The 69,838-nt window shown below is 46.0% G+C and overlaps 3 protein-coding genes across 6 annotated transcripts in view; 2 read left to right on the top strand and 1 right to left on the bottom strand.

Annotated features, from left to right (window-relative positions):
* Positions 1 to 1,010, bottom strand: part of LOC311434453 (small basic protein 2) — a 5,040-nt gene extending 4,030 nt beyond the window's left edge. The window contains exon 1 of the mRNA XM_084514621.1: positions 1 to 1,010. This exon is cut by the window's left edge and continues 243 nt beyond it. The gene's annotated coding sequence lies outside the window, so the exon portion shown is untranslated.
* Positions 1,011 to 11,153: 10,143 nt separating this feature from the next.
* Positions 11,154 to 32,969, top strand: MTMR9 (myotubularin related protein 9). Of its 4 annotated transcripts, none has more exons than XR_014691333.1 (11): positions 11,154 to 11,496; positions 14,074 to 14,182; positions 14,859 to 14,984; positions 20,341 to 20,514; positions 22,199 to 22,416; positions 23,161 to 23,322; positions 25,412 to 25,553; positions 26,127 to 26,347; positions 28,234 to 28,385; positions 29,113 to 29,722; positions 31,653 to 32,969. XR_014691333.1 is itself a non-coding variant. In XM_084514264.1 (11 exons), the coding sequence occupies exons 1-10, from the start codon at positions 11,312 to 11,314 to the stop codon at positions 29,274 to 29,276; spliced, it is 1,653 nt and encodes a 550-aa protein (XP_084370390.1). In that variant the 5' UTR covers positions 11,154 to 11,311; the 3' UTR covers positions 29,277 to 29,297; positions 31,653 to 32,381. The 4 variants fall into 4 exon arrangements, 3 of the variants coding, with proteins under 3 accessions (XP_084370390.1, XP_084370388.1, XP_084370389.1); XM_084514264.1 differs by having other exon boundaries at positions 29,113 to 29,297; positions 31,653 to 32,381; XM_084514262.1 differs by having other exon boundaries at positions 29,113 to 29,272; positions 31,653 to 31,878.
* Positions 32,970 to 48,095: 15,126 nt separating this feature from the next.
* On the top strand, positions 48,096 to 60,694 carry LOC311433347 (L-threonine 3-dehydrogenase, mitochondrial). The gene is made up of 10 exons (XM_084512385.1): positions 48,096 to 48,113; positions 50,032 to 50,143; positions 52,897 to 53,098; positions 53,467 to 53,509; positions 54,842 to 54,912; positions 55,640 to 55,789; positions 55,877 to 56,049; positions 56,654 to 56,744; positions 57,236 to 57,505; positions 57,737 to 60,694. The coding sequence occupies exons 3-10, from the start codon at positions 52,915 to 52,917 to the stop codon at positions 57,874 to 57,876; spliced, it is 1,122 nt and encodes a 373-aa protein (XP_084368511.1). The 5' UTR covers positions 48,096 to 48,113; positions 50,032 to 50,143; positions 52,897 to 52,914; the 3' UTR covers positions 57,877 to 60,694.
* Positions 60,695 to 69,838: the final 9,144 nt, after the last annotated feature.

Here is a 69,838-nt window from a genome sequence, read left to right as displayed (position 1 = left end):
TGAATGTATATGTTCCTATAAATGCTCAACAGGGAATCCCTAATTCAAGCTATTCATATTTGAATACAAATAAACCCCACCACTCATCGCTAATGTTGGCTCAGCATGAGGAGCTGCAATATTTGCATGGATTCATCTTTTCTGGATGCAAAACCAACCGCTATAATTTGAGTTAAGGCACAAGGGCTGGAAAGGATGAGTTGGTGAATCTACTGGCAGACAAAAGAAAGCAATGCTGGGTGATGCTGAGGCACTCCATGCGACAGGAGAAACAACAGAGCTGGAGAAAAGCCAGCAGAGGAGGGGAAGAATCTTTTATGGTTCTTCACGAAGCATATTTTTCATTGTATTTTTGAATTAGATATGATGTAGCCTTGATGTAATTCAGTGTATTTTTAAGCAGTTCTGGGACCGCTTGCCCTCAGGCAAATCACCCAGGCACCTTGTGCAGATATTTCATGGGGCTTATTTCTTTCCAACTTGTTCCTGGTAAGAATAGTGACCTCTGTGATCCTCGTATTGTTTACACAGGCTGCCTCTGTACCCGTAAATTAAATATTTTCCAGAGCAGTAATAAGACATGTAGAGCCCTGCATTATTAATATAATTTTTGGCCTGTTTTCCCTTGTTCATTACTTTGCAATTAGCAATTTTTGTGACTCTTTCCCAAAATGCATAGCAGTGAACACAGACTAGGTCTAGCAATATGCCTGCTTTAGAGCATTGGGTACTGAGGACGTGTGGCAATGATAATTAGACTTGTATGATACTGCTCGTTAGGTGCTCCAGGAAAGACAGATGCAATGGATGCAGTTTTAGAAAGTGTGTACCTCGACAGCTCTTTAAAACCAGACATAAAATATCCAGGAAGTGAAATGATGATGCTCTTTGCTGGTTTTAAGCTACAGCCCTTATATTTCACCTGTAATAAATTACGTTGGGCACATTTACAAGGATGGTGGAGGGCAGTAATGCAAGTATCCTATTGCATCCCGTCCTGCCCCACTCTGCACTGGTGCGGCCTCAGCTTCAGTACTGTGGCCTGTTTGGGGAATCACCATATAAAGAGGACACAAAACTATCAGAGAATGACCAAAGGAGGGTTACGAAGGTGGTGAAGGGTCTGGAGGGGAAGGCGTGTGAGGAGCAGCTGAGGTCTCTGGGTTTGTTCAGCCCAGAGCAGAGCAGGCTGAGGGGAGGCCTCATGGCGGCCTGCAGCTCCCTCACGAGGGGAGCGGAGGGGCAGGCGCTGAGCTCTGCTCTCTGGGGACAGCGACAGGACCCGAGGGGACGGCATGGAGCTGGGACAGGGCAGGGTCAGGCTGGGGGTGAGGAAAGGTTCTGCACCCAGAGGTGTTGGGCACTAGGACAGGATCCCCAGGGACGTGGTCACAGCACCGACCTGCTGGAGTTCAAGAAGTGTTTGGACAATGCTCTCAGACATAGGGTCTGGTTTTGGGGTGTTGCTGTGTGGAGCCAGGAGCTGGATTTGATGGTACTTGGTGGTCCCTTCCAACTCAGGATATTCCATGAGTCTCTGATTCCATCCTATCTTATCTCGTCCCATCCCATTCCCTTTCAAAGGTGTCAGGCACCTACAAGCTTCCATGACACCGTTCTGTTGTAAACAAGTAGATAAAAATCTTCATTTAGTTCTTCCAACAATAAGTTATTAATTTTTTGTGGCTTGTGGTGTCCAGAGGACCCCCCTTTTCCACTGCTCTTGGTTTACTAAATCCAGAAGAGGGATTTGGTGAAACTAGATGGCCTACACCACAACAGCTCAGAGACTGTGCCAACCACTTAGGATCACAGCCCTGCTTCATTTAGGATGTCCCCTAGGTATCTCAAGATGGCAACATTTACCAGTATTAAAGAGAGCAGCAGCAGTAAATATAACCAGACCTGCAGGACTTCATAAGTTGTGGAGTTGCACTCAGTGACAATGTTCCCTGGCAAAAGGCATCCACTTATGATTGAAGATCTCCAACAGATGAGGACACTACTGCTTCTGTTAATCTCACTCATAAGAACTAAGCTTTCTTTCTAAGTTTAGTCTGTCTAACTAAGAAGCAGCAGCATCAGGAGGTTATGCCTTTCTCTGTTCAGTTAAACAGCTCTCTTTGATTTTTGGTATTGTCTCCCTGTGAAAACACACCCTGAATGGAATCACTCCCTGGTGATTTGATAAGCCTCTTATCCTCCCGCAGGGTGATATTTCCTACACCTTACTTTATAAATTTTGCATCCTTTTTCTAAAATATATTCTTTCCAGTAGCATCACCAACCTCCTACAGTCTTTTCAATGTGAGTCAGCAGTGAATCCTTGCAGCAGGCAGAGGGAACTGCATAATGGGCTATATCAGCAAAAGCATGGCCAGCCCATCAAGGAAAGGGAGTTTTTCCATCTGCTTGGCACTTGGAGACTGCATCTGGAATCGTGTGGCCAGTTTTGGGCTCTTCAGTGCAAGAAAAAAAACAATAAAGGCATGAGTCCTTCTTTGTTTTTGTCTGGAGTTCAAAGTCTCTGTTGCATTTCTCTTCTCCAGAGGTCTCCTGTGACCAGACTAAGACAGCTTCTAGGTTTGCCTGTTCTGGCGATGAGCTATTTGCAAGAACAGAGTCTTGCTTTTAGTCTTCTGTCACTCGAACAACAATTTCACACCACAAACAATTTTACCCTGTGAATTTCATGATTTTTTTTTACACTGTGAATCTCATCTCATATTACTCCAGTCCTCATGACAACCCAGTTCTTGCTGTATGTTACCTTAACCTTTTTTTTTTTTTTTTTTTTTTTTCCTTTTCCTGTACTGATGGAATACACTAGATTTGGGTCCAGTACATTGCTTTTTCATTCTTGAATTTTTGTTCTGAGACGAATGACCCAGGAGAAAAAAAATTGCAGTAACTGCCCCCCTGCCTGACATCTTTCCTTTCAAGGTTGTTCCTCAGCCATTTTACAGTGCCTTTACCCCCCCCCCCCCACACACACACACACTTCATTTAATGTAGCCTTTCGTGAACATTTTACTAATGGCCTTTACTAAAGTGCATTTGATAAGATCTGATGCCTTCTCTTTGCTAAAAAGCTATTTCATCAGGTTGGTCTGTTGAAAACTATTCAGCTGAGAACCCCTGATGCATTTTCTTTTGTATTCTTGTTTGCCTGGTTGTTCCAAAGCCTTGCATAGTATCGAGATTAGATCATACTCACCTGGATGATTCTTCTGTTCTCACTCTGAACTTTAATAGTGCTTGCTGTTCTCAGATTTTAGTGTAACCCACACTCACCAGATTCCTGAGAAATTCCTGTTGTTTAACCCCAGTTTTACGAGCCCCTTTTCTGAATTTGGGGAAGGATAATATTAAATGATCTTTGTGGGTCCCTTCCAAATGAACTCTTCTATCCTATCCTATCCTATCCTATCCTATCCTATCCTATCCTATCCTATCCTATCCTATCCTATCCTATCCTATCCTATCCTACCCTACCCTACCCTACCCTACCCTACTCTCTAAATAAGGCTCTCCCATTCTTTGGGACTGACTTCCAGTGGGGCCATTTCCATTTATTTGCAATTTTCTGGCCTCACGTATTCCTGAATACCAAACCAAAATATTCATCGGTGTCTGTTCCTGCACATTCTGCAAACCCACCTCTCTACAATAGCAGCTCCGCTTTGCCTCTGATCTTACAGCTACAGAGACTTGATGGCGAGCTATGGCACGGCTTGACTTTTCCCAGTGCTCGCTTTCTCCCTGTCCTTTTTGATTTCCAAAATGGCAATTCATTGCTCTGAATTTATCCCGCTCCCAGCAACAGAGAGGGGAACAAAAGGCATTTCAGCATGTAGGAGCCTGGCTGACCCTACTGGGCTACCCTATTGCTAATCTCTTTGTCACATATAAGCGTGGGTACTCTGCCCATTTCATCTTTATTAACTGGAACCATTAATTGGGTTCCAAAGGGAAAGGTTTTCATTTCTGAATATCCAACAGAGAGAACATTTAATCCCGTGCTGAGCATCCTTTTTCCCTGACGAGCAATTTTTCAGACCCAGCCTCAATCTACTACACTCATCCTGGGAAACCCTAATTCATCCTATCCAGATTTGATCTGAAATACTCACCACAACCTCAGCAGTCACTGCTGAACTGACAACACCAAGACGCAGACCCTGTTCCTGACATTTAAAGCTACGTGCCATTTCCCACAGTTATGTTGCTCCTGAGACCTGCAGACACAGAGTGAAATATGCAGATAAATGCTTGCTGTAACCCAACGAGCACAAATCTACGGGTATTTGTAGGAAAATGCAGCTGTGGGGAGCATGATTACTGTATAGAGGCAGTGGCCTCGTCATTCCTCCAAGGTCCCCCTGGCTAAGGAAGCATTTGGATGTGCAGAGAAGTCAAGGTGGACTGAGTGAACTCTTAAGCCCCTTAATAGCCACGGCAATCCCGTTCACTTTGTAGTGAGGAACTAATAGTTAAACAGGCTGCAATTTCCTACATTACAGGGCAGCTTGCCAGGTTTCACATGGCAGTTCTTATCTCCTAGCATAACCCCCTTTTTTTTTCTCTCTTTTAAGCAGAAGCACTCACCAAATCTCTATCAAGCCCAAGAGGTTTTAGTGTAAAAGATAGTTTAATTTATACTTTTCTAGAGGCAATTCATGATGCAGCTTTCTCCAGAATGATCTGGTAAGTTCCTAAATTGGGTCAGACCCCCAAGAACCCAGCTTTGAAGACGTGAAGAATTACCCCAGCACATGCACCTCCTGGGACACAAATAACGCGATCCATATCCCATGGAAAAACACCCAGAATTATGCTTTCAAAGCACTGCAGCTTTTAACTAGTAACAATAAAAAAAAAAATTCAGATCAGAAGCAGCTTGCTTTATCAGCTTACATTATCCTCATTTGCTCTTTCAGGAATAGGTGGAAGGAGAGCCCTTCTCACTCGAATGACATGGCTTTCTCCTGGACCCCAGAGAAATCAGAGCTGTCTCTGTTACAGACTGCAGCCACTGTATAAATGGCTGTTTAATTATCTTTCCACTTAAAACCATGTGCAGGTCAAGATGATTTCATTAATGCTCCCCTGCTCCTTCTCCCCCTTCCCCCCCCCTCCTTTTTTTTCATGCTGCTGTCTAATGGAAAATGTTTATAACCACAGAGGTTTCTCCTCCGTGCCATCAGCTTCTTCTCCCTTTCCCTCCACGCTGAGGCTCCCTTTACTTCAGGCAGCAGAAGGCAAGCATGGACCCCAAAAAAGAACATCAGGGCCACACCGTGATGCCTCTTCCAAGCCTGCATCACCAATTCCACATGTTAAATCACGTCCACAGTTCTCAGAACACCTCTGCTTCCACCTAATAAATCAGGGCATGACTATTTAAGAACAGGTCAATATACAAAAGATTCTTCAGCCCCCTTATTAGGCTGGTGGATGCCTCTTAGGCATTAGCTGATGTTATAAATGACGATATTTTCTGTAGAATTCAAGCTTTTTTCTCCCCCCAACAATTTCCAAAAAAAGCCAAAAGCTGATATCAGAAACGCTTCTCACATGGACACTGGAGTTGGGGAAAGCTCTGGGGACAGTTCGTACCAGAGCGATTGTTCTCGCTCAGTCAGAATAATTGCAGGCAACTTTGGCACCGAGCTATCTGCATGTTTTGGGTGGCCAGTTCTGAAGACGCTTCGAGAGCACAGAGACCTGCAGATATATCTTTGGCCAGTTCCCAAACTGGGAATGATTTCGCCGAGATGAGGAGAAAACCAGCCCAGAAGTTCCCTTTTCATTGTCCAGACATTTCCCAAATTGAGAAATTAAAGGTAAAAGAAAAACAAAACAAAACAAAACAAAGCAAAACGCACCTCAAGGTGGAAAAGACAAAAAGCTTTGTAAAAAAAAAAAAAAAAAAGATAAATTTCTGATTTATGGACTTTATGTAGAGTCTCATGACTCTGATCCCCCTTTCCTTATGACAAAATGGGAAAGCTTCACTGGAAATCCTTGCAAAAGAACTGAAGAACAACATACTATCACCACCAAATAAAAACTAAACTAAGCATTGCCCAAACTCTCCCGGGCAGACCTCAAGAGTTAGCAGAGGGACTGACTGACACCCATCAAGCTGACCCCTTTTGGGGAAGCCAGGAGACCTTAATATCCTCTACATGGCCATGCCAGCTGGCCTCGCGGCTGCCCTGGCACTATGAATTTCCCACCACAGATGTGGGCACTGCGGTCTCAGGTGGTTTTCAGCCACAAACATCCTAGGAAAACATCAGAGGTTGAACATCAGAGGGTATCGGGATAATAAAATCCCAACCTATTTCAGGAATGAAAACAAGCAAGCTGCACAGCCCTAAAAGATTACTCGTGCTTCTCCAAGGGGCAAATGGGCACGGGACTGCAGCAGATGGAGGGGGATCCTCTGGCATTCTGCAGCCAATTATGATTTGGATTTCGCTGGCGAAACCCTGCTGATAGGAGCACATGTAGGGGAGAAAACCTTGCTTGCTGACATGCCCAACATCAGGCAAATTGCCTGCCATTTGGGAGATGTGGCACCTCCTGGGGGGGAGAACCTCCATCCAGGAACCACTTTCCATCCAGGAAGAGTGGCCAGAGACCCGACAGCTCCTGATGGTGCTGCCCAGCCAGAAAGGAGGACGTGGGAAGAGCCCTTCTCCTGCCGAGGCCAGATAAACTCTTGGCATGGCAAGGGACGGACACGGAGCAGATGGCCAGGCGTTAGGGACCTGGCGGGAGGATCTCTGGGCATTTGGCACTGATTCAGCTGCATCTCCTCCTGCCTGGACACCTTCTGGATGTGCAGGCTACTCCTGCGTGGTGGGGATGCTGTTTCTCAGGAGGCTTTTAGCTACCAGCCTCCAGAAGCTGGAAAACCTTGATTAACCCATGTGTACTATTACGAAGCAAGCACAACCTCACAAATACCTGTACCTCTGCTCTCTTTTGTGCAGAGAAGCCTCTACCCCTCACCATAGAAGTGGTTTTGTTTGCAGTGTGTGCAGCCCAGCCCGTTGTTTCTCCTTGCCCTGAACAGAGCTGTGGGTTTGGGAACAGAGCCCAGCATCATCCGTGCAGTGTGTGGGTCCAACAGAAATTGCACAAGAGATGCCTTGTACTCCTCCTCGCGTTCTGTACATCCTCCATTTCTTAGGAGATGGTAGTGACACCTAATGACCGTGACGCCGGGGCTGCGCTGTGCCAGGAGGTGTTGAAATCCTGGAGGAGAAGGAGCCTGCCCCAAACGTTCCTGGCCTTGCTCCACAGGAGGAACAAGGAGCCTCAGGGAACAGGGGGGTTCAGAGCTTTCTGTGGAGGAGAATAGATTTAAGCCCAAGCTTTTTGACTACAAAGCCTTTCAGCTTTGCCACCTAGCATCTCATTTTCCCTAAAGGTAAAAAGAAAGAGGCATGTGAGTGCCACTCCTCTTATTAGACACATTTCAAAAGCACCTCTCACTCATTTTTGTTCACATAACATGCCCCCAGTTTGAGGACTGTACTTAATGCTTTTTTCTTTTTTTCTCTCTCTTTTTTTTTATTTTTTTTCTCCAAGCTGGGAGAGAGGTGATCCAAGAGTTTAGTCCTGCTACTGCCATGCCTCTACTGAGGACCACAGGGATATATATATATGTATTTCTATTTCATATTTGTATTTGTATTTGCATTTTTTTTTTATTTGTATTTCTGTTTCATATTTGTATTTGTATTTCTATTCATATTTTTATTTGTATTTGTATTCCTATTCATATTTTTATTTCTATTTATAAAGTGCCTATCACCATACTTATAAACACTCTTTGGAATCATTCTGATGGCAGGGTTAAGAACAGGCTTTGGCCTGTTAGTATCTCAGCACTGCTGTTTCCAACCAATTAAAAAAAATAATAATAAACCACAAGACTTTTCTGGGGACCACAGGGCTTCATCAGCCACATGCTCATACCCATCAGCTGGCCACAAGGCAGAAGGAGCTGTGCGGAGCTCCTTCTGGAGCTGAAGGCATCACCAAAGCACCAGCCATCCAAAAACGCCAAACTGAGTTTTTTTGCCTTGGAGGCTCAAGCCCTACAGGATGGTTGGAGGCTGGATGGGAAGGGAGCAGCAGAGCAAATGTCCAGGGCTATCACCCTCACCATTCCCTGTGGTCTGTTATCAGAAGCGATGGCAGGTGGAACTGGAAATGAGAGGCGGTAAAATGTATGCTGATTGCTCTGAGCCGATGCCCTCTGGTCTCTTTTCCCGGTTTCACAGAATCACAGAATCACAGAATTTTCTAGGTTGGAAGAGACCTCAAGGTCATCGAGTCCAACCTCTGACCTAACGCTAGCAGTCCCCACTAAACCATATCCCTGAGCTCTACATCTAAACGTCTTTTAAAGACCTCCAGGGATGGTGACTCCACCACTTCCCTGGGCAGCCTGTTCCAATGCCACACAACCCTTTCAGTGAAGAAGTTCTTCCTAACATCTAACCTAAAACTCCCCTGGTGCAACTTAAGCCCATTCCCCCTCGTCCTGTCACCAGGCACGTGGGAGAACAGGCCAACCCCCACCTCGCTACAGCCTCCCTTGAGGTACCTATAGAGAGCGATAAGGTCGCCCCTGAGCCTCCTCTTCTCCAGGCTGAACAAGCCCAGCTCCCTCAGCTGCTCCTCGTAGGACTTGTTCTCCAGGCCCCTCACCAGCTTTGTCGCCCTTCTCTGCACCCGCTCAAGCACCTCCATGTCCTTCTTGTAGCGAGGGGTTTCTTTAGTCTAGTTAAGGTAGGGATTTCTTATACAACCATAGGCTTGTACAAGACTTCCCAGTCCGTCCGGTAAAATCCAGAGAGAATTAGGGCAGTACTGCTTGCAGGCCATCCCAGACCCAGACCAAAAGCAGTGCAAATACATTTTTAAGTTACACACAGGACTCCTGTACCCTGGGAGCTCCAGAGCTAGTAGAGCCCCCTCTTCTTTTTTGGAGCTGCTGCTGATGCGGGTCACTTCCAGCACTGCCAAAAGAGCATTTAGCTTCCTTATTATGATTTTTTGAATGTGTTTATGAAAAGAATATGCCATTAAGCAGCTTTCCAAATCATTCTCAGATAAAGAAATCACCTAAACTGCCAGCATTAATAAGACATGCAAGGAAGAACCTGGACAAACAGAGAGTGAACTCGCCGCCAGAGGTGAGTACAAAATTTCAGGTCACTGTACCTAAATACCCGCACAATCTTTCTCCTGTGCAATTGCCTAGAACGGGCTGTCATCCAAAGCTGCCTGCTTGCATCTGCACTGATAGTTCCAGGCCGTTTCCATCGTGCAAGGACTGAACACTCTCGAACTTGTACTACCAAGGTAATCACAAGCAGGATGGTACAGAATGGCTATTTGCCTCCTCCAAAGAGAGCCCTGGACATGTCTGGCATGATTTTCATGCTTTGTTCTTTTCCAGAGATGAAGCAGATTGAGGACTGAGTTTCTTGAGGTGACTGAGACCCAGGGTTCTGTGCCAGCACCGGACCCCACGTCTCCAAGCCCTTTGCTTGGGAACCTTTCTCAGTCTCACAAGCACTCAGGGTAAATATAGGATTTCAGCGCTATCCACCTCAAAATAGGTTATGAATCTTGCTAGTTTCCTCATTTTGGTGAAACCCCACTCTTAGTGAACCCCATGCCAAGACCTGTTGTCTGGTCCTCAGGTTTAGTCTGGCCGCTGTGTGTGGACGATCTTTGGCTATGTTTGCTGTCTCAAACTTTGCTAACAGTGATTTGGTGGACGACAGATTGACCATGAGCCAGCAGTGTGCCCTGGTGGCCAAGAAGACCAGTGGGATCCTGGCGTGCATTAAAAGAAGCATGGTCAGCATGTCAAGGAGGTTAATCCTCCCCCTCTACTCTGCCCTGGTCAGGCCTCACCTGGCATATTGTGTCCAGTTCTGGGCTCCCTGGTACAAAAAAAAAAAAAAGACAGGGATCTCCTGGAAAGAGTCCAGCGGAGGGCCACAAAGATGATACGGGGCCTGGAGCATCTCTCCTGTGAGGAAAGGCTGAGAGAACTGGGTCTGTTCAGCATTGAGAAGACTAAGAGGGGATCTCATCAATGTTTTTAAATACCTGAACTGTGGGAGATAGAGGGACTTGGCCAACCTCTTTTCAGTGTTTGTGGGGACAGGACAAGGGGCCGTGGCCACAAAATGGAGCCCAGGAAATTCCGCACCAACATGTGAAAGAACTTCTTTGTGGTGAGGGTGACGGAGCACTGGGACAGGCTGCCCAGGGAGGTTGTGGGGTCTCCTTCTCTGGAGATATTCAAGGCCCATCTGGACGCCTCCCTGGGCAGCCTGATCTAGGGAACTGCTTTGGCAGGGGGGTTGGACCCGATGGTCTCTGGAGGTCCCTTCCAACCCCTACAATTCTGTGATTCTGTGATTTATTTCACAGCAGTAACCCAGGGAAAAGTGCACAAATGCCTCTCTGCATCCTCACTGCCAGCTCACGCATGTTTGCAATGTCATGGGACACACTTCACGGCATGAAGGAGCACCTACAGGCCACGGATGACTCCTTTGACACCAGGAAAGTTGTGGGATGAAGCACTGGGGGATGTACAAGGGGCACAGGCACCAGAAAACCTCAGATCACCACACAGGTTGGGGCTCAGGTTTGGAAGAGTAAGTGCGCACGGCCTGAAGGTGTCAAAGGGGTGCTGAGGAAAAAGCCAGGAACAGCAGTGGTGGCTGTCATGGGGTTTCACCCAGGTGAAGAGCAGTGTCAGGGCTTTGCACAAAGTGTGTTTGCATCTCTAGTATTGTCTTTTCCCTTATTGTTTTTTCCCTTCTTGCCTTTTCCCCTATAGTGCAGGGGGGCAGAGCCAGGAAAGTGGGAGCCCCACTTCTTGCGGGGGGGGGGGGGGGGGGGGCAGCCTTTTACCACAGGCTAAGAGAAGATAACAGAACAGCGGGTGAGCATTTAACAGAACCAAAATCCCACAATAGGGCTGGGACAACTACAATTTACACGCACAACCCCCGGGCGGACAAGTCAACCCGCGGAACCTTCCTCAGCAACCACCATTGCGCGCCGAACCCTCCCCTCCCCTCCCTTCCCTTCCCCGCCCAGGCGGCGTCCGCCATTTTGCGTCCCCCACACGCTTCCGCCGCGGCTCCTCCAGGGCCCGGCCATGGCGGCGGGCTCGGGGCTCGGGGGCTGTGGCCTCTGAGCCCCCCCCTTCAGGTTCCCTTTTTCTTCTTCTTTTTTCCCCCTTTTCCCGGTGGCGATGGAGTTCGCGGAGCTGATCAAGACGCCTCGGGCGGATAACGCGGTGCTGCACGGCCCCCGGTGCCCGGCGGTGCGCGGCACCCTGTGCCTCACCGGGCACCACCTCATCTTCTCGTCACGGCGCAAGGAGGGCGGCGAGGAGCTGTGGCTGCTGCACGCCAACATCGACTGCGTGGAGAAGAGGTGAGAGGCGAGTTTGTGCCGTTAACGGGGGTTCAGGTGGGAAATAAGGTGATATTTCTGCTCAGAAAGAGCAGTCAGGCGTTGGGACGGGTCGCCCAGGGAGGTGGTGGAGTCACCGTCCCTGGGGGTGGTCAAGGAGAGGTTGGACGTGGTGCTTGGGGACGTGGTTTGGTGGTGACATTGGTGGTAACATGGTTGGGCCAGGTGATCTTGGAGGGCTTTTCCAACCTGAATGATTCTGCAATTCTAAAAAATGGCTCACCGGAGGTGGAAGCTGAGGTCCTACCAAAGGGATCTGCCACGCAAAAGTGATGGCAGGACTAGGTGATGGGTTATCTCAGCCCCACATCACTCTCCAGCTGCTCGGCAGAGTCATCCCCGTACTCCTCCAGCCCCTTATAGAAATCAATAATACCCTTCTCATCATGCTCCTCGCTGGAGTGCTGTGGTAAAACTGGATTTTAGCTACAGCACGCCAATAGTATTTTAGTCTTGCCCGTGCTCTCTTGTTACAGGAGCTTCAGAGACAAATCTTAACGTAGTTTTTGTCAGTTTTATGTGTTCTGCTGCCCCGTCGTGCTTCCATCAAGCCGTTAACTGCCAGTCCCCTCTCATCTGGTCGTTGCGTTGTCTGCTGCACAGCCCCTTTTCCAGTTTGGTCATAATATATATTTATTTTTTAATTAAAAATTCAATTTCCTCTGCTCTTCTCATCTTTCAAAGCAATCCAGAAGATACATTTCCTCTCTGACAACAAGGCAGGACAGACCAGGCAGCAGCAGTTGGAGATAGCAGGCTTCCTCAAAATGGGTAAAGTGTTGGTCACACATGAAGTTTGTTCTGATTTCTTTCAGGGTTGGATAAATGTTGCTTTGTGGCCTGAGTGTGGGGAGGAGCAGGGTAAAACCTAAGGACGTCTGCTCCCATCTGCTGCTGCTCAGTCATCAGGGTGCTTTGGCCATGTCCTCAGTGCTGCTTGTACTAAACCAGGCATAGTTAAAAAGAAAAAAACTTATAGAGAAGGTTCTTTTATTTTTTTTTCTTCTTTTAGCCTAAAATATAAGTTAACATGAAGGGAGAAAGGAGTATTTTAAGCTTTGATGCTGGGGAGCGGTGCATTGCTAGCTCAGTGCATGATTTATAACGGAGCTAGCTGTGCCTGCCCGTCCCTCAGTCAGCTCTTATTGCCAGCCCCAGTTTCTAAAAGGTCCCTAGAGTGGGCACCTCCCTCCCGAGAGCAGCTCTGTGAGCATAATTGCAACGAAACTCTTCCATGCAAAAGGAAAGGAGACTGTATTCCTCTCGGTGCTGGAGAGGATGGCATAACAGGGCACTTTAAGCCAACAAAGACTGTAAAAAGCTCCAGTTTGGCACTGTATTAGTGCCTAACAGCTGTGGTTCTACATCAGGTTCCTCAAGTCTCTTCTCCCAGCTCTGTGATGTGAGTATATTCTGTGCAAAGTGGCGTTTTCCCCAGTTATCAGGTGCTCGTTGAGCTGTTTTCAGTGTTTCATAGTTTTTTTACAACTTAAATATGAGCTGTAGGGTGTGTTGAGAAGAGAAACAGTTTCTAGTGATGTTATGTGGAGGTTTTGCTGAAAGAATTGGGGAAAAGGGGAGCAGCCCCAGTGATGGATGCACTGTGGCTGTTACTTTGGGGATCTGTGAAGTAGTGCTGCAGTAAGCACAGACTGTGCTGGTGATGCAGAGCTTCTTGGTCAAAATGCCTCAATTCCTTCCTTCAGCATTACTAAACTAATAATGGGTTCTGGATTTTAACCTTTCCTTGCACAGAAGATCACCTGTAATAACTTCAGAACAAATTAGAGGCACATTTGTAGAGCTACAAAGCAACCCAAAGTGTAGCAACGGGTCTGCTCTTAGAGCTGGTGCAGCTCTGCCCTTCTTTCTGTGGTCTGTCCCCTGCTTAGTCCCCCAAGGGACTGAAACTTGGTCCTTCACTTCTTGCCTGTACCTGTTTCTTGCATCACCTTTGGGTGCCATGAGCACTGCCGTGGTGTGCAAGGAGACTTCGCTGCTTTTCCTTAGTTCACTGCTCTGCAAACAACAATCTGCATCGCTTCTGTGAGTGCTGCTGGCTACTTAACGTAAGGGAAACACTAGTTATCTGCTCAGATGTAGTCCTTTCAGATCTGCAGGGAGGACTGGAGAGGGCGTCTGTGTGCTGTGTTTGTTTTGTAGCAACAGTTCTGGGTTGATTTCCAGCTGAAGTTCACAGACTTACTGGGGGAAAAAAAACAACACAACAACAACATTCCTTTTCTCTTGCTTATTTTAAAGCAAAGCTGCGGTGAAAACCAACTCTGTCTTGTAATATGTCCACTCACTGCCACATCACAAGGGTGGAAGAGAAAAGCAGAGCACAGCTTGAGAAATACCAAATATTTCTCTGTTGTCATCTTTCCCAAACCCATATAACTACATACATACTGCAGAGGAATTACTACTAATGGAATTTTATCTTGCAGGCATGTGTTATGGGAAGAGCTCTTAATACCTCGTCAGACCTTAGAAGATCTTGCTCCTAAGAGGCTCTTTCTTCCTGTCTTGCTGCAGGTTTGTGGGCTCGCTTGGTACCATCGTTATAAAATGCAAAGATCTGCGAATCATTCAGCTGGATATCCCTGGCATGGAGGAGTGCCTGAACATCGCCAGCTCTATCGAGGTAAGAATTCATGGTGATAATCACACTTGGGTTCTAAGACTTTCCTCAGACCTCAGCCTTGGCTCTTCTCAGCCATGGAAGTCCTCACTGCTGTTGTGGAGGGCGAATGAGAATTGTGGAATATCTCTTTTCAATTGCTAAAACAAATTTGTTGTTTGTAGGTATTTAAAAAAAAAAACACTAAAACACTTCTGAATCAAGTATTTCCCAGTAGCATTTGGGAAAATGAGTTAGGGTGGAGCATGAGGAGGTGAAAACAAATTGGACCGAATAAATTTTCACGTGTCTCCAACAGCATTAACAACTGACTCTTTGAGTTAAAAGCTCAGTGGTAGGATATAGGAGGTATCCCATTAATTATACCTGTTCAGGATGCATCATTCTCATTCTTTGTTGCACTGTAAAATAGCACAGCCTGCACGATACTGTGATACTGTGCAGACAAATCCCCAGTTGTGGTTAAGTTGTCTGTTACCTCCTTTTTTTATTGTGTAACTCTGTTCTAAACTACCCTGCAGGTAAACTTAGTACTTCAAATTTAATAGTTTAGTTCTTTTGGATGACTTCAGCTTGCATCATCAGTATTAGAGGAAAACACCACTTCTTGTGTGTTTTAGGAGAGAAACAGGAGTTTGAATGAGTTTTAACCACCTGTTTATTTCTCTCAACCCTGCAGGCACTTTCCACGTTGGATTCGATCACCCTCATGTACCCGTTCTTCTACCGGCCCATGTTTGAGGTTGTTGAAGATGGCTGGCGCTCTTACCTGCCTGAGCAAGAGTTTGAGCTCCTCAGTTCGGTGGTAAGCTGAACCTAAAGGGTTGCACAGACACTGAAGTGCTTCACCCAGTGCCTGGGCTGGAAATCTGTGGGTTGTAATAGCTGACAGTGCCTGGGTAGAAAATGAGTGGTGTTCCTGGTGTTCTCTGTAAACGTCAGGTGTTTCTGCTCATGGTAAAAAAAATCCTGTTTGGAACTCAGATTTTGACCTGGTGGAAATGGAAATAAGAACTCAGGAAATGTTTGTCCTCTGGGGATGGCTTCCTGGCTGTAAGAATGAGTACAGGGCCTTTGCTCTGGGTTTGTTCGAGTCAAGGTTTCCCCTGGAGCAGGATGAATCTTTGTCAACCCCTGAACTGAAACAAGGCTGTCTTGAAAAACAAACAAAAACTTAAAAATGACGAATGAGTTCATAGCTCTCTAGGAAGATGACAGTGTGCACGCCCAAATCAAACTACTCTAGTTCACACAGGGGAAATACTGGCAGGGTTCACAAAGCAGGGCGTTTCCAGGTGCTGTAAACACACGTTGATACAATTTTGGTACCTCTGGGGTAGGAACTGTCCTTACAGAATTGCGTATTGTACCTCAAACTTCATTTTACGATGCTGAATTTGGTGCAGCAGGAGCTGCCTCCCTTGCAGGACTCCACCTGTTTTGATACTGCCTTGGGTTTGCATTTCTGTGTTCCAAGTCCTTCGCATTAAATACGTGAGCTTGCTGCATCGCTGATGTTCCTGAGACCACATCCATTAGTACAGCATCAAAGAACATCGATTTTTTTTTTTAAATATGCAATCCGGCTTGTCTGCAGGATTCGTCACTTCCTGTTTATGACTAATAACTGAATAATCTGATTAGCTCGGCCAGATTCATCTGATGAAATCAGAAAATTAAAGGAGTTTAGGGGTCTTTCTATTTTTGTCCCATAATTAGATACACGTCCCATCTTCACCTGCTGTCAGAAGTAATAAAACCTGACCTTTTCTAATAACTAACCCCACAGCTTGTGTTTTAATTCGGTTGGGTGAGTCAAACCTAAGATCAGAGTGCTCTCCTGTTTGGAGGCAAAGCAGCGGATGTTTTCCCAGCTCACAGAGGCATTTCAGGGAGAATCAGAAGGCAAGAAGTGGAAGTGTGCCCTCTGGTGAGAAGGGAGATCTTGCAAGAGCAGGATTGAGAGCAGCAGGAGGTCTCTCAAAGCTCAGTGGAAGCTTGCAGGAGATGGTTCTGTTCGTGTCTGTCTTCTGAACATAGATTCCTGGTAAGAAATACGAATATATTCCTTCCCAGGAATTGTTCTTTATAATTAAAAACCTAATGATTCATTCCTTTAAAATATATGTATCTAACAGCTGCTGATTAATTCTGGGCTTTTAACTTAGAATTTCAGATGTAACTTTTTTTTTTTAATACAAGAAACGGTCACAAAAGCCACATTAAGTGATTTACTTTCCCGGAACAACAGATAAAAAAAATGTTGTTGACCAAATATTTCTTGTTCTATAATTAAACTTTATTCTGGGACAGGCCAGAACAAGTAAATGGCTGATTTTCTGAAGTCAAATGAGTGGAATTCAGAAGCTTACTTCCCTCTCCCTTAAATCATCCATCTGGCTGTGTTGTGCTTCCAAATTACTGTGAGATGAGACTTTAAAGATGTTATGTTTAAATCTGAAAGGAGCAAAGAATGCAGAGGACAGATGATGTTTGCTTATCCAGCTGTTGTTTTTTTTTTCTGGAGGCACTGGGTACAGGAGACCTGGATTGGCTACAGGTACATCAGGTAAAATTTCTTTTAAAGAAAATCGCATTCCTCACTGTGCTCCTGCATAACCAGTGAGTAGCTGAATGGAATTAGAGTATGTGCAATGAAAACATTCCATTTTCTTCTGAGGAGTCGAGGAAAAGCTCATAGGTCAGGATGGAGAAGTTTCCCTTCTGCCAACTCCTACAGTTGCAGGGTACTCTGTGAGCTGTAACTCTGAAAACTCACCTTCCTCTTCAAAGTAAGGGAACGGCCCTGGGAAGCTTATAAAGTCACGGGATAATCAATGTGAAGATGCTTCATTGCCACGGAGCTGGGTTTCTTTGCCTGTTTTTTTTTTATTTATTTTAAATTCTGTTGTCAGCGTAGGAAAGCTAAGGGTTCTGAGCAGTTCCTCTGGTTTATCTTCTGTCCTGGAGTTCTTAAAAACAGCTGAATTTTCTGGTTTTGGTCTCAGCTTGCAGTGCAGCAGATAAAAGTGAAATACAGGTGGTGAGACAAGCTTCAATCTTTGCCTGTGTCTGTTTTGCTTCTTGTCTCTGCACCCTCTGTTAGAGGGCTTGGTGCCTTCTGGCCGTTCCTAGGTACTGACCTGTCATCACTGCTTGTAGTGGGTTTGCAGGATTCTGCTTTGCAGGATTCTTCTAGGTCTGTGAAGGCTTCTTGATCTGTCTTCTAAGGCTTGTTGTTGAGTTGTTTTACACAGTTTTGTTGAAAATTGCCTTTTCTATCAACTGCAAGCTCTTGGGAGGGAGAATAACTGTAGTTTTAGCTTTCCAGTACAGTAACATTTGAAAATTGCTGTCTCTGAACAAGTACCAGGACAGGCAAAGTAGAAAGAAGAGAAAGTTAATCCTGCACTGTGTTTAGGAAAACACTTCTCACTGCTTTTTTATTCCTCCTTTGGGGTCCTCTCCCCTGTGATCCTTTGTCACTTCAACCTCAACTGGAATTCGTCTTTTTCTCCTGAATCCCTAAAGCTCAGGTCTCTGGATTTCTTGCCGGGAGAAGTAACTGGTAACTTTGTACTTTCTCTGAGTTTCATGCAGCATAATCTGCTGCATGAAGATGAGGTCAACCTCTTCTTTCCCTGCTGTCTGTGCAGCTTCCTGCCTCTGCGTCTTCTACAGCACGTGCCTGAATTGCTAATTCCTCAGTCTGCCCATTAGTAATGGCAGATTTTTTCCAAATTGCAGAGATCCCAAGCAAAATCCACGAAGATGCTTGCACTGTTGGGTTTTACTGTCACTGAATTATAACTGGCTGACACAACGGTGTCGTCTGTGTCGTGTTATAAATGGTGAGGAGAGGAGGTTGTGAGCAGAGTTAAGTTACCAAGTGGGAGATGAATCAGGTCGATATTCTTCTATTCCTCTCGTGCTGGTGATATTGGTGATGGCCAAACTTTCAAAAAGCATGCTACAAGGTTTTGATTCTGCCCTCCCTATGTCTTACATAACAATAAGGTGTTTCAGTTCATTCCTGTATCACTCATACTTCTTAAATTGTGGACAAATTGCACATCGTATGAAATCTACTGTAATTTGACACCGGCACCCCAAAAAGCTGTAAAAACGTGGTTGTTGGCACAAAAAAGCACGAACTGTGACCGGCCAACCTCCCTTCTGTGATCCAGACACTGTTTCATCTCTACCTGTGACACGATTGCCAGAGGCAATTTAACTCTGAAAAAGGGAGAGCCTTTACCTTGTAAAACCGAGCTGTTCACAGGAGCTGTTTTGAGGGTAATGAATAATGAAATAAGCTTACAACAGACCTGTAGGTCTTCAGGTAGGTTGCTGAACACAGTGCTGAGCACTATTCTTGGTGACAATAACAGCCACGTGTGTGCTTTCCAGCATCTTTTTCTTAGGCTGCCACCAAAGGAGACAATTTTGCTGCATCCTGGGCCCCACGTTTCTTGTATTGCATCTGTTGATGATGAAATCATGTTGTGAGTCAAATCACCGTGTTTGTCTGGTGGAGATACTTAATTGCAAGTTGCATTTCTAGTTCAATGCTATTTTTTCACTGGACAAGCAAGGCAAGCAGACTGCTTTGTATAACCAGGTACAAGTAAGAGGTGTAAGGCCAGGGAAAGTATGCCTTTTTAAAAGGAAAGAGAAGAGACCTTTCTGGTCAGAGTTGTGGGGTTAGTGCATGTGAATCCAACCTTTCTGAATCAATTTTTGTTTTAATTTGTGTTCTGTTACTGGAAAACTTAACTGTTGTGCCTTTCTCTTCCTCTGATACCTGCTTTATTCCTGTAACTTTTTGTCTAGCTGAAGCTTTCTCTGAACACAAACGGGCACAGTTTTTTACAGCATCTTCAAGGTTTTTACCTGCTGCAGTTGCACAGCTTTTTACTGGTCCATACCAAAAATGCCTCATCTGAGGAATTACTGGGGGTCTTATTTGCTTTCTTACACTTGTGTCCTGTTTGGTAACTAAATATTAAAAAGAGACCTTAATAGCAGCTGCCTGTTCCTCTTCAAAAGACTTGATTTCATTTTAATTTTTTTGCCTTGAGCTTTCTACAGGCAAACCCAACTGTCATTCTGCTGCTGTTCTTAAGAGGTTAACACTGTTAAACTCCAAACATGCTTTAGAGGCTTCTGGGTCACTTTTTCCACCTAGGTTTTCTTTCAGCAGTTTTGGTTGGCTGTAAGGAGTTAGAGAATAAGAACCCAAGGACTGAACAAGCAGCCTAGCAAAGCCACCGCCCTGCTACCAGGTGCCCCGAGCTCTGTTCCTGCCAAGCTTTAGGCGCTGCTCTGCTGCGTTTTCCGTGCCTCTGGCAAAAATGTGTGCCTCGCAGCCACTTGATGGACCTACTGCTTGCTGAGCAGCCTCTTTGCTGCTGAGTGCAACTGCATTTGAGACCAAAGCTCTGCCTTGACTCAAAATCTGTCCCTTGAAAAATCCGTGAGGGCTTTTTGTCAGTGAGACCGCATGTTGACCTTTGGTTTTGCCTGAGGTGGTGCCTAGGCTTGTGTCTGACCCTGCGTACCTTGTAGCCTGAGCTCAGTGCCAGCTGCCTGGCAGAAATACCAGCGGCCAGCTGGAGGGTGCCGATGTTCAGCGGGTTCTTTCACAAATGTTTGGCTGCTGGGAGCTGAAAAATTATGTAACGGGAGTTCACGCTGGTGCTCAGACGCTGCTGTGGTACTAGGAAGTGCTTCTGGAGGAAGAACTGCCATGGTTTATGTTAAGCAGAGCCCACAGGAAAAAAAAACAACAAGCTGGAAGTATTAAGTTGCAACTTTTGAACCTCAAAGCAGCTTTGTCTTCTGGAGCTGATTTGTCTGCTAATGCACCGAATTCCTTTCTGACCACGGCAGCTAAATGGGGAGTTGTTGTGGAACAAATCCCTCAGGAACCAGGATGATCTTACAAAGCTTCACTGGCAGGAGAAGAGATGACTGCGTGCTGGTTAACGAGCAGAAGTGATTATGCTCGGGGACAACTGAGCTTTTATCTGTGGTGCAGATGGAACAGATCACCGTGTGTGCTTTGTTCTGAGTATGGAAGTTCCTCTTCGCGATTACATTTCACTCGAGCAGTAATATTCCATTTTCTGACCTAACCCTTGCAATTTCTTCCCTTTCAGACAGATGAATGGCGTCTGAGCTGTGCCAACAAGGATTTCTCTGTCTGTCCCACCTACCCTCCCGTTGTTATCGTCCCCAAATGCATCGATGACGAAGCGCTCCGGAAGGTCGCACTGTTCCGCTATGGCGGTCGTTTCCCAGTCCTCAGCTACTACCATAAGAAGAACGGGATGGTAAGTTGGGGTGGCTGGTGGCTGAACCTGAAGGAACCATGTGAACCTGCTCAGATCTCATCAGCCTCTCTTAACGAGCAGAACAGCTTGTGCTCTAACCTCAATGCAGTTCATGAGGCATTCACTCATTATTTTCCAGCTTATTTTTAAGTGCAACTGGTTCTGGGTGATGGAACGAGTAATCTCCATCCTAGAAATAGCTATTAGCCTGCTTGTTTGGGCGCGTACGCGGTGTGAGCTTGTCTCATCTTGCTCTTAGTGCTGGGAGCTTGTAAAGCCACCGCTGGCACCCTTTCTTGCTTCGTCTGCCAAGAGGCTTCACGCTGCAGGGATGGCAGAAACCACATTGTCATGTCTCTGGGTGGTGGGCCGGCTCCTCTGCAACGGAGGCACGATGACAGCAAGCGTGCCCGCAGCCAGCGCCGCTTCTGCTGCGTAACTGTCGATGGAGTGATGGGAACAATCTGTTCTCCCAGCCTCTCAGCTTAACACGTTTTGGGAAGAGCAAATTCTTGCTGTCGCAGACTTCGCCGCCTCTCAGCGAGCCAAAAGCTAATTGAGGCACCGATGCGCTGTAATTAAGAAATGCACTTTATGAAATCGCTGGGTAATTCTCTGTCTCTCTTGCTGATGTAACTTGTTCTGAGGATGCTGGGGTGTTCCGCTGGCAGCTTGCAGCCTCGATGCACGCTTCTGAGTCAAATGCTCTTAGGTGTTCTCGCCTCCTGTTGCCAAGATTTGTAAGGCCTGAGTGAGAGGACATCTAATCTGACCCAGCACTGTGCTACCTTCAATTTTTTTTTTGCCTTGCTTTTAAAATCAGCTCTCCACCACCTTCCTAAGTAGCGTTTTCTGCTCTTTTTCTGCTTCAGTGAAAGTTCTTGAAGGAAGACGTGTTCAGTTAGCCCTCTGAATTGTGCGTGTATCAAGTATGAGGAGCACAGTAGCATTTGGCTCTGCACTTGAGCTGACAGTAATGCTGTCTGTCATGTTGCTCTCCTGGCTTTGAGTTCTCAACTATAGCTGGGGTTGCCAACTGGCTGCCCTCACCTTTTAGTTGTTGGAGCTGTTGGGATGCAATAGCTTCCTGATTTGAAAAGTGTTTACCAAAGAAATCTCAGATAATAAACCTGTTGGACTGGGATTTATTAGCCTAGCCACTGAGTAAAACTGTGCCTAATAGTGTTAGTATATAAGTGACTAAAATACTGTAAAAATGGACTTGGAAAAAGCCCATCAGAATGAGCAGCCTAGAAATGTTGGTTTATAAAGGAGGCAGCAGCAGGGAGCCAGTTCAGTGGCTTGCAAAGATGATTCTACAGGAATAAAGAACAACTCTGTAACTTAGAAAGTGTCCGGCCAAGTGATTGCACAACTTAACGATTTCTATTTTTATTTTATTTTTTTTAACAAATTCTGTTCCTATGAGTAATTACACTTAAGAACTGAAGAAAAGAATTGAAAGATTCAGAGCAAGAGAGAACAGCAGCTTTTTGAAGAACCAGAGGAATTTGTGACAGTGTTTCTGTGCATCATGCTGCGCAGATCAGCGTGTTTGACCATCTAGATGCTGTGACTCAAACTCGAGGAGGATTTTGTTCTAAACTGAAAGCCACTGATGACTTGAGCCCCAAGTTTTAAGCCTTTCTGTCTCCTAATTCATGGTTGTTTGTCCTCCTCACAGGTCATGATGCGGAGTAGCCAGCCTCTGACAGGTACAAATGGCAGGCGGTGTAAAGAAGATGAGAAGCTGATTAACGCCACGCTGCGGCCTGGAAAGCGTGGCTACATCATCGATACGAGGTCCCTGAATGTTGCCCAGCAGGCCAGGGCCAAAGGAGGGGGCTTTGAACAAGAAGTGTACTACCCCCAGTGGAGGAGGATTCACAAGTGTATTGAGAGGTGGGTGAAACCACACAGTGGAATCCGTGGTGTTGAAGTGGCATTTGATCCAGCAGCACTTCAGTGCCCCTGGAAGGCGTAGTGTGAAACAAGACCAGAGAAGCAGCTGTATGCAGGATATCAGCTTTGCAGGGCTTGAGGACATCCTGCAACAACTGTAAAAGTGAAAATTTGGCCTTCCTCCCGCTACATCTTGCTAACATTCTTCAGAATTTAGCCAAACTTAGTGTGGCTCTGCATAGTGAAACTGAGTCTAGTCTAAAGTTTTCTATGTTACAGTGGGGTTGCAGCTCTACAGGTTAAAACTTGTAGTGTAGTAGAAAGAACAAAGCAGCACTTGAAGCCTGGCAGATGTTTGCTAGTGCCCATGCTGGGCTGCAGTAACACTCGTATGTGGTGATGGGAGTACAATTACTAAACACACCTTGCATGTGAAGGGTTCCTATGGCTGAACACACACAGAGGAAAAGGCTGCACTGTTGTAACACCTCATGGAGCAATTTGTTTCGAAAGTGAAGAGGCTGCCTGTGTCCAAAGAGTGGTGTTTTGGCAGTTAGCCACAGTTTGGGATTTCCAGTGAAAGTAGGCTTGCAGCATGACGAGCTACAACATCTATGGGGTCACACTTCCTGCTGTAAATGCACGCAAGTCTTAGTGCTGAATTTTGAGATGAGTATGTTTGTACGTTGCCCTGGTTGCTGTGATATTGCTGATATTTTCAACAATATTTTGCTCTTCCCGAAGGTTTAATATTCTGCAGGAAAGCCTCATCAAACTCGTGGAAGCTTGTAATGACCAGTCACACAACATGGACCGCTGGCTCAGTAAGCTGGAAGCTTCCAACTGGCTGACTCACATCAAGGAGATACTGACAGCAGCTTGTCTAGCCGCTCAGTGCATTGACAGGTAAAGTTTTTTTCAAAAAAACTTAAGTTTCTCATTTACTTCTTACAGTTTAATTATTAAATACTCTGTTTTCTTCAGGTGACATTTAGACCATTAGTAATTGGCACCGTGACTTAGCTTGCTTGCAATTTTGCAAGATATTATTTCGTCATCGTGGTGGAGGAATGTTCCATTGGATTTGCACTCTGGAGTACAAGCCTGAGGGAGGAAATGCTGACTGGGAATAGATACTAGATCAGCTAGGTGACATCTGTTCCTACACCTGATTCAGCCCCTCTGATTTAGTTTGTTTTACTGAAGGTTTAGGTGGGAATGCGCCCATCTGAAATACTGTGTGGTAGCCTGGCAAAGTGAGAACAGTCTTACTAAAAAATTGAGGGTATTTTTTCAGCTGAAAGTTTCCCGTACTCCACTTCCAGAGACTAAATCAATGGCATTTCTTTGTTTTCCTAAGGAATTGGTCCAGAGCTTTTGCTCTCAAAATTCTTAACTCTTTAGTCATATCTGAGCAATCTTGCTCATCCCTTATAAGTGTTTGTGACCTCTTTTAACCTGATGCTTAATAAATCCTGCTGATTTCACTGGCTTGTCCTCAAAATCTCTTCATATCTCAGGCTGGAGAGCAAAAACCAACAGTCAGGTGCCAGGGTTTGTAAAAACCAAATGCAGGGGTATAAATGTGGTGGTCTTGGGTCTGAAAGGGGAAGGCCCTTCTCAAAGCTCAGGGAACCTTAAGCTTTCCCTAACAGTCAGGAAATCGGTTACACGGATACACAAACAAGATGAAATGCAGTCTCATTGGTAAAACAGCATTACTGCATTAAAACATGAGCTGCTGTGCTTTTTAAAAGCACTGACAGCGTCTGCTTAGTTACAGGCTGTGCCAGGGAATGATTGCTCTTGATCAATAGCTTTATCTGGAACTCTTTCCCCTTGTGTACAGGGAGAAAGATCGGTGATGAAACTCGTCCGGCTTGCTGGGAGTGTAGGCAGTTTTGTCATCTTTCACCTCCTCTTTGCTTTTTCTGTTTGCCTGGCGTTAGGACACGCCAGCTCGGACCTGAAGCCTGGCCTGCCTCGCTCAGAGCCTGGTGGTTATGGGTGAGCTGATGAGAGCAGTTCAGTTATGTTGGCCCCAGGGCAGGAGTGGCTGGGGCAGATCTCTGGCGTATCTTAAATTCTGAAGGCCAGAAAGGTGAAAAGTGTTCCTGGCGTGCCCCACTTGGGGAGCACACAGGCTTGGCAGTGAAGCTTTGCAGTTAAGGGGCCTCTGCCACTGCCTGGGGGAGGAGGAGAGTATCTAAAGATTATCTATACTGTAGAGGCTCTGGGTTTATTTTAGACATAGGACTGTGGACAAAGATGTTGCAATGTTTAAGGTACAGATTTTTTTGTTTTTCTTTTTCAATTCAAAAAGCCGTAATGTCTGCAGCATGGTAGATTGATCTGGTTTACCCACACTTTGCTGATTGGCTTGGGTCTCTGCACAGAAATAAATCCAGCCTGCGGTTAATGTCCTTGCTAGGTGTAAGGATGGTGGCAGGAGTGAGGCAATGGGTCAAGGTTTGGGAGGAGTGAGGGTTGTAAATGCAATTCAATACCATCCTGTCCTTAATTCAGGAATACTTTAATTAGTTTGGATAGTGTATCCAAATACAGCCAAGGATGGAAGAAGAGGAGAGGGAATCAGTTGTGTTAGTGACAACTAGGGTGTGGGGAGTGACAGCACGTGGGCCCCCAACAATGTAGAAAACCCTTCCTGCCCCAGACTGTCCTGTTTCAATCCATTCCTCACGTTGTTCTCCTGCTTCACTTGTGCTGATGGTGAGTTGGGAAGCCTTTGTGCTCGTTTCCTAGACAAGCTTCCTTGCTCAGCGCAAACAATTCATCGTCCTTTCTGGATACCAAGCTCTGCCTCTTCTTTCTCCTGCACTGGCTTATTGGCTTTTCTTACAGTAAACCCCAGTTAAGGTGTAAATGTAGTTAAGCCTGGGTGTAAACAAGAATCTCATAGGTCTGTTGTGATGCTTACGTCCACAGGATATGTTCTACTCGTTCATACTGTTATTCCTTCCCACCTTTCTCACAGGGAAGGTGCGTCCGTGCTGGTTCATGGGTCTGACGGAACGGATTCGACACTCCAGGTGACTTCTCTGGCACAGATCATCTTGGATCCAAGGTGCAGGACCATACGTGGCTTTGAGGCTCTTGTTGTGAGGGAGTGGCTGCAGGTGAGTACCTGGGGATAGAACAGCAATCTGTTCTGTTCCCATTTGTGTTGAGAAATGGCCTGAGAGGCAGCAAACAAGTTGGGCCTTGTTGCAGCCCTGCTTCGTGTGAGCAGCCCTTGTCCGAAGGAGCACCATTAGTACTGAGTCATCTGTACCTCTGGCGTTCCACGGGGCTTGTATCTCTCATCTGAATTCTCCAGTTTGAGGGAGCTGCCTCTTGTGTGTCCAAGGTGCACGTTTCTTTAGAATACCAGAAAGACAAAATTTTAATTCTGCTCCGTGCTGTTGCAGCTCATGTCCTTAGACCGGTCCTTCAGTGCCCCTACACTAGTTTGCTCTTGATAAAATCCTCTGATCGATACAGTGCTGGCTACAGAGCCAAAAAAAAGGCAGAAATGCCTTTTTTTCTATGCCTTTTTAGACTGTGCTCACTAGCAATTTATCACTGGATGTTTGATGAAGCTACAATTGTAGAAAATAACAGGAATAGAGTCGTTGCGTGGACAGAACTGGCTCTGAAATCCTTGCTTTGTGTATTTACGTCCCTTTATTTTTGTGTGATGCTCTCTCTAGGCTGGCCATCCTTTTCAGCTGCGCTGTGCCCAGTCAGCCTACTCGAACACAAAGCAGAAGTGGGAGGCCCCGGTGTTCCTCCTCTTTTTGGACTGTGTGTGGCAAATCCTGCGTCAGTTCCCTTGCTCTTTCGAATTCAACGAACAATTCCTTATTATGCTCTTTGAACATGCTTATGCTTCGCAGTTTGGGACTTTCCTGGGAAACAACGAAAACGAAAGGTTGGTGAGGATGCTTCCTTTGAGCCTTGTAAATACCAGCCTGTATCTGGCAAGAAAAAAAAGTTTATAGGCCCAAAAAAGGTGATTGTGTGGTCTTCCGTAATGCAGGTGAGGTTCTTACAGTTAGTGATCGGTGGCAATATTAAGGGATTTTTCCCTTTTACAATCAGGACATTGTGAATAAAGGAATTTGCGGCTTGGTCAGGGAGAATTTGCCTTCTCTGAGTCCAAACTATTACCTTAGGTTGTCTTTTCTGTTTCCCTGCGTGGCCTTGAAAATTCTCCACCTTTCCTTATATAATCCCTTACACAGAAACACTTTCTGGGCAGGAATAAATGGTGAGAGTTCAACAGTGAAGTAAGCCTTAGCTGTGCAAAGCAAGCTGCTCAGCATCGGCCTGGAGGAGAAGGTCAAGGCAGGCACGGGCCAAAGCTGCAAAGTTTGGCTCTTAGCTGCCAGGCAGGGATGTGGCTTTATAGCCAACGCCCCCAGGAAAGGAAGGGTTTGCTTTTTATATCGTCCTTTAACTGCTGGAGGTAGAGAATGATGGAAGAGATTCTCTCACAAGGATCAAGATGTACTCATGTCCTCGAGGATCTGGGTATTTTTTTGGTTGCGCAGTAGTAAAACTTCAACAGAAAGGCCCCCAAATCCCTTTAGATATAACCTGTACCTCAGAGAACTGTGATTTTACTGTGCTGAGGTTCTGAGCACATGCTGTGAACACTCAGATGAGTGCACTTGTGATTATTTTTTTTTTTTAAAGGAAGAAGCTGAGATGTGTTCTGCTGGAGTCTGCCTTGCCAGGTAGTGTTAGGCCTCTTGCTGAGCTTGCTTGTGGCCTTTAAGGCACTTGAGCAGACCTAGCTTCTGAATTCTGGTCCCTTTGGATGCTGTGCTCTACCAGTGGGGCAATTCTGGAGTCCAGGAGCCTCCCAAGACAGTTGGGAGCAGCCAGAGGTTTAAATTCCTGTTTTAATCTTAGGCACTTCTGTTCTCAGCTCTTCAGACTCCAGGAAGACCGTGTCTGTTGGTCTCCCACTAAACTGAAGATCACTGAAGGAGCAGAAGGAAAAATCAGAGCTGATAATACAAAAAGGCAGTTTGAAACCTTCTAGAAACCTCTCTGCCCTTCAAGTAACCTTTGCTTTTAGAAGAGACTCTCCTGCTTTGTGCTCAACTGGTCAGGCTGCAAAGCTGTATCAGATTTAAAACTAGTGCAAGAAAATCTGAAGGAGTACTGAACGTTACATGTAGAACCTGCCTGTCATGTTTGGATGTCCAGCTGTGAGCAGAAAATGTTTGAAGTCTGATGTTAAGCTTGTTCTGTCTGAAGTATTCACAGGAACGATGAATCTCCTGCCTGGGTGGCAGCTCAGTCAGAATGAGGTTTGCCAGAATTTAGGGAATGAAAACAAACCCCTGTTTAACTCTGGGAAGTGGGTTTGGCCTAGGAACGTGGACTTTTCTGTGCTCTGATGCTTCCTGCCACCAGAGGGACCCAACGGGACGTCCCCATTGCACAATTCTATTTTACCAGAGGGATTAAATCCCTTTCTAAAACCTGGCAGGCCAGCCTTTTTGGGGAGGTGACTGATTCTTCACCAGGACAGAAGGCAACTATCTCCCAACCAAGTTGTAAATGTTATTTTCTCATCTTTTCTTTGAAAGACATTGCTGAGTAAACCGCTTCAGGTTTCCACCAACCCCATGTTTTGTTGAGGAGTGGTACAGAAAGGATTAGCAGGAATGTTCACCCTTGGTTTGTCTGGGCTGGTAGCACACAGGAGTGCCTGTGGCAGTCTAATCCGCACGTTTCTGACAAAACAAAATGAGTCTTAACAGCAGGAAACCGAAAGCTAATTTGGTCCTTTGGGTTTACCAGGTCTAAGCTGAAGCTGACACAAAAGACCATGTCCCTGTGGTCCTGGGTGAATCGGTCTGAAGAGCTGGCCAGATTCAAGAACCCGCTTTTTGAGGCCAACAGCCTTGTCATCTGGCCCTCTGTTGCCCCGCAGAGCCTGCAGCTCTGGGAAGGTAAGGCAGCCTGCCTTTTTCTGTTATGGGCTTCCTTTTTCTGTTACTGTGTGTCTTGTGGCTGCTCGTAAAGCTTCCGTCCACTCCTCTTGTCTCTGCTCCATGCTTAGTCTGCCTCAGCTGGTGATCTCACTCCCTTTGAAATCTATTCCAAAATATTTCTGGCATCCCCAGCAGCGTAATGCTTTCTCCTCGAGTTTGGCAAGTTCTTTCCCTGGGATCGTACCAAGCCTTCCTAGTATCACTTAACTTTTTAGCACAGTACTTCCGCAGTGATGTGGCCTTATTTATATATATTCTGCAAGCTTCAGTTTTTTGTTCTATACAGAAAAAAGACTTTTTTTTTCTCCTTTTTCTTTGCCAAAGTTTGTGCAGTAGGTTTTCTGCTGCAGAAACTTTCTCCATTCCTTGTCTGCTAAAAAGTTAACAACAACGTAGTCAGCAGGCAGTCATGGCAAGCTAGAGAGTAAGTATGGATTGGTCTTCATCGGTATATGAGGAAAAAAAGGAAGGCGAAAAAAAATGCTTTTATTTTTTAACCTCACTTAATAGAAAGGTCAACTCTGGAGGTTCAGTATTGCTAAGTGCTGTTTAGGGGAGATTTCTGTTTTTAAGAAAAAAAAAAGTATACGTTGTATGCACATTACTTGAAAGCAATGGAATATGAACAGCACTTCCCTGCTGTAACGAAAAAGCCTCCTGATTTTTTCTGTCTCTGGGCTTTCAGGTGTCTTCCTTCGGTGGAACAGGCCTTCCAAATTCCTCGATGAAGCCCAGGAAGAAGTGCTCAACATCATAAACTACAACAGGGAACTTCAGGCAAAGGTGAACGCGTTGAGGAGGCAGCTGGCAGAGCTGGAAACGGATGACAGGATGCAGGAGAACCTGTGAGCTGCCAGGGCTTTGCCTCAGGTCTTTCTTTCCCAGTTCCCTTTACGTTAAAAGACTAAACGTGGAAAGTGCATGTATTGCAAAGTCCTCTGGTACAGCTGACCCTGCCTTCCCGCTGCTGAAACCTTCACACTATGTACCTCCCTGCTTTTGGGGAGGGATTTTTTTTTTGTTTACAGAAGATGCACACAAGCGGGCATAGTGTCCTCTCTCTTGGCAGCTTTTCTGTCTCTAAATTGTGTTCAGTGTCAGTATAAGCTGGAACTCTTTACCTCCACCCAACGGTATGGATGACCAGGATGGGCCGAGAGATGGGATGTTTCAGACTTACTTTGGACTTCATTTCCCTGAACTCTCCAAACACTCTTTGCGGGGTTAAATGATGAAATTCTGTATAGATAGGGAAAGGCATTCTGTCCGAAGGCACCTTTTCTCCTCAGGAGTAGGTAAGGCAGCTTAGTTCTTTAGTTCCCTAGGTAATGCTATAATCTAACTACAAGCTCAACCAGTCTATACGACGTTTTCTGTAGCCTTCATATCTAACACTTGTTTGTTTCTTTTTTTTTTGTGGCTTGGGAGCCGTAGGTTAAATACCAAACCAGAGTAAGAAATTCAGTGCAATACAGGACCAAGGTGTAAGGATTCTGCTGCTAATGTTTAAGCCATGACCTTCAGGTGGAATTGTCCCTCGTGGACAAACATCTCCTAAGGAATAACAAACTTTTTTTTTTTTTTAATTCTACCTGGAAAACACAAAGGTGAAGCGGTTGGTGGAGGTGTTCACTTGCTAAACAAAACTGATTTGAAGCTTTTCTTTTTGAGCTACTGCCCTCTTGAAGCTTCTGACCGCACTGGCTGTTTCTGTACATTTGAACAGGCTCACGGCATTGCCAGGGTGCCTGAGCAACACTTAATCTACAGCTCAACAAAATATTTGCACTCCATTCAGTGCTTTTTTTTTCTTTTTTTTCTTTTTTTTTAACCTGTCTTAGACACATTGTAAAACATCAAAAGCAGGATTTGGGAGTTAATGTGACCTAACATCCCAGGTTGCTGCTGCAGGTTGAAAGGCTGTCACACTACAGAAATGTTCATAGTGTAAATCACTCGCAGGTGCTGAAACTGCCTAAAGATGCTAGAGAGAACTTCTTATTTTGTAGTTACTTGTTCCTATGACTGCAGTCTGCTTTGTTACAAAGTTCGTGGGATTTGCTAGCAACTTTTTTCCTCCTTCAAAAAGGCAGGGAAGAACGGGCTGGCATTTTAACTCATCTCAACGTTTGTTCAGCTCGATTCTGTTGGCACATGACTTGAATTAAAACAGTGCATGTGGCTGGAACTGTTATTACAAGTTGTTTGCCATCAGCCTGATTGGGCTGAAACAAGTGGAGGTGTGTTGGGTCAACATGTCTTGATCTCTTTGAAAAGTGTTGAACTTCCACACTTTTTTTTTGGTGTTCTGGAATGAAGCTGCCTTTACCTAAAAGCCACTTAATATAAAGATAGATGGGACATCGGGATCTGTCTTGTCTTGGAAGTATCTGGAGAATAGTCTTCTGCAAAAATTGTATAGCCACTAAAAATACTTGTTAAAGTGTTCCATAACAAAGAAAACTACTTGTGACAGTGATTTTTAGACACTCCCTTGATACCTTTTGTTCCAGTCCTTATTTCCTTATTTATTTATTTTTGTTGAGTAGCCTAAACTTAGTCCTAAAGCCATCTCAATTCAGAAGGAAAAAAAAAACCAACAAACACCCAGCTGTAATACCAATTTCTTCCGATTTCTTACGTATCGAGAACAACAGATGTGTGTTCAGTGAATCAAGACTAACATAGGGAACACTTCTCAGGGTAGCTGGTGACCTTTACTGCATGACAGCAGAGATTCAGGTTGGCCACGCCTTCCTTCCGCCTCCAAGCTCCAGATTTTGGAGCTGCCTTCTGGGTGCATTGCAAATGAGAGCCCTGAGCGTTAACTGCTCTCCCTTTAAAATTACAGCTGCGTGCTCTGCACCTGCCTGGATGTTGTTCCCCTATCCAATTCGCAGCTTCTGCTGTTCCTGCACATCTGAAATACGTGATCACTACTCAGAGAAGGGTTCAGAAGGGACTATTTTCCCCATAATAGACTACACATAAAACACGCTTAAAGGTTATGCAGTTTTCTAACATAATAATTATATATTGAGCTAAATAATAGAGAAGCAAAGAGGGTTGGTTTTTTTTTTTTTTTTTTTTTGATCTAATTGCCTGCCTGCTCTAGTCTCTGGGAAACTGCAGGCATCTGAGGAAAATGGGTAACCAGCTGTGAGAGCTAACAAAAGGCAGAAAATTCCCTCCAAGCTGGCATTTCATCCCCGACTTGTGTTTCAGGACTGATTCCACCCCAGTGCGTGCACCTTGGCTTCGTGGCAGTGTGGATCTTAACGAGAATCCCCTGGTGTCATCCTGAGCAGTGACAGCAGGTTGTCCCACCCCCTGGTTCCTCTGCCACGCGTCACCTTGTGCTCACAGCAAGCAGCAGGAGCTGGAGGGCTGAGTTAACCCACAACCAGTCACCTCTGTGCCACGTTGCAGTCCTGCAGGGTGTTGCGTGAGGTGGAATTGAGACGAGATCTCTCCTGGGAGTCCTCTCCTGGGTTCTCAGACCTGTGGCAGGCCACTCGCACGGTCTGTTTGCCTTTTCATTCCCAGTGTTTTCCAGTTTCAAGCCTGGTGGCTGCTGGTATCACGCAGTGGAGCAGCGCCCCTTCTTTCCTTACCCGTACGCCCACCCTATTTATTCACTTTGATCAGCTTGCTTCTTGTTAGCCCGCTGCACTCGCCCCGTGGAGTCAGTGACACGCTGCTTGCAGTCACCCGTGTCTTTCTGAGCATCGTGGCAGTGCCCAGCTCTGCCTCAGCTGCCTGTGTCTACTCTTTTGCACCCCCGTAATAAGCTGGACATCGAGGGGCCCCTTCTCCAAGCTCTGGGGTCAGTCGAGGCGGGGACACTGCCATTTACCCAAAAAAAAAAAAAAAGGGAAAAAGAACTAACTTGCACAGCTTTCACGAACACAAAGGGAATACGTACCTTCAATATCCTGATTGTATCGATCTAACTCCTGAATGTGGCGACCTGGTTAAGTGCACGGCGTCCACGTTGCATACGATGTAACTCAAATTGCACTGTACGGCGTTACCGGCCTCTGTCTGCTTCTCTCAAGCCTTGGAAAGGTTCCTACGGGTTCCTCTACGGGGGAAGGTGTCCGTAGCAGCACTCCTTTTGTAACCGTGGCACTGAATAGCATGGCATGATGTCTGCTATATAGATTTTGTGCAAATTAACAGCTAAGTGACGAGTGCACTTCTGTCCAGACATCTGGGATTGTTCATTGGCCTTGGCTGCTGCGTCAGTTTTCGTTTTAAAACAAAATGAGTAACAGGGCTGGGAGTTTTGTGCTATTGTTAGATGTATGCTGTATGTGTACAGAACCCTAGCTGCTGTGGTATTGAATATATTGCAAAACAAACAAACAAACAAAAAAAAAAAGTAAAACTCGAGGAAAAATCACAATGGCTGAAATTGCTCAGCCATTTGAGAGCAGAAAACCAGATACGAAGTGGCTGTAAACTTTGCTGTAGATATGTTGAGAACATAGTAGACTTGTCTGTTCAAATTAAAACCTTGAAGACTCTAAAATTCTTTAATTACGGTGGTGAATCTCCTTTATTAGCGCTGCCTTCGCTTTCCATTTGGGGGGGTGTGTGTGACTTGGGTGTAAACACTTGCCTGAAGCTTTTTTATTTTTCCAGCTCATTTGCTTTTTCTCCTAGAGCTCAACACGGGCTGTGGTGCTAGAGAAGGAATTTGTGCTGCAGGGCTGCATGAAAAGGTTGAGACCCCGAGTCTCTGCACAGTTTGCAGAGCTCTGCTTCCACGTTTTTGGCTCTTTGACACCAGCCCTGCACGTGATGAATAAACAAATTAATTAGCTACGATTTTTAGCTTCACAGAATAACAGAATTTTCTAGGTTGGAAGAGACCTCAAGGTCATCGAGTCCAACCTCTGACCTAACGCTAACAGTCCCCACTAAACCATTTCCCTAAGCTCTACATCTAAACGTCTTTTGAAGTCTTCCAGGGATGGTGACTCCACCACTTCCCTGGGCAGCCTGTTCCAGTGCCTCACAACCCTTTCAGTGAAGAAGTTCTTCCTAACATCTAACCTAAAACTCCCCTGGCTCAACTTAAGCCCATTCCCCCTCGTCCTGTCACCAGGCACGTGGGAGAACAGGCCAACCCCCACCTCGCTACAGCCTCCCTTGAGGTACCTATAAAGAGCGATAAGGTCGCCCCTGAGCCTCCTCTTCTCCAGGCTGAACAAGCCCAGCTCCCTCAGCCGCTCCTCGTAGGACTTGTTCTCCAGGCCCCTCACCAGCTTCGTCGCCCTTCTCTGGACCTGCTCAAGCACCTCGATGTCCTTCTTGTAGCGAGGGGCCCAAAACTGAACACAGTACTCGAGGTGCGGCCTCACCAGAGCTGAGTACAGGGGGACGATCACCTCCCTAGCCCTGCTGGTCACACTGTTCCTGATACAAGCCAGGATGCCGTTGGCCTTCTTGGCCACCTGAGCACACTGCTGGCTCATATTCAGCCGACTATCAACCATCACTCCCAGGTCCTTCTCTGCCTGGCAGCTTGTTTTAGATTCTCTAAAGTAAGGCTGGCAGATCTCCTCAAAGGTCAGGACTGCAAAACCTACAAAGAGTTCATCAGGAGAGCTGGGGCTCTGTTACCTACTGTTTTAAAGGGGTGTGTGGGGGGGTATTTTTTTCTTGCCGAGGGAAAAAAAGAGGCAATTTCTTGAAAAACAGAGTCTGTGACCCACACAGATCTCTCCAGGCTGGTAGGTCAGTGCTCTGTCTCCCTGGGGCAACACTGGTGGTCTCTGCCACTTGTCTGGGGGGTGAAGAACTCGTGTGGCCTTGGGTTTTTCAGCAGATGAGTGCTCTGCTGCCCCACAGCTCCTGCGGTCACTGAAGGTGCTGAAGGCTTCATGTGTTCACAGCACCTGTGGTGGCTTCCTTCAGCTCATACAGTCTGTGTGCAAACAGTGCTTTGCTTCAGTGTGCAAAAGATTTGATGGAAAGGAGCAGTGAAGATTGAGACAGATTTTTCTCAGTCTGAGAGTCGTGTCGCTTCCAGCCTGGCTTTTTCAAGCCTCCATTCCCAAACCTTAAAGCCCGCCTGGTTCCAGCCCCATCCAGCCTGGCCTTGGGCACCCCCAGGGATGGGGCACCCACAGCTCCTTGGGGCAGCCTGCGCCAGGGCCTCACCACCCTCATCGTGACAAATTTCTCCTTAATATCTGATCTAAGCCTCCCCTCTTTGAGTTTAGAGCCACCACCCCTTGTCCTGTCCCTACCCCTGACCCCGAGTCCCTCCCCAGCTCTCCTGCAGCCCCTCAGGCCCGGGCAGGCCGCTGGGAGGTCTCCCCGGAGCCTTCTCCTCCCCAGGCCCAACACCCCCAGCTCCCTCAGATGGCTCCAGAGCAGAGGGGCTCCAGCCTCTGCTCCTCCTCGGGGCCTCCTCTGGGCCCTCTCCAGCAGCTCCACGTCCTCCTGGTGCTGGGCCCGGAGCTGAAGGCAGTGGTGCAGGTGAGTGTATCTTTGTGTCGTTTGGCATCTGATGTGTCCCACCTTGCCCCTTTCTAACCCCTTCACTGAGGCAGGCAGCAGAAAGGCGGCTGCATTCCCACAACAGAAGCAGCATTTTTTTAAAAAATCCACCTGTTTTTGTTCAGTGCCATCACAGGGCTCTCTTCCACGCCACCAATTTTCCCCAAGCAGTGGAAGAAAACAATGAGGAGGAGCCACCACCGTGTCCTGAGCCTGACTGCACGACGCTGGACTCTGCTTGGCTGCTCACGGTAGCTCCTTCTGCCTAAACGCTGGGACAAGCCTGTGGCATTTGTCTTCCAGAGGCTGACATTTTGATGTTCTGGTGCAAGAGCGTTGCTGGTGGACTTGGATTGCCCTAACACTGCAGGTCAGGCTAAAGGAGGGGTTCATCCCAAAGCTCAAAATCTGCGAGCTCTCCTGGACTAGGCAGAGCAGGATGTGTGGCAGTACCACACGGGGTAACAGTTTCAGGGTGTAGCTTGTGATTATTTTGGGGAGGAAAAAAAGGCACTCAGCCCTGTTTTGAATCAATTCTAAAGTGGCTGATTCAATGACACAGGAGATGCAGGAACTTTGCTTCACGGTGGCTTTTTGCTGACATGAAAAAAACTTGTTGTGATAGTCCAGCCAGGTAAGTACAGCATTTCTACAGGATATATACGTACCTACAGGATGGAGATAAATACATATTTAATTTATATGTACTTACATATTTAGCCGTTCCTTTTTGCCTTGTAATTCCTCGGTGCAGTATGAAACATAAACCTTGTAAGAATTTTCCCAGCAGGAATAAGCCTTGTTTCAGAATTAGTATTTTTTTGAGCAGAGAACCGCTTGCTTTTTGTGTGCTGTGCCTCATCTCATCAGCTGCCATCCTCACGGGTTCTCTAAGCCCACGTTAAGCAGTGGAATCGATGCAGCACGGGAATGGCTTTGAGCAAGCACAATGTTTAGTGGTACTAGATTAAGACCTACACTTGACCTGAACTCTGTTCCCTGAGGACTTGATGACATTGCTGCTAAAACGAAGATTCTCTCCGTTTCTTACTAAAATAGGCACTGCAGATAAAACAGCACCATGGATGGCAGTGGAGTAAGTACAAGTCTCTGGTTTCTCCATCTGCCTAGATTTTGGCAGAGGAATGAAAAAGAAAAGTGGACTTGCTGGGAAAAGGTTTATTTTTTATTTTTTAAGTGTGAATCCATATGGGATACTTAAAAATAATATTTATTTATAATAAGTAAAAGTCCTGGTCCTGCCACGCTGCTATGCCACCTCGTGTGGGATGTCACCTGAAGAATTGCACTGCTGGGGGAGTGCAGACGAAGTTCCCTGCTCTCCTGTGCTCTTATTTGCCGTTTGGGAAAGGGAATGCTTGGCTCTTGGACACAGCCATCATCAGCAGGACAGAAAGCACCCTGTGTGCAGAAATACCAGCTCCTGTGGGCACCGTGCAGAGCAGGAGAAGGCAGTGCTGCCATTGCTTGGGTTTGTGTTGTGCCTGAGAGACGCCGCGTTAAAATTTGAGAGACACTGTGTTAAAATCTGCAGTTGCTCCTCTGGAGCCATCCTGGTGAAATAGGATCAACTTCTAAAGGATCGGCGTGTTCTCCAAACCGAGCACCGCCCTGAAATCTCCAACTCGCCGGCTGCTCCAGGATGGCACCTGCTGTGTGGGACAGGAGGAGCCGTGCCATGAGGATCCCTTATCCTGTCATCGAGGCCGTGGAGGCAGAGCAGCTTGTTGGGGCGCGTCCTGCTCGCTTCGTTTGCCTCCAATATTCCTCCCTTAGCACGTTTCCCGACTCCAGACTGGCTTTTCCTGCTCCCAGTCCCTCAGACGCTGATTTAACAACAACAAAAAAAAAGGAACTTGTATTTTTCCAGTCTGCCCAGCACTGCCAGGGACGGGGCACCCACGGAGCACCCCGACACGTGTAGGGCAGCAAGGACTTGTGAGGTAAAGGCTGTGCTGGCACAGGCACCCCAAATTGTCCCTGTTGCCCACTGACAGCACCTAGGGGGACAGATTGGCCTCAGCTGAGCCACCCTCTGCCAGCTCACGGCATCGAGGTTTCTCCCCGTTGGGATTTTTTTCCCTTTTCACACCGAGTTTTCTCCTCTTGGACCTCTGAGCTGCTCCCTGTCGTGTCTCGACGCGCTCTGTCCTCGGTTTTACCTTTCTTATCTTGCAGGGCTCTGTGCTCTTTCTCACAGTTTGGCAATCTCTGTGCTCGGAGGCAGGGTTATCCAGCTGGGCTCTATCAGGGAGGCCTTGGATGGCAGCTGAACCCCCAGGACGGGGCGGTTTCGGGGCCAGCTTGCTGCCAGCTCTGTCTGGCTCATGTTCGAGCCAGCTCCACGCTCCAGATGGTTGCCTCGGCGCTGGAGGAGGAGGTAACCTGGTTATTAAATCACTCCTGCTGCTTTGGCAGCCTGGGGTGATAGTGGTCTAGAAGAGAAGAGCTCTGAGCCAGCCTGACACAGTCAGTAAACCCACCAGCGAGCGATTTCAGGTGCTCCATCATCCTTCAGGAGCAGGAGAAGCCTTTTTGGAGCAGAAGAAGCCTTCTTGAGTGCGTGTATCGGGGCCCTGGAGACAGCAGGACATTTGCTTTTTACCTCCACACCGTGCTGGGTGAGCTCTGCTGGGGCCTGGGTGCCTGCTTCAGGCGGTTGCAGGACGTAGGAGATGCCAAACATGTTATGGGTTCAAAAACCAGCTAAACACAGTGAATAAAAATAAATAAAAACCCATCAAGGGCTTTATAATACGGACACAGGCTGTGACTCAAAGACCCTGTGCATTATATTGTCAGGAAGCAGAGCTGGAGATTCTCCTCTGTGTCTTCACGGGGTGCTGGTGGCCTTTTAGGGCTGGTGGCCTTTTAGGGCTGGTGGCCTTTTAGGCTGTGGTTCGGCGCAGTTTGCTGAGGATACAGCAGGGCTTTCAGCAGCTGGAGCGATAGTGCTGATGCTCCCACATCTCGGCTTCCCCAGGGGCTCTAAATGCACTCTGCAGGCTCTGCAGACAAACAAGAGAGGTCTCTGTGTTTATTTTCCTGCTGCAGCTTTTCTTCTTTTAAGAGAGACAGCTGCTTTTGAGAACAGCTCTTTCAAACTCAATTAGGCACTTGGGAGCCGGGAGCTGCGAGCCCTCAGCTCCTACAGCTGGCAGAGGATTTTTCCACCTGCAGCGTCTGTTAAACCACAGCTTTCCAAGACATCCCCTGCTCGGGGATGAGTGTTCAACAAGTGGCCATTGGTGCCTGAAAGCTGGAAGCCCTGCAAACAGGACGAAGGTACAGCAGCTTTACACTTAAATCTCCTGCAAGCGCCACCAGTGGGTGTTTAAGGAGGGAATTCAGGATGTGGGATGTCCCCCAGGCTCCAGCTAAACACAGCTCAGTGACTTCTCGAGGCAGGAGTTGTATCCAGGTCATCACACTCAGTGGTCATTGTGGGGTTTTCCTCTGCTAAATCTCTTGAATTCCCGTGCCCAGTGGGACTGCAGCCATCGGATGTTTGAGCTATGCTTTGAGGGGGTGAAATGTTCCCCTGCTTGTTTTGGAAAGGCTACGAATGGACGGCACCCAAACCTGCAGTCCCGGCAGGCGAGCGATGGCCTGAAGTCACGCAATTAAACACTGATGGGCCTTGGAACACTTGGGATTTAGTTCAAGAAAATCCTGCCTTTTAATTAGGGGGAATGGGAAGAAAATTGAATGATTTAGGTACAATCCATTTTTGCTCCCACAGGCAATTTTTTCTTGCTGAAGTTGCTCTTTTTGTGGATGGAAAATTCCCAACCTGCCGGAGCTGGCAAGCTCTTGCTTTAAGCTAAAGCACAGGCTGCTGTACGTTTCCAACAAAAAAAATGAGGATAAGCACAGGGCTGAAGGCAGCGTGTGCTTCCCTGCCCCGTTCCTGCAGCCCTCGTAGTGCAAGCGAGAGAAGGGGAGTGGGGAAACATCAATTACAGTTCGGTCTGTGGAATTACAGTAATTAAGAAAACAAAATATAACTCGAGCTCTGGCTACTGGCCTTCGGGGAGCTTCACTGTAAGCGCAGAAGAATCCTGAAAAGTTTTCTCTTAGGCAACGGGTGCTGCAGATCTTCAAATGAGACAAAACAAGCTGGCTGTGTTTCAAGAAGAGGGCTATTAAAACTTCAAGAGCAAACTTTTAGACTTATTATGCCAAATTATGAGGATCATCTATGATTCCGTATGGAGTGTGGAATTCAGAAATGCTTTGCTTCTCTCCCTGGCTCCCAATTCAATACCTTATTGCCCTCAAGCAATGGCAAGAACGACTTTTAAGTTTTTAAGCTGATTTTCACCGATACACTGGGCTGTTGGTGGCGGTTTTGCTCGATGTTAGCAGCTGAGAGCTGGGGGAAAGGTGTTTGCCTCTCCTTGGATGCACCAAGCGTGCTCCTAGCACTCGGTGGATGATTCTGCAGCGGTGGTAATGGCTCTGCTTTGCAGAGATGGCCATTTTAGATTTCGGCTTAAATGCGTTTTAACTTTTCCGTCCTGAAGTTTCCCCCCAGGGGATTCTGTCAGGAGCCAGCTTTGCTTTAGAGCGAAGGTTTTGAGGTTAATTGAACGGAGCGCTTTGGAGATGAGGGATTTAAGGCCGCGAGGCTCGACGATTTCACAAAATACACCGGAATGCACTTAGCATGCTTTTTTCAGGTCAGTTCATGGGGGGTTACATCAAGATGTGAAATTCAGTGTTTCCCTGGACCACAATAACCTCCACTGGCCTCACCAAGCAGTTGTGCATTACGCCCAGACCTGGCAGACTCTGCCAGTCATAGATTTTACTGCTTTTAAGGCCCTGACTTAATCTTACTTTATCAAATGAAACCCGAGTCCTTTGCATCAACCCACTGGTTATTCTCTCAAATCTCCTTAACAAATGGCTCATGAAATAGAATGGCTTTCACTGGATTCCCGAGTTCTCCTCCTGTGCTTTGTTCCCTTGCAGAACGCTGCCCGTGATGAACGGCATGTCCTCGCAGGCTGGAAACGGCCTCACCCAAACATCCCTGAAGCAGCTTTCCCCTTTTCTCGAGTCCCCGAAGGTGCATCAGTGCATTACATTGCACCTAAATTTGCAAAACCAAAAGCACAAAGATGTTTAGGCATCGGAATGGGCTGCCCAGGGAAGTGGTGGAGTCACCATCCCTGGAGGTCTTGAAGAGACGTTTAGATGTAGAGCTCAGTGATATGGTTTAGTGGAGGACTTGTTCATGTTAGGTCAGAGGTTGGACTTGGGGATCTTGGAGGTCTCTTCCAACCTAGACGATTCTGTGATTTTGTGATTTTCCAAAGCATTCTGGTTTGCCTTTTGTGGCTCCCAACCCTCTCCTCCCCAGCACTGAGGGATCCATCCGTACACAAAGCTTTCATGAGGGGCCTCTTCTGCGTAGCAAAGCATCCCAACAACTGCAACGATAGCCTCAAGGAGCCTCAGATAGTGTCATCAGCTGGGCACTGTTTGGGTTGAGAAGTTAGCAGAGAATTGGTGCTGTTGGAGGGGAGAACAGAAGAGGTCTATCTGTGACTGGAATATCTTCTCTAAAGGAAAACTCAAGGTGCGTGATAAACTCGGTATGAGTCTTTCTCTGAATTTTTGCTTAAAATAGCTTGGTTTTCACCTATCACGGGGTACATTCCTGAGCCCTTACTGTATTGCAACATCTGCTCCCCACACACCTGTAGGAGCTTGTTCTCATACCAGCACGGGTGTTGTTCAGAGGATACAGACCTTTAGGAAAGCAGACCCTGATTTACTGGATGGCGAAGACTTTTGGCAAACAAACCCTTTTCTACTGGCCTGAAAGCTGCCTGAGACACTGCTCCTGCTTAGACTGGAGACTTGTCTACACACTAATTGTGCATTTCATTTCCAGAGCTTGCTTCAAAACAATCTCTGCGTAGAGACCTGCACTGCAAAGGCCAGGAAGGAGGGAAAGATGGATGCTGCGTGCACCCCAGGCACTGTTAGAGTGGGTCTTGTTTTGCAAAAATGGCTTGTTCTAACAGTTGTTATAAATCACTAGATGGTATATAACGTTTCCCTTCTGCCTTTGTTTTTTGCTGTAGTTACTCAAGTTTGTTATATGATGAAGTTATATATATATATTTTTTATATGTGTATATTTTATATGAAGTTATGCTTTGTCTTCATAGATGCTGTGATGGGCGAGGAGATGGGCTGGCACTTGCTGTTTTTTTTATGAGCCTTCTGTCTGACATTCTTTGGGGGGAAACCAGGAAAATCAGCCAAAGGGATTTGAGAGTCAGCTCGAATTAAAGCTCCTGCCCATCCCTTGTGAGCTTTGTGTGTCTGCTCCGGGGTGTGAAAACCCTGCTGAAGGGCGAGCATCAACTTGTAGTGGATTTCTTAGAAGCATCGTGGCTGTGTAGGGGCAAGCATGAAAGAAGGGTAAGTCTTAGGGCCTGACTCTTCCTATGCATGCACACATACCTCAAAGCACTGCTCTAATATTTTACATGCATCCTTCATCCATCTTGTTCGCGTAGCTGAAAAGCTGTGAGGCAGTGGAGAAATGGGTCTGTATAAGGAAGTGTGCAGGAAACAAGTGAAGCTGTTTCCATCCCCAAAATATCAAATGCATCTGTCGGTGAGATGTACGAATTCCTACCAGCTGGGTAAGCCAGGGCTGCTTGCAGACTGTGCAGCCTCCAAAGCTAAAATCAGTGGCCTTTTTGGTGTATTCTCAGGGTAAACAATTATCCCCTATTTTCTATGTGCTGCTTGGTTATTAAATAAATCCCAAGCAATTCTATGGGTGACACCACAATTCTGTGGGTAACACTTCTAAATCTGAAGGGAGGAGGCATTAAGCCTCCCCACATGCACCGAGACAGGATCCACAAAATGTGCTTTGTCACTGATGGAGGTTTACCAAGCCTGCTCTTAAATCTCTCAGCAACAGAAGCTCTGCTCCCTCCTCAGGTGATCTTTTCCTGGACTTATTTACAGCCAAAAGTTTTCCCTAATGTACAGTTTTGCTGTTACATGGCTACATGTCTCCCCGTCCTGGTCTCTGTAGTCAAGGAAACCAATATATTTTTATTGCTTTTTTTTTTTTTTGGTGATGCTTTATTTAATGTAAGATTGACCCCTTGTCTCCTCCAGCCACTTCTGCTCTTTCCCTGCCCTTTTCCCTGAGTTCTTCAGTCATTCTTATCACCCTGGGCTGTCGTTAATTGTCTCATCTCTCTTGTAAAACCCTCCATCATCAGGCTGGAAATTAGCATCATGGATATAACAGAAATCAGATAAAACACCTGCTGTCAGTGCAGTAGCAGCATTCACACATCTCAAGTTGCGTTGGACAAATCACTGTCTTGAAGGGGCTCTTTTGGGGTTGTTTTCCTGCATTTGCACAAAGCTGTTGATTGCAAGGAGGCAGCAACACAAAGGCATCCAGAGAAATGTGAGTGTAAGATAAACGTGTGTGATAATGGAGTGAAACCTGCTGCAGGTTTTTCCCATCTATTCTCCTCCAAAGAAGTGACAATCCAGTGTGACACGTGTTTGGGTGCAACAGCAACACCAGTCACCCACAGGGGGGAAGAGTGACCTGGCTGTGATCGGGATGAGGTTCTGCCCTGCCTGCCAACACGATGTGACACCTGCTCAGTCCACAAGCACAGCCCGCATCAGATCTGTTGGGGATGATGAACATCAGGGTTAAAACAGCCACAAGGAGATGTTGTTTCTTCTTTTCGCATGCTGTGTGGCTGAGCTGCCACCAAAGCGAAGTTTGGTCTCCCTCCCTTGTGGCTCCTGTGGCATTATTTGGACACAATAGGAACTGGCAGTGTCTAAAATTGAGGATTTACTCAGTAAATTGAGGATTTACTCAGTAGTGCTGGCTGCAGTGGTCTGAGGGACAAAAAAAAAAACATTTAAGTCAAGGCAAAAATCCAGTTCCTTACTAACCTGCCTTTTGACAGTGGGCAGTGGTAGAGGTTTATGAAGAAATCATAATACAGCCTGGTATATGGTGTTCTTACAGCACTACATGCCTCAATCCTACTGTGAATCAAGCTGTATCACATTTTTCTTGTGTGGAGACCGTGTAACTTCCCTCCCCTGCCATCTGAGCTGTTTGTTTGTTTTCCCCCACGATGCATGTATAGTCCTAAACTGCCGCATATGCTGCATCGTGTGGGATTTACATATGGGAACTGCTTCATATGGGAACTGCTTCATCTGGGAACCATCCAATGGCAAAAAATGGGTCCAAATTATTAGTAAGTATGATGGAGCACCCGCTGTTCTCATTAAGCGTAGATCAGTATGGCTCTGTTGGTTTACCCAAGTGAGTGATCTGGTCCTACAAGACTCTGCTAGCATCTTCGTCGTGTGACCTGGATCCTTGCAGAAAAGCTATAGTTTGTCCTCTCTGCTTCCCATTAACAGTGCTTGGTCCAGTGCTCAAGAGCTGTTCATCACTGCCAGAGAATATAAGGACTCCGAGTGTGTCATAATGCAAGGACAATTTAAGATGGGTCAGCCAGAAGCTTTATTAATCGCAGTAGAGAACATTTGGACAGCATCTCCCCCTCTGCTCCCCTGTTCTCTCCCAACTGACTGCAGCGTCCCAACCTACACAGTGTTTCACCAAAAAAAGTGAAGAAAAGCAATCTTTCCAATATTAACAAAGCCAGGTATCCTTCCCTGGGAGGGATGGACTCCAAACAATAATTTAAGTCTTAGCAAAGCCAAGTGTCCCTCCTAGGGATGGACACCTTAAGTAGCTTGTTAATCACCAAAGCAGTGAATAACATGACAATATGGACAGATGGCTCTTGGTGGAGCCTGCAGGAGTGGCACACAACTGACCACTTAGCTCCAAAGTGGTCAGTTGGAAATAGTCACAGACATAGCTTTTAGTTGAAAGGAAGGCTGGCATTTAGGGCACCATGCTTCAAACCTGGACACAAACCCTATCAGCATACAGGCTTGCACTTACAGCCCCAGCTGCTGTTCAGCAAACTCTGTGCAGCTTCGAGCATATCACAAGAGAGAGTCTGCTGGCTGATTTAGTGCAGGAGATGGGCGTAGCTGTTCCAAGAAGAAAATCATCCTATCAGCAGAGTTGCTTTCTAAGTAGGGGGCCTTGCAGTGAATAAAGTTAGTGGAGCTGCATGACCACAGCAAGGATCCTAATGAGTATTACACTGGGGTGAGGCTAACCCTTAGATACCACTAGACTGTGTAAGTGAAAACTAAAATCATCTGAGGAAGGGAGTTCATTTGACACCAAGTACATTGAGCTGGGATAGGGTGGTACTATCTATTGCAGACTTTTTTTTTTTTTTTTTTTTTTTTTTTTTAGAATCACAGAATCATTAAGGATGGAAAAGCCCTCCAAAATCACCTGGTCCAACCAGCCCCCTACCACCAATGTCAACCAATAAACCATGTCCCTAAGCACCACATCCAACCTCTCCTTGAACACCCCCAGGGACGGTGACTCCACCACCTCCCTGGGCAAAAGCCCACCCTTTGTGCTCTGAGTCTCCTTCTCTTCTGTTCCTCTGCCCATCATGTGCTAATTGCTGCCTCTATCTGCTGTAGTCCTCCCCAGCCCATATCTGCCTGCTTTACTTAGAGGAAATTTCCTGAACTGCCTGTTTTTGTTGGCGAACACCCACTGAAGGGCGATGCCAGCTGGTGAGGCTCTACGCAGACACTCCCCAAATCAATGTGATTAATACCGGAACGTGGTGTGGAGGCAGCAGAGGCAACGTTGTGCATCTTTTCTTTCCCTCACCCCCAGCCTGACCCTGCCCTGTCCCAGCTCCATGCTGTCCCCTCGGGTCCTGTCGCTGTCCCCAGAGGGCAGAGCTCAGCGCCTGCCCCTCCGCTCCCCTCGTGAGGGAGCTGCAGGCCGCCATGAGACCTCCCCTCGGCCTGCTCTGCTCTGGGCTGAACAAGGCACCTCAGCCACTCCTCAACATTGTGACTATGTGGATCACTGAGATGCCCTCTGAAGGACAAAGGAGACAAGCTGCTGGCAAACAGGACGCTATATTTGTCATATCATTGACCTGATGGGCCATGGCAGGTCCTGAACAGGGACTGTGTTTGCAGTCAGAACGGGATTGAATCTTCCTTCCTCTGGCAGTGCCCAAGGCCAAGGGCTTGGGGCAACCTGGTGTGGTGGAGGTGTCCCTGCCCATGGCAGGGGGCTGGAACCAGACGGGTTTTAAAGTTCCTGCCAATCCAACCCATTCTGTTGTTCTACCATTCGGTGATTCCCTGAGCCAAGCCTCACAAGTCTTATTTCCAGCAGCAGCTATACAGAGAGCTTCCACAACTCTTGACCCTTCTTCTTTCTGCTGAGCTGTACTTCTAGAAAACAACACTTTTTTTTCCCCCTCTTATTCCAAACACTTCTATCTTGCACAAACATAAACAACATTAACTCCCCAGGCAATCTTAAAGAACAAAGACTTTGAGATAAGATTAGCTCGCTGCAGAGATGTTTATAAGACTTTTTTTTTCCCCCTTCTCTCCTGCTTACAAATTTCACCCCTTGGCAGGCAGGTTGGGGATTGTTGTGTAACAGTTTAGCTTACATATAATTAGAAGGCACAAAATTATATATGAAGCAGCACACAGAGGGGTTTATGGAGGACAAAAATATTAATGGTGAGTGACTGTAAAAATACTGAATGTGAAGTTGCTGTGTCTGCTTCAGAAAGTCCTTCAGCTGTAGAGCATGCAGATCTGTGAGAGAATTGCAGGGAAGCAACTGTTGTTAAAGTCCAAATGAAATGGGCTATGATGATCTTCATTTGATTTCCTCTGGTTGTTTTTATGTTCTTAATTCAGCTCACTGAATACGAGCAGTAGCTGCCTACCCACAGCAAGGAGTGGATGAGGACTCACAGAGCCTTGCCAACTACCTACCCTTTCTAAAAATCCTAGTTTACAGGCTATTTATTATAAGCAGAGCACTGAAGCATAGGGAATCTAAGTGCAATAATTGCACTTTCCTGATTTTAATACTTCAATAATTTGCCAAGAATGGTCCCTTTCCGTTGGCTGGATCCACTTGATTGCTACTCATACAATGGAGTCATTTCTTATCGTGTTGTGTTTCAAAAATGGTTAGTGCTTGAGTCATGTTTACCCTCAAATGCTCTCCTTTCAGCACTACTTACTGTGTTTGAAGGTGTTCCTGAAGGCAAACAAGCCTCCTCCTTTGACCTGGATTTCACATTTAGACATATCTTTTTGAAATGTCACCTATGTTTTTTGAAGTCTGCCGTAACCCAGTGTTTCCTAGATTACAGTTTTTCCATTTTACCTAATTTCTGCCCATGAACAGGTTTTGAACTCTTCACACTGGGAAAAAAAGGGAAATGAAAAAAAAAAAAAGCTTTTTGCTTTTTCATCTTCCTTCATGTAGACAAGCAAATGTCTAGAACTTTATTCCTCAAGTCTTGACATCAGTATTCTACTATTAATTACCACAGAACACAATTACCAGGATCCTGGAGAACCTTTCCCTTCTATCTTCTTCATTATAGCATTTCTATTTTTATTTTTTTTAAATATATATGTATATTTTGAATACTCAAAAGCCTTTCTGTCGTTTAAACTCTGAAAAATAAACCTGCTTTTGAACCTCTGTACAAATTCCTTCTTGGGGGAAGAATTTTCCATCAGTATACTGATTATTTAATGGTCTTATTCCATTAAATACCTTATTAATGGTCTTATTCCAAGTATATACATTTTGTAGAACTCACCGATTTGCTGCACCTTTGTCAGCAGCTGTTTAATCACAAGGTTTTCTTTTGGGTGTACAGCAAAATACTTAGGTAGCTACTCCTTCCTTTCACCCAGAGGTAGCATAAACAGTAGCATTCATCCTGTCCAAGCAGTTGAGAAACAGGTAACGCAATCACAAAGAGAAGTTTCTTCACCGTTTCTTGAATTAGTTCTATCCTTTTGACAGCCAGACAGGCTTTGTGACATTCTTACCTCGCAGACAAATCGGAAGATGTTTTGTGGTTAGAAATATTATTTTGGGTCGTGTTTGCAAGGGGGCAACCCTAGGGCAAGGTGGAGCACTGCCATGCTGGCTCTCCTTGCCTCAGGCTTTGCACTGCCTGGTGATGATGCCCTTGCAGGGTGGCTGGTGTTTTCCTCTTGTACCTTCCAGAGCAGTGCCCATCCTTATTTTCATTTCATAAACAAGGCCTCTGCCAGCACCACTGGGTTGTGGCATAGCTTGGTTGGTGACCACATGCATTTGTGCCTCCCCAGTGTCTCCTTACAGTATTACAGTACGTTGGAGGTGGGAAGGGACCCTGTGTGCCCCTATCCCCTCTTGGGGCAGCCTGTGCCAGGGCTCCGGCACCCCTGGCCCCAGCAGTGCTGCCTGAGGGGCAGGGGGAGCCGCCAGGGCTCCAGGCTGGGCCCGGGGCCTCTGGGCCTGGCCCTGGGCACCGCTGAGCAGAGCCCGGCTCCGGCCTCTCCGCACCTCCCTGCGGGTACTGACGGCCATGGGGGAGCTCCCCCAGAGCCTCCTCTGCTCCAGGCCCAGCAGCCCCAGCTCTCGCAACCATCCCTAAGAGGAGAAATCCTCCAGTTTTTCACTGGACTATCCCACCTCTCCTGCCTGTCCAGGTCCCTCTGGATGGCAGCACAACCCTCTGGCATATCCACCTTTCCCCCCAGTTTTGTGTCATCTGCAGCCTTGCTGAGGGTGCGCTGTGCCCCATCATCCAAACTATTACTAAAGGTGTTAAACAGGACAGGACCCAGCACCAATACCCCCGTCCTGTCCCTACAGACCCTCCCCACCTCTCCTGCAGCCCCTTAAGGCACTGGAACACCACTACCTTGCACCACCCCACACCCCCGTTCAAGCCCTATTGCCGAGCCCCCGATCCCTAATGAAGCAGTGCCCTTTCCAGGCCATGACGTCACGCCCAAATGTGTGACGTCACTCCCAAATTCTCCTCCCCATGACGTTGGGCTTCAGCTCCTCCTCTCCCACCTCCCCTTTCCCCACCTCCCCTTTCCCCACCTCCCCCTTTCAGCCTTTGGGGGAACGGCGGCAGGCAAGAGGCAGCGGGGGCTGGCGGCAGCAGGAGCTTGGTGGGTGAGAGTGGTCCTGGTCCTGGTCCTGATCCCGATCCTAATCCTAATCCTGATCCTGTTCCTGATCCTGATCCTGATCCTGATCCTGGTCCCGGTCCGCATGAATGACTCCCTTTATTTTGGGAGCCCTTTTGGGGCTGCCAGGGGACCAGGAGCAGCAGGGTAGTGGTGCGGGGCTGGGGGTGCGGTGCTCCCCTCTTCTCCTTCCCCCCCTTTCATTTTATTTTAGCCCTCCCTTGTCCGATGTGACCCAGCTGCGCTTCAGGCTTTAACACTTTTTGCTCTTTTTTAGCCCAGTTGCAGGAGGGACACCGCTTTACCGGGGATGTGCTGTGAGCTTGCGGGTTTCATCATGCATATAACTCACACTGGCCTCTTTGTTTCATCCTAAAGGCCGGGTATAAAGCAGGTTTTATCCACCCCGAGAGCACCGCGCTTTTCAGTCATTTACATAATCTGGCTTTATTTGTGGTGCTGAGGCCAGATTTCTGGCTGGCAGCCTTCCTTCGCAGGGCTCCGGCATCGTCCCCTCTGAAAATCGAGCCGTGGCGGCCGTGCATGTGCCTCAAGGTTATTTTAACATAGCTCGGCCAACAGCTGTCTGCCGCAGCCCGTGTGCGAGCCAGAGATAACAGGAGCAGGGTGCAGCCCGGCCACGCTCCTCTCTGCCCGTACCAGGGGACACGAGGAGGGAGCAGGGTCCGGCAGCCCCCCCTCGGGGCTCTCCGACTTGCAGAAAAGACCAAGAGGGGATCAATGATGGCTTTCTGGCCGTGCAGGCTGCTTTAAGGGGTATTTGAGCTGAGAGTGTCCCCTGCTTGCTGCAGGGCGAGCATTCCCAGCGTGATCCGGTGGATTTTCCAATTGGCAGTGCCTGGGCACCAGTGAGTAAGGCTTTCCTGCGGAGTGATGTGTGCTTCATCTTCTGAACACCCGAGGCTGGCAGTGTTTTTCCACTCGAGCTCTTCTTGATACAGTTGAAAAGAAAAAAAAAAAAAAAAAGGAGAGGAGCTTTCAAGTGCATAAGCCCTTCTTCAGCTCTTGAGGCAGAAACCGTGTGTTGCGGAGCCAAAGGGGGCTGAGAGCAATAGCGTGGAGCTCAGCGTTTCGGTGCAGGCCGTATGCGTGAGGCTGTTTTGAAAAAACTGGTGGCTGGGAATCCGGGAGATCCCATGCCCTGGGAAGTATCATGGCTTTCTTTGAAAGAGGCAGCTTTGGGACTTCTGTGGCTAGCTTTGTGTAGAAGCATCCTGCAGTGTCTCAGCAGAGGTGCAGCCCCCAGGAGCACTGCGGGAGGTTTTGTTTTGGGGTCTGACCCTTCTCCCTTTTCCCGTGTTCTCTGAAACTTTCTATTAATGGGATTTTCCAGAACAAGCTCCTGAGTTTCTTATCATTCTTATCGGTGTAATGTTCTATTAATAACTAATACACAAGAAACTATGAGCTCCTATAAACATGTTTTTGTGTTTTATATGAGCAACAGGTGCTTGCCACTTGTGTAACACTTCTGAAAGCTCATGATGGGACAGCAGCTGGCAGATAACTTGCTAAATGCTATTTTTTTTAAGATGTTCCATTTTTTCATTTTTTGCCTCTTTTCCCTCTCCCTGTACTTTAATCTTCTTATAAACTGTAGAAATTTCCTGCTATCCAAGGGAGATAGATTCTTGCTTTACATTTGAACATGTGTTGGCTTTGTACTAATCCCTTGCATTGCAACTAATTAGTTTAAAACCTGTCCTTCAGTTATGACCCTTGAATGTTCCTGTTAGCTAATGGACCTGGCTGCATAGCTTCGGAGACCTCTACCTATCACAAAGTTACAGACATTTCAAAATAAAGCAAATGTGAACAAAGTGATATCCCTGGCTGCTGCTGCTCTCACGCACACACTTTCTTTTTTTTTTTTTTTAAGGTGTGGGACAACTCCTACTTTCTGTCACATTTTGATTGGCTTTCCGAAGAGGCAGTGTCCTATAAATTGCCATTTCCAGTTTGCTTCTGTCCTATTGCCAGCTGAGGGACAGGTGAGTACAGAAGAGAAAAATAGTCTAGGGTGTATTTCATAATCCTTAAAATTAGTGTTGGTTCTTAATTTGAATTAGCAGGCTGGGGGAAATAACAGCCATGTTTCAGGATAAAGCTTCCTCACTTAATTTAGAAAACAAGAGAGTTGATTTTTATTATCAATTTCAGTCATTGAGTAAAATCAGCGACTGAAAAGTTAGAAAGTAATACAGGGATTGGTGGGGGTTGGATATGTATATATATATATGTAGAGAGAGATTTTTCTCCAGTTCCTAAATGTACAAAAATATTTCACTTTGGGACAGGAAGAAAAAGAAACCTACCCCCAAAATCAAAATTTTCACATTGGTTAAATTAATGCTTTTATGTTCAGTGCTGGTAACAACTTCTTGAAGTTATTTAAAATGAGAGATGTTGATCTAGCAGAATGGGACTTTCTGTCCAAATTGCTGTTGAAAGGCAATGAGCTTTATCTTGTGGTTGATTTGGGGAAGTGCTTTAAGGGATATTGTTAATTTCTTTATATACCTGTGCATTTGCTGACAATTTTTGGAATTTAGTTATACAATTTTCCTATCTGAAACAGCAAGAAGTGCATGTCGTAGGTGGTGTTTTTGCATTCAGTTGTACTGCTTGGTAAACCAAGGGTTTTTCAGTGTCTGGTATGAAATGTTTACGGTTCTTTTGAGTCAGCCTAGACATGCAAGTAAATTCTTAGCGTAAGACTGCGTGTTTATTCCACAAGTGAATTTGGAGAAACCAGTCCAGTGAGTGGGAAACCAACTTGATCCTAGCATGGCATTTTTATAACTTTAATTTGTGTACTGTACATCTAGAGCTCCGAATGCAAAATGCCTTTGCAGGTCCTGCGAGGGGTAACTTTGGGAAACAGATCATAGGAGGCTCTCTTAGTACTGTAAGGATTTTCATATCCCATTCTGAAACAAGAAGGGATTATCATGGCTCTTTAAAGTGCTGGTGCTGCCAGTTTTCTTACGTTGGTTTCCTAGCGAGAAATATGTCCTATGTGTTGTCTGGATATGCTTGCCTGCTGTCTTCCTCCCCTTCTACACCTCCCTGCGGGTATTGATGGCCATGGGGGAGCTCCCCCGGAGCCTCCTCTACTCCAGTCCCAGCACCCAGCTCTCGCAGCCTCTCCTCACAGCACGGGGGCTCTGGGCATGGCAGCACCCTGGGGGTCCCAGGCTGGGCTCTCCCTGCTGTGCCCAGGTCTCTCGGTGCTGGGTTGGTGTATAAGCAGGAATTAAAGAGCTGTGCGAAGCCCAGAGGGAGTTAGAGCAGTTGCCTCTAGCACCGTGACAGGAGAGATACGGCTGTGACAGATCAAACCTATCATCAGGGAGCCTGATAAATGGGTTTGTGGCCGTGAGGTACAGCAGAGGCATGGTGAATTCATCAGGGCACTAACTGACCCCGCTTCTCAATGCAATAAACAAGTGAACCAACACATCTCAAAAGGAGGATGAAACAAAGAAGATGCACTTCAGAATAAATCTCTTTCTGTTTTAATGTGCAAATGTGAATTTTTAATCATGCACAGTTCTTGAGGGTCTCTTCTTAATCATGTGATAGGTGATTTAGGAGGTCTTCTATATTTAAATAGCAGGGCTCTTTAAAGTATCAGAAAATTTCTGCTTTCTGTGTTGCCTTAAGTGAAAGGAACAGCCACGATAATTAGCTGTTTGCTTTTCTATGCGTGTTATAAATTGGTGCTGCTGGAATTCATCTGCATCAGCTAGCTGTCATAACTTCTTGTGGCCTTCCTTCTCCCCATTTCTCTTACTTACAATATATGCAACAAGAACACATGAGAAAGGAACTGACAGCATAATCTCAGTTTTAAATGTAAGCTATTTTTAAAAGGTGTCCTCATCTTGGAGTTTGTTCGTTGTATCACTCTGGGGAAGATGGCTAAAAGTCTGAGGGGAGGTAAGGAAGAATTTTGGTGACCGTGCCTTAAGAACTATATTTGAAGGAAGGAAAATATAACCTCACAAAAGACCGGTTGCATGTGCAGTTTATTTGCTGGCAATTTTCCAGCAATTTTTTCTTCATTTCCTCTCCCAGTAGGAAAAATCTGGGGAGACAAAAAACCTAACTTGTGAATAGCTCAGGATAATATAGGGATCCTTTCACAGTGTGTTATTATGAATCATGGCTTTTTTTTTTGTGAAGCAATTAGGAACTAGTCCTGAGTAAATAAAACACAGCTTCTCCTTTGCTTTCCTGGTGCTGTCCATCATGCATGTTAGGTTTGAGCAGAGCAGTGCTCTCTAAAGAGACTTTTGCCACTGTTGGTTTGAGCGAGTCCTGCTGATGCAATGCTAAGGTTAGCTTATTTGTGGCAGTTTACAAAGCTTTCGCTCACAGATACCTGCAGTGAAGCTGTGTAATCACAATAGGTGAACTTCTTGAATTCTGCCAGTTGTGCTTTGAATCACAGTTTCTAGTGTAAAAGTTTTAAACTTGGGCTGTGTTCTCACTGTTCATTATACTGGACCCTGGGCTGGGGCTGTGGATATTTTCCTGTGCTCTCCCTGTTGAATACATTACCTCTATTCATGTCACTTCACAGGCTGCTTCTAGCAGACGTGGCTCTCAGCTGGCACATCAGCTCGGATTTGTATTGCATCAGACCTCTTTTAAACTCTTCAGAGTATTCTTAGGGAGTATTTAAAACGTTCAGTGTGGTTGAGTCACTTACGACTAATACCTTCTCTTGTTCTCACAGCCTAATTGAAGAAGGAAGATGCCAATTGTCAAAACCGTGAGCAGAGCTGTCAGCCAGCTGCTACAAAGCTCTGGTTGTGGGTGTGGGATTTCCATCGTGCCCGTGCGATGCATCGGCGTCTCACCCCGCCAGGTGGCCTCTGATGCTAGCTTTCACTCCGTTTCGTTTTCGGAGTCGGATCATCCCCGGGTGCTAATTACAGGTCAGCATTCCTATCATAACTGTATTCCTTCTCCAGCTTCTCAGTCGAGTTCCACGCTCCCCTCCTCCCTCTCCAGTGAGCAGAATAACAGAAGCAAAAACACTTGGACAAAAAAAAAAATCCAAACGAAATAAGCTGGACTTGTGGTCTTTCCTGTATGGCGCTAGAATCATTGCCCCATGTGGACTTGCTTTCTATTTTTATTTCAGAAATCTGCTAAAACCAGTTCATTGGGTTTTCACTGAGGACAGGTTAAAGCTTTTTGACTCTGAGAAGAGAAATAGTACTCATTTCTGATACAACTCATATAATACTTCAATACTATGTTCTGATACCACCTCTTCTCTGATTTTTTTCTCCTGTTTTAGGTGGTCTTGGCCAGCTTGGAGTGGGACTCGCTAAGCTTCTGAGGTATGTCCTGATTCATTGACTTGCTATTAGTGAGGAGTTCAAGCTTTAGCCACAACTTTTAGAAGCAAAAATTTTCAGGAAAGCTGTTTTTAAAACAATCCTGGTGATGATTGCAGAGTTTTTTTCCTCTTGTTTTGATAAACAGCTTTATACTTTTGCTCTTTTTATTTTTTACTGCTGTGCTTGTTTTATGTTCACTGACGTACTTTCTGTGTGTACATTGGTCACAGCTCCAAAAATAACATAATTTTGTCTAGGTGGCTAGCCACTGGGTTCAGTTTGTTTCCAGTTAAATAGAAGCATTCAGAATTTGAATCCTCAGAGGGCGCTCAGCCAAATAAGGCTGCATTTCCATGCTCAAGAAAGATAAAATTTGGGGTTTTATGCAGGTACCATGGGAGAGGAAAAAGTACAAACGTCCACTTGAAAAAGTGCATAGTCCTCTGCGAATTGCCCAGCTGTTGGGCTTTGCAACTGCTGACTTTTCTCTCTCTGAGAATTTCAGTTATGTAACTTCAGGAATAAGGCACCCTATTTAGTACAGTGCAAATAAAAACAAAACTTCCAAGACCTTGTACCCTAATATTTTATAATTTGGTGAAAGATGAACTGATGCGGCAAAAGCAGTAAATCAATAAATGTAAAATGCTCCAAGATCTCTTCCTTGTCTATATCATGATTTATATGTACATCCACTCAGCTCCAGCGTAACATATGTAGACAGTGTTTGTTGCAGAGGATTTGGACTATGATCAAAAGTGAGCAAACTTGGTGTATTCAACACCAATGTTATAGATTGAATGATTTCAGTCATTTCTATGAAATTGTGCAAATAATGGAAGGCTGGAATGTACTCCAGTTCAGTCAGTCTTGCTCTCCAAGACAGCCTTGTGCTGATTAGAGCAGTACAAGTCAGAGATTACTTATCAGCTGTATTTACCTTATTGATATAAAAATAGCTGCAGTTACAGCAAGCCCCGTGGCGTATGCTTTTTGGTGTCTGTAGGGGACTAGATTCTCAGGGTAAAACTTGTGGTGAGAAGAGGGTAGGAAAGAGTTTTTTTCTCAACTGCTTTTCATTATCTTAAAGACTTACGTATCCAGATGCAGTCTTTCAGTAAAAGGACTACAAGGAGTAGTTTACTCATTTTCAAAGATGTTATATTGACACTGAAGAGGACATTTTTTAATTTTTTAAATAGAATAACTGATTTCCTTGTGGAATTATTATTCTTCTGATATTGCTCTTGGTGAACAAAATAACAAAATAGCAACTCATAAATTATCACAAAGACTGTGGACTCACTGTACCATGTGGGTATTTTTATACAGGAAACGATTTGGAAAGAACAATGTGATCTTGTCTGACATTAGAAAGCCTGTGGATCATGTTTTTCATAGTGGTAAGTGACTGGGGGAACATATGGAAAAAAACCTTGACTTCACCTCTGATGTTGATAAACTGATTACCAAAGTCTAAACGAAGAGTGAATGAAACTGTACAAACTGTTTCTTGAAACTTCTGGATAGTGCCTTCCTGGTTTGAAGTCTTGCCCTGATACTGATTTCATATGTCAGTTATTCCCTTTTTTCTAAATATTTTTGGCTGCATTTTTCACTGTCTCTTTGCCACTTTCTTGACCAAAGCACTCAAATCAATTAGCTTTCGTGTTCCTTCTGTAAAAAGAGATGTGTATTATTTTGGAGGTTGGAAATTAAAATGTGCCCTTTTTTCCAAGCCGAGACAATTTAGATGACAAAATGCATGTAGAATAGTTTGTTTGGATTCTTATATTTTCATTAGAAACTCAAATAAGTTTTTCTTCATCATTGTTTAATGATGTACTTAGATATCTGAATTATACATGTATATTAGATGTTCCTTTTTCTCATGCCATTGATGGGATAAAACAGGAGTTCTTGGATCAATGTGGTGTTGAGGCAAAGGCAGCAGTTTACCCTACTTTTCCTAGTTACCTACTAATCATTAGGCCAGTGCTGTTTTTTGCTGTACAGTCAAATTTTGAGCAGAAGAATGGGCAAGAATCAGCAATCTATGAGTATAATCTAGAACTTTTCTCTTTTTGTTCTTCTTGTCATTCAATTTCCTTCTATTTCCATTTCTTTCAGGCCCTTTTATCTACTCAGACATCTTGGACTACAAGAATCTTCGTGAGATAGTGGTGAACAATCGCATAACTTGGCTGTTCCACTATAGTGCTCTGCTCAGTGCTGTGGGAGAAGCAAATGTCCCTCTAGCCAGAGCTGTAAATATTACTGGTATGTGACAAGGTTTCAATTTTGTGATTCCTACAGAGGTTTGAGAAAGTGCAGTGGATGTTCTGATAAATCCTGTTATTGTTCCAGGTTTACACAATGTTCTGGATATTGCGGCTGAGCACAATTTGCGACTCTTTGTTCCAAGCACTATTGGAGCCTTTGGGCCCACCTCTCCTCGAGATCCAACTCCTGATCTCTGCATTCAGAGGCCAAGGACGATCTATGGCGTCTCCAAGGTTCACGCTGAGCTCATGGGAGAAGTAAGAACTTTTTCTTCCTTTCATGAAAGTTCAGTGAGAACTTCAATGATTCTGGAAGATTTCTCATTGTAGTAGTTTTCCGCCCTTTCTTTCCTTCCTTTTAGGCTTTAGTATTCTATTCTAGTCTGTCATGGTTTGTTATGTCATGAAAACAAAAACCCTCTCCAAAGTCAAAGCCAGAGACTGTACATACACAACTTCTCTCTTGGCTTTATATTTTTTCTAGAAGCACGAAATCCTTAAAGCTGTTATTTTACGCACAATTTCTTCGCATCTTAATTTTAAGAAGGACAGTGGCAGGTCTGAAAACTGTATTAACTTGAAATGTCTCAAACATGGGAATTACTGCTTTCTGCACACTAGATCTAGACCTTATGTTAAAAGTCAGTCCATATATACTGATGTGGATGAAAACTAGAAAAGGAAGAGCAGAAAGATCAGCTACCTGATACAGAATGCAGACTGATCAGTAATTCCTTGCCTTCCTTCCCTGCCATGGGAAGATTACAGAATGAAGGTTCATCCTGTGGGAGATTGTTGTGGAAGCAGTGAGTTGTTTGGCCCAGTCTTTTTGTGTAAAAGTGTTTCTCTCCTCCCTCCCTAGTACTACCATTACCGATACGGGCTAGACTTCCGCTGCCTGAGGTACCCAGGAATTATCTCTGCTGACTCTCAGCCCGGAGGGGGAACAACTGGTAAGCAGCTTGTGTGTATTTCTCAGTGTTGCAGGCAAGGACAGCAAAAATGTAAGCCAATGCAGTCATTTTTAACCAGTTTGTAGAATTTAATCTGCAACGGAGTAGAACAACAGTGTAGAGATCCTGTTTGGACTGATGGTTATGACACTACTTTTGTCTACTGCAATGTAGGGTGTACTTTGTAGTCTTTGTTTTTAAATGCTATCCAACGGAGTTTGGCTTAGTTATGCTCATTGAGACCATTTCATTTAAAAATATTTCCAATTCTGCTGTCTTGCTGCAATGTGTAAATGCCACAAAGTCATCAGGATGATTTGGGATGGCTTCTTTTACTCCTGCTGTGTAGTGTAAATCGTATACAGTTCTACTGCTTGGAGTTCCCCTCCTAGACAGGAGATTTTGGAGGTGATCTGAGGAGTGTTGACTGTCTTGAAGTGAACAATGGATTGAGGCAGACGAGCACACACATCCATTGCACTTTTCCACAGATTACGCTGTCCAGATTTTCCATGATGCCATAAAGACCGGCAAATTTCAGTGCAACCTAAAGCCAGACACCCGTCTCCCTATGATGTATATTGATGACTGCCTGAAAGCAACTCTAGAGGTCATGGAGGCCCCCGCAGAGGCGCTGACCATGAGGACGTACAACATCAGTGCCATGAGCTTCACCCCTGAAGAGCTGGCACAAGAGGTGCAGAAGCACGTTCCTGAGCTTCAGGTGACCTACAACGTGGATGAAGTCAGGCAGGCCATAGGTGAGTATCACCTTTTTGGCAGTGGGTAAGTGAAAACTTCATATTTCTGTATGTCAAGGAAAAAACAATGTTTTCTTTTTAGACACTTGAAAATTGCTGCTGTACAGCTCAAGTCTTATAGTCTGAAATTCATCTTTCCTAATTCAAATGGCCAGTGATGATAACACCTTGTAGTTTGAAGGGATTTTTCCTAAGCCTCATGCTCCTTGTTTCTCTTTCTTTTCACTGCAGCTGACAGCTGGCCAATGAACTTTGATGACAGCAATGCCCGGAGGGACTGGGGATGGAAACATGATTATGACCTCCCTGAGTTGGTGTCTACGATGTTTAGCTTCCTTGGGTCTGATTCCAGGATTGCTCAAGCTAACTGAAATATTTTGTCAGATGTTTCCAGATTTCCACAGAGGACCAGGAAGAAATGGCTAAATTAGTTTATAATTTATGAGTCCTAGAGCATGCCAATTATTAGTTTCATAAGTAGCAATGGAGTTGGGCAGAAACATACTGTAGCTCTAATGTCCTAGTAGATAAATGACACCATTAGGTGCTGTCTCCAAGCACAGCGCCTATGACAAACACATAATTCTTGAACTTTCACTCTTAAGCAACTGGGAACAAAAACCACCTACTCTTGGCTGATGAATCTCCAATCATTCTTGCTGCCTGGCTCTTATCTGGCAAACAGCGTGGGGCGATACTGTCAGTCATGGGGTTTCAGTCAGATCCCACAGAGTTAATGATATGTTTTTCATTTCCCTAGTGGAGGTTATTAGATCGTAGTAAGATACAATCCTTTTTTTTTCTCTGCTTACAGACAAGAGATACAAGAGCTACTCCATGTTTCCAAATTGCAGGCAGGGGTTGTTGCAATTCTAGTTTGAAATCAAACTTTGGTTAGTAGTTCATATTTATATATATATAGTGCTGTAAAAACATACACTTTTCTACAAATAGGGCACACTAAGTACCATTATTCTCATAAAGCCTATAAATGTGAAGGGGAATAGGACTTGAATTCTCATTATGCTTTAAAAATAACAGGGTTTACAAGCTAAGCTTTTCCTGTTATTTGCAAATGCTGCTGCTGTCAGTTTAACCTCAGAGGAAGATCTGAAATCCAAAAAGCTGTTACGTTTTTGTGAATCCAGGGTATATTTCAAGAAAGCAATGCCTAGGAATGGGGTTACTGTTCATTAGCACTACTGTTGGTTATCCCAGTTGTTTGCCACGCTAGCATAATGACATACTGCCTGGAGCAAGTTTTAAAGGTGGGCTGATGATGGAAGACTTACATTAGAGTCAAGTCAGCCCTTGAAATCTGTTCATGTTCACTGCTTTTTCTGTGTATACAGCATATGTATTTGCAGATGCTATTTATGTGTAACTGTCATACGCTTCTGTTCTTTAGAGAGGAATCCAGAGGCTGAAACCATCTCCTAGCTACAGTTCAGGCATGTTCTGCTCATTGAGTTTCATGCACAGGAGATTCTAGGATTAACAAGGGAATCTTAGTAGATGCGTGCAGAGAAGATGTCTGTCCAAAAGCTACTTAGGAGACTTTGAAAATGAGAAGTGACAGACTGGAGAGACAGGAAAGCCATTTTAAGTAAAACACCAGTCTCTATAGATGTGAATCTGAGCCATTGGCTACTATAGCATGCCTTGAGAAACAACATCTGGGGACTTTGATTATAATTATTTTGCAAAGAAAAAATACCTTTGGTTTTCAAAATGACTGGAAATTCCCTGTATGAAGCTCTCCATCTTTTTTTTTGTCTTGTATACTCCAGTGGCCCACGTAGGTGTCATGTTCAAGTCTGCTCTTGCCTACATCGTTTGCTATGTTTTCTGTGACAGTGCTTTGGTAGTTGCAAGGCTGCTACACTCTGTAACCCTGCAGTGTTTCTTCAGTAAGTGACTAGCTGACATGACCTGATTCTTCCTTGTGAGGGAGTCTACATGCTGCAGGGAATATGTTTTCTCATGAAAGTAACCTTCGAAGAAAGATTCTGTGGTGAAAGCCAGTTATTTTAAACATATGTTAAATTTGTATCTCTTGTTTTTGTATGTATCTTACTGTTTCATCTGTTGGTGAAGCATGAATTTCCCAGGTATTTAAACTCAAAAACTTTTATGGTTGTGGCCTGTTTAAACTTTTTTATAATGTTTATGTTTCCAGGAAAAAAAAAAAAAAATCAGTTCTTTAAACTCTGCCGCTGTTGTAACTATCAAATTGTTCAAGTGTAATATTTGGCCCAATGGGCCAGCAAAGTTGGGTTACTCATACCATCCGAGAAAAGACTGGCTCAAGTTTTGTTCTCTGCCCTGCCAAAATAGGATTATCTCCTAGTAAACTGTTACACTGAGCCGTCAGGTGAAGGGCTTTAATATGATATGAAATGTCTCATCCATTCCGGTCTTTCATAATTCACACTCTGCAGACTCCTCATTGCCTCCCTTCCACGAGACCAGTATGAAATAATGCAAAGAGTTGTCGATGGGTCTGACTCCATTTCATTAATTCAAAGAAAGTCAGGGGGTCTATCCCTTCACCCTTGTTCAAGGCTCTAGTTAACATCATGAGTGAAGAGCAAAAGTGCTTTCTTCTGCAGCAAACCATCCTTGGTTGTGGCATTGCACGGAAGCTTTGGATAAGGTGTTGCACCACAGGTGGAAAACAAGCCTATGACATTTTAAACATCGTTTGTCTGCCAAAAAGTTGTTGATTTATATACGAGCAGGAGTTTAAGAAACTTCTATTTTGCAAAATCTGAAATAAACCATATTGCAGTAGACAGTTCAGTTGTAACAACGTGATGATGACAGTCAAGGAGCGTGGTTAGGCTTGTCTACATGGTCTGAGTCCTGTTTGAAATGCTGGTTTTTAACCTGTGACCAATGCTGCCTGTATTTTATTTTTTTTCTACATCTTCCAGTAACTTCAGTTGTAACTTATGTTACAGGATTTTCTGTATTAAACCAATTTGATGTGGTACAAAATGTATTTTTCTACCACTATGAAGTTTGACTTCTGGGCAGAGACTTCTCACGACATTTGAGCGTTGCAGCTGGTACATTACTTCTTCAGGAAAAAAAAAAAAAAAAAAAAAAAAAGATGTTAAGAATATTTTTTCAAATATTACAAGTTGCTGATGAAGCCTACTTTAATAAAATTCGGTGCAGATGTGTCTTTGTTTTGTCATCCTTGGTTAGGACATGTAAGAACTGTGTGCAGAAGGATGCTGGTTGGTGCTGAAGCCTTTCCTTTAGCTGCAGAAACGATGGGTGATTTGAAGCAGAGAAAGATCGACCCTGTCCCCGGCAGTCTGTGCAGTGACTCCCAAACATTTGTGTGTAGACTTTCTGCTGATTATTCCAGTCACACAGTGTAGCAGGCGGTTGCTCACAAGCAGATAAAACGTGGCTACCCTTTCATTACAACATGGTTACCCTTTAATTGTCAGTGAGCCACAAGGCAGGTGTGTGGACCCTGCTCGTAGGTGGCAGGAGTCCAAAAGGGACTGGGTTTTAAATGTTCCTCTGTCACAGATTTCTTAGCCCTCTTGTAGGGCATGAGAAGCCAGCTGGTCTGTGTTCTGCCATGTTTCCGTCCCTCTTGGTATCTGTGTAGCTTTGAAATTACAAGAGAAGAGCGATGCTCTGATGGAGGTAGCTTTAAAAAGCACCTGAGGACCATAAGGTCCTCAGTTCTGCTGCTGTGGAGGTCTCCTCACAACCAGTAATGTTGGTCACTGAGGGAATTTTGTGCAGACGTGAGTGAGAATGAGGGCTGTGTCCCAGGATGCCCTTCTTATAACTTACCATGGACCTACCCCGCCTCATTAATTAATGAATAAACACTCCTGTCAGGTTAAACGAGTCCTTTCCCTCCTCCTGCACCTCAACTTTCTAATGATGGGAATTTCTCGTGGAGGAAGCATTCCTCCCTGACCACAATGTAATGATGAATGCAGCCATTAACGGTTCTTGCAGGACAGGTGAGGGTGTTAGAGCACGATGCTATTTCCAGCTACTTCATTTTGATAATTAGTTGGACTTGTGTTGACACATGCTCAGTTCGGTTTCTATTATTGCTGTGGGTGATGGATGGTGCTTCATCCAAAGCTGCTGTAGCTGGGGAGAGGATTGCCATTACCCATCAGGTCCTGCAAAATAACCACTGTTATTATCATTTTTGCTGTTCTTCAAAGATTTGAGAATACTTGACCCTGTAATCATGTTCATGCAGCAAAACCAAAAGCCTCCTAGACTTTTTGCTTTTAATTCTCAGGTTTACTTCTGGATGGTATGTTTTAGAGTCATCCATTGACTTTGTTGTATTCAATTTTCTGTTCCTGTTTAAGAGGAAACACTGATTTGGAGCAATGCTGACACTCGATTGACTTATATTAAAAAGATCTAATGAAGGAGCTCTGCACCCCAAGATGTGAGTGCTGATGGAAGGTGTTGTTCAGCTTCCTGTAGGTTTAGAAGTCAATACTCCATGCTTCTATGGCAATGAGCTGTAAATGCCCAGAGCACCGAATTTGGAATGAAGCCCGCTGTCACTGCTCAGGAAGGGTCCTTGTTTTGCTCAAAGTCTGGGATATATCTGAGACTGGCATACAATTGCAAATCCTGCCTGGGTCAAGGTCCTTTTACAGTGATTCTTTCTTAAAATGTTACAATTAATTCTTTGCTTCTGTCCATACAAATGAAGCTGCTTTCAACTCTTGGCTGCTGAAGGTCATAAAGACACATAGAAAAGCAGGAACCTGCTTCCCTCTGGGAAACAACATGAGGGTGATGTGTGATTAACCTCCTTGTGCTTCTGGAAAATCCCTCCTCTAGCTCCTCAGGAGGGCGGCAGGCGCTAACATACCATTTATCACGGGCTCTGCTTGCCTCCAGGGAGGAGAAACCAGGCCCAGGGACACAGAGAGAAGAAGGAGCTGAGGTTGGGGTTAGCCAGAGGACGCAGCGTGGACCCGCAGGGCTGGGATTCTGACGTTGCAGCTCCCATTCATGCTTCTGCATGCTTCAGGCCCAGAGGGGCCTTTGCTGGCATACCCGAGGCAGGCTGTTGCTATTTTAGATGAAGGTTTGCCTGAGTTGTAAGACCTTTACCCTTCTCCTGGAGGCTTGGAGCAGGCAAGTGCTCCTCAGGCTATTTTTGGCTTCATACCATAATAGTATGTGAGCTTAAATTTGTCTCTTGAGGCATGATGGAGCGGTGGGGGTGTGTGGATGGGTGTGCTTGGACATGCCCCTTGGGTGCTCATTGTTCTTTGTAGGGGTTTCTTTTATATTGTGCTGGGATCACTGTGTACAGAAGTGCTACCTGGCTCTTTGAGCAAGGGCCAGCTTCTGGAACAGAACTGGATATTTAAAGATCGTCATAACTTCATAAAGCAGTGAGGAGAGTTGGCTCACATGGGTGACTTTTGCCAGTGGAGACAGGGCCTATCAAAAGACATTTGTAGCTCAGCAGCACCATTCAGTTTTGAGGGGATTTCATTCATCTTCTTGGTAAAAAAAATAAATAATAATTCCACATTATGCTGCCCCCTTCTCACAAATGGGTCCCCACAGCAGAAAAGATCTGAAGTGCTGGGTAATATTTCTTCTGACCTCAGTAGAGCTCTGATATCCTGCACAACAAAGTCCTACCAGCTGTGCAGGGTTTCCATTCTGCTTCCTTGGCCATCCTCTAAAGCGTGGTCTGATCACAGAATCACAGAATCACAGAATTTTCTAGGTTGGAAGAGACCTCAAGGTCATCGAGTCCAACCTCCAACCTAACGCTAACAGCCCTCCACTAAACCATATCCCTAAGCTCTACATCTAAACGTCTTTTGAAGACTTCCAAGGATGGTGACTCCACCACTTCCCTGGGCAGCCTGTTCCAGTGCCTCACAACCCTTTCAGTGAAGAAGTTCTTCCTAACATCTAACCTAAAACTCCCCTGGCTCAACTTAAGCCCATTCCCCCTCGTCCTGTCACCAGGCACGTGGGAGAACAGGCCAACCCCCACCTCGCTACAGCCTCCCTTGAGGTACCTAAAAAGAGCGATAAGGTCGCCCCTGAGCCTCCTCTTCTCCAGGCTGAACAAGCCCAGCTCCCTCAGCCGCTCCTCGTAGGACTTGTTCTCCAGGCCCCTCACCAGCTTCGTCGCCCTTCTCTGCACCCGCTCAAGCACCTCGATGTCCTTCTTGTAGCGAGGGGCCCAAAACTGAACACAGTACTTGAGGTGCGGCCTCACCAAAGCTGGTACAGGGATGGCTACAGGAGTGTAGCCATCTGTGCTAAGGTTATTCCTTAGCACAGATGTAACCACGGGTTCCTCAGAGGAGCAAACAAGACCCTTGATGAACATTAGTCCTGAGCCCATGAGGTGCCTGTGGATGTCCTTGGCCCCATGGCTTTGAATGACACCTTCTGCCACTGTCCTGAGGAAGACACCACATCCTCCACCCTGCTGCAGGCCGCTCAGCACTTCCCTGCATTCGCTCAGGACCACGTTCCCAGCAGGATAAATGTTTCCCCAGCCATGCTGACGTATGGGCACTATGACCTTTAGGCCGGTCTTCAACAGAGGAGGTTCTTGGCAGGGGACGTCGGCTCCAAGGCCACCAGTGAGCCGATCGTTTTTTGGCAGGGAAGGAGCATTGTTGCAAGGATGATCTCTCCTTACCCGTCTGGTGCAATAGGTCCTTAATCTGTCCGGCCTTTCAGTAATGCCGGGGTGAAAACCCGTCATCAGCAGAACCGTTGCGAAACCGACGTCAGAGGAGAGACAAAGCAAAGTCCAGAGTTCGTCCACCAGCAGGCCGCTTCCCCTTCAGCTGGCACTGCCAGTTCTTTGGAGCTGAAGCCCAAAATCCAGGAGATTTGGTGCGTTTTTAAAGCCCTGCCTCCCGGAGTCTCGTGGTTCTGGGAGCCTCAAAGCTGAGCTGGAGAAATAATCCCTTGTAATTTCAAGAAAAAAAAAATAATCTCCTGAAAATGAACGTGAACTGCATGAGCTCAAAAATCTGTAATTCATTCAGAAATAAAACGGGGATTTAATATTTTTATTATTTATAAACGTTGTTTATATTTTTAGTATCTTGCTTAATTTAGCAGACTCATGTTTTTCACTCAACGGCTGCCACAACATTTGTACATCCTGTTGGCAAATACAGGAATTACACTGTAATCTCTCAGATATCGCTTGCCAACATTTCCTAAATTGTGATAAACTGCTAAAATTACATTTTCTGTAGAGCATCTTATAGGGAGCTCATCACAGAGTGCCTGCACGTGTTTGGTTACACAGAAATACCACCCCAAGGGTGCTGTTCCATGGAATAAGTGGTTTATTGAGCTCCAGCACTAAGGAAACCTGTTTTAGTGTGGCTTTGTGCCTTGCAGTAGATTAATGTGGTTGTCTAACAAATGCTCCTGGAGTGGAGGTGTTCAGGGCCTCTCTTGTGGGTTGATTCTCTAGTGTGTGATAAAGGATTGAGCTGAAAGGACAGCCCCTTTCCCTAGCTAATAACTCTTTTATCCCATACCTCCTTGCCTGGATCCATGGACCTGGGGCAATGCAGTGTTTCTGCATCTTCTAACTGGGAGAAGGGAGAAACAGCACACCGAGGGACGGACCCAGATATGGATGGGCTTCATACTAAGCCAGACTGGAATTAGTCCTGGAAAAATGACCATATTGATTCATTCCATTATTTTTCAAGGCTTTTTCTTTTTTTCTTTTATTTTTATTTTTATTTTTATTTTTATTTTTATTTTTATTTTTATTTTTATTTTTATTTTTATTTTTATTTTTATTTTTATTTTTATTTTTATTTTTATTTTTATTCTTGAAATAAACCTTTCATGATTTATTAATGAAATAAAACCCAATCCTTTTGCTAACAGCCGTCACTTCCCTCTGCCTGAGTCCAGCAACCTCACTCCCCCCTGTCCCTCCATGCTTGTACCTGCCACATTTGCCTTTGGGGAATGCAAAGGGAAGGAAGGACAACAAATAAACAATTTCGTAATTTTCCATTTACCCATGGTTTACATCATTTCTCCTCCCTCCACACTTGTTTTCTTGTCCATGGGTGCATTACATGGGTTTGAGGTTGCACCGCAATGTGTCATGGCTGGCCCCCTTGAAGCCAAACATACCTTGGAAACTGGGAATGATCACAATTCCCAATTTTTCTCACATCCCTAAGGTCCTTCATGCCATGGTCAGCTTTGCTCAGCCCTGCCTGCCTCAGTTTCCCCACCAGACCATGCAGCAGCCTTCCTCCTTGAGCACATGATGAAGGGGATTAGAGGGGCTTGTGTCCAGCACAGGGGGAGAAAAGGGGCCAAATCTAGGCTCTTACCAGGAGCATCAGGACCCCAGTAATCAACAGGGACTCAGCTTGTCCCCCGTCACCCCCGTCCACACTTGTGGCCATCAGCTCCCCGTGCCCAGTGCACCACGGCACCACCTCCCGCAGTCCTTGCCCGTGGCTGTCACCACCTCCATTCACACTGGAGGACACGCAAAGCCTTCACAATGACTTCTATAGGACCTAACAAGAAAGCACCAACACCTTTAGTTCTCCATGAATCCCACTCAGCCTTGCTGTTGAGAGAAATGCCCCAGGAGCAGCAAGGTCTCACCCGAGACGCACCAGGGGCGCCGGAGCCAATATTTGAGCTGTGGCTGACCTGTAGCTGCCCCGGGGGTGTTTGCTTTGTTGGCAGCAGCTCTGGGAAGCAGTGCCAGGATCAGCTTTCCCACCTGCAGCCTCCCAGCCGGGCCATTCGCCCCAGATAACACTGAGATTTCGGAAGACAGAGCGGCGACGCTTCCCGTCCAGCTCCAGGCACGCAGCCCTTCTGGCTGCCCCAGCCAGGTCCACGTCGCACGGCTGTACCTCAGGTCCTGGGAACACACCGTGGTAGGTCCAGGCAAAACATCTCTGCAAGGGGCCAGGGCAATTTGGAAGGTTTTTTGACTCTTGAGGGGTTACAACAGAGCTGCAGGCTCTGCGGCAAGGGGTTGTGACAGGGAAGGGCAGGTGGGCAGCACAGGAGGGGGTCTGGGGAAAAAAAATATTTACCATAGTAAATTTTATTTATTTTATTTTATTTTATTTTATTTTATTTTATTTTATTTTATTTTATTTTATTTTATTTTATTTTATTTTATTTTATTTTATTTATTTTTTTTCCCCTCTTCAGTTTGCTGGCTTTACATATGTACACCGTAAAAATTGTATCTTGCATAAAAATGTATTCAAGGTCTCTTTGCCTTACCAAAAGGCAGGCTTGTAACAAGTAAAAACTTTCTGTCATTTTCCGTCTTAAAAGTATTTCCTCTCGATTCAGTGGCCAGGCAATGCATTTTGAAAGAAAGGCTGTATTTAAGCCCTGAATGAAGTGACAGAGCTGCAGGGAGGAGTGCTACTCGCACCACTGGTGACGTTGGTGCTGGCTCCACTTTGGGGTGTTGAGGCTGGATGTACTCCTGACACTTTGCAGATATTGGCAAGATGTTTCTGCTCATTGCTCTGGCTGACATTTCTCCATGAAGCTCTATTTTATTTTATTTTATTTTATTTTATTTTATTTTATTTTAGATGTAGAGCTTAGGGATATGGTTTAGTGGGGACTGTTAGTGTTAGGTCAGAGGTTGGACTTGATGATCTTGAGGTCTCTTCCAACCTAGAAATTCTGTGATTCTGTGCTTTTATTTTAATTTTATTTAATTTTATTTCTTTTCATTTTCTTTTCATTTCATTATTTTTTTCCAGGTCTGGTGATCAGATGTTTGCTGAGCTTGGGGCACGAGCTCCTCACACACCCCTTCGCAAAACCTCCCCCTGTCACAGCCAGCTGCCACGCCACAAGAAGCCACGAGAAGCTGGTTTGCGTTGCCCCATCCTCTCCCTGCCCAGCTGGAACTGGCATTTCAGGGTGAATCTGGCTTTTACAGCACGAGGGCTGGAGATCACAAAAAATGCCCAACCTAAAGAAATTCCCCAGCAGAAGCCGGTTCAATGAGCAAGACGGAGGCGCTGAACCCCATATTAGACACCAGAGAAGCCTCTCCGTGGCAGCAAGCCTCTCCCTGGGGTTCAGGGCCGCTCTCCCCCAAAATACGGGCTTGTTTTGCCATCTGCTGGTGGGAGGCCGGCAGAGGAGGTGCTGCAGGGCAGAGGGCAGCCAGGAGATGGATGCTGTGGGGCTCAGACCCCTGCTGCAGCTCCAACCCCCTGCAGCTCCTACCTAGTCCCCCCCTTCCCAATGTGGAGGTCTCGGGCATCAGACACGGGTGGTCTGGCCAAGGAGGACATGGTTTGGATTTTAGTGGGGTCAGGGGGCTGTAAAACCATCCAACGGGGCTTGGCGAAGCGAGAGGAGATCTCCAAAATCCCAAATTTCGCCACAAAGAGCTGGGGATGGAGCAGGGCTCGCCGTAGGTCTGGGAAGGTGTTGGCGTGGTGCTGGGGGGCTCAGCTCATAATGCTTCATATTTTCTGGATGAAGCTTTTCCCAAAGGCATTGAGACTGATTCCTCCTCCTAGGTTAGGGTTTGGGGGTGACCCACCACCTGTGTGGGGTTTGAGGGATGCCCGAGCTGCTCGGTCCATGCCCGTGGCCCCACACCCCATGGGCGATGAGCAGAGACTCTGGTGCCTTCCCCATCAGCTTCTGGAGGAGATAAAAGCTTTTGGAGCAGATAAAAGTGTCAGGAGAGGGAGCCAGAGCCTCGGCTGAGAGCAGGGAGAGAAGGGATTGGGGACACAGCCCCTTCAGTGGCTTGGCAGAGCGGCTGCCCTCATTGCAGTTTTTAGGGAAAGGGGTCTGGGGCTGCCCAAGGGGTCTTCAGCCCAGTTTTTGTGGGGTGGAGGCCATGCAGGGAGCCAGGAGAAGGCAAAGGGTCTTTGTGTTGTCCCCTGGGGCCTCCTCAGCCACAGGTCTGCAGGTCAGGGGGAGAAAACCACAGAGCCAAAGCACGAAAGAAAAGTCAGAGGGAGAAAACCACCAAAAGAAAGCCAGGCTTCACCTCAGGTGGACAAAGAGCCCTGTTTGTGTGGCGGGGGGCTTGCTCAGAGACCCTTTGGCACCAATAAATGCTGTCCCCAGGACACAGCCCGCCCTACAGTGGGTGCTTGCTTCCAGATAATACCCTAACCATGTATTTAGGGACGTTCCCTGGAAAATCACCTCCTTTTTTTTTGGAGAACCCTGATATAACCAAAGCACCGACAGCTTCAGCACCAGGGTAAAGCTGCAGGCAGGCTCAGGGCTGCATTCGGGCTACTCTGTGGGCATAGATTGGGCAGGATGAGCCCCACCGACCCCAAAATCCCCTGTACAGAGCTGGGGGTCCCAGTGGGGATAACGGGGATCGTCCCACCTACAGCAGAGAAAACCCAGAAGTGCCACACGGTGCCCCACACCATCAAGGTGGGATGCTTGATGAGACCATCGGCACTGATTTAGGTGTGCTGCCTCCTCCTGCGGGGCTGAACAACCCCTCAGGGTCCTTCCCAGCTCCATTTTTCTGCATTCCTATGGGATAACCCCACGGACCGACCTCCCCTTTCCCCCAGTAATGCGAAAACGCGGAGATGAGCAGATAAGCAGGGAGGGGAGGGATTAAGTTCAGGGCACGGGTCATGGGAGCCGGTTATAAATAAACAGAACTCATTTAAAAGATGATATATGCTGCAGTAATATTGCTCCCACTCATCACGGCGAGCTAATTACGCTTCCTGGAGCCGTCAGGCTTCCCTTTGCATCCCAATTGCACTGTGCAAGGACAGGATAAGACGGCTTGTGGCTGGGGCTGGCCCTTCTCTTTAGGTTTGGTTCAGCTTCTCCACGGTAATTGCTCACGTAATTACACGCTGATGAACTATATCCCAGCCTCTGAGGAGCTCTGGGTCCCTGCCACGTCTCCTGGAAAGGACTTGGGGTTAGCACGAGGTGAAATCCCACATAAATCTCAACTCAGGCTTCATGCAACTGGTTGTGGACTGAAGTGGGTGTTGTGCAGTCAGGGACAGGGGATGGACCCACTCGCTGGACCACGGCCATCTCCACTGGGTCATCTTGCTCCCTTGCACACTTTTGGCTCGCTGCTTGCAAGATCAGGGATTTCTACGCCAAATCTGGAAGAAAAGGGGCTGATGGGGAGACTGGGAACAGTGCCTCTTCCCCAGGGTCTGTCTGTATGGCTCTGAGGGGTGGAGGTCCTCCTGCTGGCTGAGCCAGGATCCAACCTAGGACACGTCTTGGGGAGGAGAACAGCTCTTTGCTGTCCTTTCCATAGCATTTGGG

The sequence above is a fragment of the Aythya ferina genome (assembly GCF_964211825.1).
Source record: "Aythya ferina genome assembly, chromosome: 3".
Taxonomy (NCBI): Eukaryota; Metazoa; Chordata; class Aves; order Anseriformes; family Anatidae; genus Aythya; species Aythya ferina.
The sequence above is the reverse complement of the archived record's forward strand: the minus strand, read 5'-3'. Positions and strand labels throughout refer to the sequence as shown.

Bases quoted from the DNA above. Each gene is read 5' to 3' on its own strand.
- MTMR9 (XM_084514262.1), top strand. From the start codon at position 11,312: ATGGAGTTCGCGGAGCTGATCAAGACGCCTCGGGCGGATAACGCGGTG. The intron at 14,985-20,340 runs GTAAGCTGAACC...CTTCCCTTTCAG, and splicing joins TTGAGCTCCTCAGTTCGGTG to ACAGATGAATGGCGTCTGAG. The intron at 26,348-28,233 runs GTTGGTGAGGAT...TGGGTTTACCAG, and splicing joins GGAAACAACGAAAACGAAAG to GTCTAAGCTGAAGCTGACAC.
- LOC311433347 (XM_084512385.1), top strand. From the start codon at position 52,915: ATGCCAATTGTCAAAACCGTGAGCAGAGCTGTCAGCCAGCTGCTACAA. The intron at 53,510-54,841 runs GTATGTCCTGAT...ATTTTTATACAG, and splicing joins GGACTCGCTAAGCTTCTGAG to GAAACGATTTGGAAAGAACA. The intron at 55,790-55,876 runs GTATGTGACAAG...TTATTGTTCCAG, and splicing joins CAGAGCTGTAAATATTACTG to GTTTACACAATGTTCTGGAT.